Source organism: Solanum lycopersicum, chromosome 5 (assembly GCF_036512215.1).
Source record: "Solanum lycopersicum chromosome 5, SLM_r2.1".
Taxonomy (NCBI): Eukaryota; Viridiplantae; Streptophyta; class Magnoliopsida; order Solanales; family Solanaceae; genus Solanum; species Solanum lycopersicum.
Genome location: NC_090804.1, coordinates 61,235,818 through 61,307,906, shown reverse-complemented (window position 1 = coordinate 61,307,906; position 72,089 = coordinate 61,235,818). Strand labels below are relative to the sequence as shown.

The 72,089-nt window shown below is 33.3% G+C and overlaps 3 protein-coding genes and 3 non-coding genes across 6 annotated transcripts; 1 reads left to right on the top strand and 5 right to left on the bottom strand.

Annotated features, from left to right (window-relative positions):
• Positions 1 to 30,492: 30,492 nt before the first annotated feature.
• LOC112941607 (small nucleolar RNA Z152/R70/R12) lies at positions 30,493 to 30,611 on the bottom strand. The gene has a single exon (XR_003247030.2). It is a non-coding gene; the product is annotated as a small nucleolar RNA Z152/R70/R12 (small nucleolar RNA).
• A 44-nt stretch (positions 30,612 to 30,655) lies between these two features.
• LOC112941606 (small nucleolar RNA R11/Z151) lies at positions 30,656 to 30,742 on the bottom strand. Its single transcript, XR_003247029.2, has one exon. It is a non-coding gene; the product is annotated as a small nucleolar RNA R11/Z151 (small nucleolar RNA).
• Positions 30,743 to 30,781: 39 nt separating this feature from the next.
• Positions 30,782 to 30,890, bottom strand: LOC112941605 (small nucleolar RNA Z157/R69/R10). The gene has a single exon (XR_003247028.2). It is a non-coding gene; the product is annotated as a small nucleolar RNA Z157/R69/R10 (small nucleolar RNA).
• A 6,624-nt stretch (positions 30,891 to 37,514) lies between these two features.
• LOC101244668 (peroxidase 3-like) lies at positions 37,515 to 39,139 on the bottom strand. Its single transcript, XM_004240093.5, has 4 exons — positions 38,852 to 39,139; positions 38,432 to 38,629; positions 38,184 to 38,346; positions 37,515 to 38,093 (listed from the first exon to the last, which is right to left on the bottom strand). Exons 1-4 carry the CDS (start codon positions 39,053 to 39,055, stop codon positions 37,675 to 37,677), a joined length of 984 nt encoding a protein of 327 aa, XP_004240141.2. The 5' UTR covers positions 39,056 to 39,139; the 3' UTR covers positions 37,515 to 37,674.
• Positions 39,140 to 55,710: 16,571 nt separating this feature from the next.
• Positions 55,711 to 56,247, top strand: LOC138348955 (uncharacterized). The gene has a single exon (XM_069298570.1). It carries the CDS (start codon positions 55,711 to 55,713, stop codon positions 56,245 to 56,247), a length of 537 nt encoding a protein of 178 aa, XP_069154671.1.
• A 6,034-nt stretch (positions 56,248 to 62,281) lies between these two features.
• On the bottom strand, positions 62,282 to 63,845 carry LOC101244376 (peroxidase 3). The gene is given in 4 exon segments (NM_001320355.1): positions 62,282 to 62,903; positions 62,994 to 63,156; positions 63,241 to 63,438; positions 63,601 to 63,845. Coding segments are annotated over 4 exon segments (984 nt in total). The 5' UTR covers positions 63,805 to 63,845; the 3' UTR covers positions 62,282 to 62,484.
• Positions 63,846 to 72,089: the final 8,244 nt, after the last annotated feature.

Sequence of the window (72,089 nt, the reverse complement as noted above, 5' to 3'; positions counted from 1 at the left end):
CTCTACCGAAGATACGGAAGTGACCTAGCTTGTCTATGTTGGAATTTTACCCTCCTGAATTCTTCAAAGGAACACGTACAGACAACGTGTTTCTGCTTGTTTGAAACTTAACGATAATCAATTCGACCAACACTTTATATTATTTATAAACTTCAAACAATACAATAATTACAAAGCTCTATAACCTAAGGAATTATAAACTCTAATTCCTAGAGGAATTATAAACTCTAATTCCTATCGAAGAAATTATAAACTTTAATTTCTAGCTACCCAAAGACGCAAAAACCCCGGTTTTATATTTTCTAATGTTCTTCAAGTTCTACAACTTGTCGAACAACTCCTACTCACAAAACTCAGATTTTAAACAAGACTCTTGAATACAATCTTACAACTTCTCACTTAACTCGCAACGTCCCCAACTTAATACCAAAACTCTTTCAAACCTCTTGATGGTGTTTTGATTTTCTCTCTATGTAAGTGCTCATTTTCTTCAAGCGAATCTATCGCCCTATTTATAGATTTGGACTTGAATCCAAAACCTATTTCAACTAGAAATCCTACTTGTGATCTGCTTCCTTTTTCTCATGAAACTTAGAAAGTTACGCATAGAATCCCTACCTAGTGCGGAAATCGTCTTCGCCACTTCTTCAACTTTAACTTTGCCGCATCAAATCCTTGTTGAACTCAACTTTGGCTCTTATTCTTATTTGTCTTTGCCGCAATAAATCTTACGCTTCTTGCCGCCTTAAAAATGTTTTCCTTAAACAAGTAGGAAATAGTATTTGCCATTAATAACTATAAACTTATGATTCTTTCCTTATCCAATTAGGTTGTAGTTTTCCTACTTTAAGTCAGCCTCTAATTCCTCTTCCATTAAGCTTCGACATCTTCGAATCAAGTTTGCTCCATTATGCAGCTTTGTCAATCGTCAAAATAAACACGTTCATGTATCCCGAACAATTTCCCCTTTTTGATGATGACAAACATCGCATAATGTGTAATGTATGCACACTTTCCCCTTTTGACATCATCAAAACTTGAATAAAACACAATCAACCACTGGTGAACACCAACATAAAAGCAAAAATGATACTCATGACCGTTGAAGCTATCACTTACACAAACAGTTAAAAATCAAGAATTCAATTAGTTATAGCAAAGCACTTGCACAAACATAGGATATAGTCATGAACATGAAACTCAACCCGACAATAGCATTAATCAAAAAACATATAGACCACAAATGTAATCAAAATTAAACATAGAATCAAGCACTTGTGATGATAAAAAAAAATTGGAAGTCAAAGGCTAGAGTGGTTGGGGTAATATCAAAAGATTAGAAGATAAATAAAAGTCATTTTTCAGCAGCAAAAATATCTTTTGGATTAACAAAGTTAGCAGTCTTCTCAATTTCAAAGGTAGCCTTGGTCTATGCACGTTCAACCTTTTTTTCTTTTTATATCACTTTTAAGGAACCTGTTCAATCAATAATGTAACATCTGCAGAAACAATAGTTCACTCATCTTTAATTTCAATAGAGTCAGTAAGAGGAATAAATTTTCTTGAATATCATTTGTAAAGAAACATATTCTCTCAATATGTTCCCTGGACGTGTACTATCAGGTGCAGCACCAACTATAATACTTTTTGACATCAATTCGAAATCCCAGTTTATATGGTTCTCAATAGAAAAACTAGGTTCGACAGATGGGTCTCCCATCGATTTCCCCTCACTAGATACACCCAAGTTGAGCCTAATAAGTGAACTTTGTTCAAATTTAGAATCCCCAAAATATCCCCCCTCGGAAGGTAAATCCTCCAAGACTTTACCTAATACTAATGATTAACCCTAAGAACCAGCACACTTTGCTTTCTCAATCTATATTTTATAAGGCACGAAAGTAAAGGTGTCCTTCACCAAATTCATCTCAACAATAGACCATCACTTTGGGGTAAAACTTTTTAAGAAGGTATAAAAATTTGTTTTGATAGTATTTAGGGCATGAATATCTTTTGGGACAAGTGGAAGAAATAGGTTCAAGTGCATTGTCTTTATATTTAATCATGAATAATTGTTGTGCACATATGTTAGATCTCTGGATAATGCTGAATTTTGCTTCAATTTTACTAAGTCTCTCTCATGTGCCAGATACAAATACAATGTTACAGTGCATGAGTAGCATTACTTTAAAAGTGGTATAGAGACATACAACTTAATGTACAAAACTGATCATAGAAATCAAGATAACAGGGCAGAATGCGCAATGTTCATTAGCCATTGAGGGATATTCATATGACCTTAATCGTCCCCAAGTTCCAAATTATTCCTTTTGAAAGTATTTTCCTTGGTTGATCATATTTTTGATTGATTTATCATCTGAATGTGAATAACTATTAGATACTTCATAGGTTGGACCTGTTTCTATCACATACTTCTTTTAGTCTTACAATTTCAATTCCTTTTTATTTTTTTCTCATGTGAGAGGAATTTCTTTTAGATTCAATCATGCATCTGAAGCAACATATTCAATTGGTGAATGTTTCATGCTTCCTCTCACTTTTTCTGCAAATTCAAAGGTTAGATTTAGGAACCCAGTCTAGCTTGGGTCCTTTATATTGATAAAAACGATGAATAAGATCTCAATGAGCCCACTTGGGCAAAAGAAATTTTTTTTTTTGAGTATTCCTGTTCCTTTCAACAATTTTATAAGTTCCTCTTGCTTCATTTTCTGCAGTAACTCTGTATTTCAGACATATTTCCTTAGAGTGGCATGAGTTACCACAAATAACATAAAAAAGAATTTCCAATCATAGGTTGTTCATACCCTATTACAATTCTTATGTTCCGAGTATTATTACCTAGATGTATTACTATCATGGAAGATTTTGTCCATTTTATTAGCTCTTTCCAGATCAGCTTTTATCCTAGACAATTCAAGATTCATCCCTTTCAGAAGATAATTCACTATTTAACCTCATTAGATCTTGGCACACTTGATTTGGTCACCATTAAATTTTTTCTTTTTTATTACCAGTAACACATCGTTTCAAAATTTCAGATTAGAGAGACAAAGTGCAGGAATCAAGTTGTTCTATCTGTTCCTTTAGGAGTTGATTTTCTTTCTTGAGATCAGAATTAACTTTTTCAAGATCAATATACTCAAACTTTAAACTAGTTATCGAAGCAAGCAATTGATTCTTGGTTTTATCTAGTTCTTGAATTGTATCCACGGAAGTGAGTAATAAGAAGAATAGTTTTTTCTAAGAGAAATTTAATAGTTTATCTTTTAAATCAAAAGATTTACCTCCATTCCTTCAGAGTCTGATTCAGGTTCAGAGCTGATTCTTCTATAGCCATCAAACCGAGGTCCTCATCATCTTCGTCATACATGTCCGAACCTGTTTCCTAAGTTGCATACATTGCTTGTTCCATTTCCTTGTTTTTTCTTTTGTTGATAAGTTCCTTCTTCTCTTTTTTGGATCTTCCTTTTTTTCATTCTACTTCCCACATAGGACAATCCTTAATCTGCTGATCTACTTGACCACAATTGAAACAACCTCCGTCTTGTGGTTTCTCAGCATTTTTTTCTTTCATAGGTGGTGTTTTCTTTCTAGAATTCAATCCCCTTTTGAAGAATTTCTTGAAGTTTCTTCTTATCAGTGTCAAATCATCATCATCTATATCTAATTCATCACTTTCAGTTTCTTTAAATCTAAAAACTTTCTTTTTGTTTCCTTCACCTCTTTTGTCAACATTCATCTCATAAGTTTTGAGATTTCCTATTAATTCGTCCAAAGTCATATTGGTTAGATCCTTGGCTTCTCTGATTGCAGTGACTTTTATTTCCCATGATCTAGGAAGAGTTTTTAGTACTTTGTCTACCTATTCCTCAGTGGTATATATTTTTCCCAATGATATTAACTCTTTTATAACAGTGGTAAATCTGGTGATCATATCTTGAAGTGATTTTTTAGATTTCATCTTGAAGGCTTCATATTCAGCACAAAGTCTGGCAATTCTAAATTTACAAACTTGAGTTGTACCTTCTTGAACATTTTTTAAAGTGTCCCATATTTGTTTTGCAGAGGTACAACTAAAGATGCGGTTAAACTCATCAGGTCCTAGTCTACATACGAGAATGTACTTAGCTTTTGTAGGTTTAGGTACCTTATTCTCTTCACTATCAGTAATAGTAGGATTTAATCGTCTATTAGTAATTCTAACCCATAGTTCGTAATCTTCAGCTTGAATAAAGTCTTCCATCCTTGTCTTCCACCAAGAGTAGTATTCTCCATTAAATAATGATGGTCTGTTGATGTGTTGTCATTTAACATGCCCAAAAGGAGGTGCAAAATTCATAATGATCTTATCTTAAATTATTAGACTCTTCAAATATAACCTTGATCTGATACCAATTGTTTGAATTATACCATCCTGAATTCTTTAAAGGAACACGTACAAACAATGTGTTTCTGTTTGTTTGAAACTTAACGATAATCACTTCAAACAAAACTTTGTATTATTTACAAACTTCAAAGAATACAATGATTACAAAGCTCTGTAACCTAAGGAAGTTTAAACTCTAATTCCTAGAGGAATTATAAACTCTAATTCCTAGCTAAGAAATTATAAACTTTAAATTTTAGCTACCCAAAGACACAAAACCCCCCGGTTTTATATTTTCTAATGTTCTTCAAATTCTACAACTTGTCGAACAACTCCTACTTATAAAACTCAGATTGTAAACAAGCCTCTTGAATATAGTCTTACAACTTCTCACTTAACTCGCAACACTCCCCAAGTTAATATCAAAACTCTTTCACACCCCTTGATGGTGTTTTGATTTTTTTTAATCTATGTAAGTACTCATTTTCTTCAAGCGAATCTATCGCACTATTTATAGATTTAGACTTGAATCTAAAACCTATTTCAACTAAAAATTCTACTTGTGCTCTGCTTCCTTTTTCTCATGAAACTTAGAAGGTTACGCGTTCTATTCCTACCTTGTGCGGAAGTCGTCTACGCCGCATCTTCAACTCTTTCTTCAACTTTATATTTGCCGCAAAAAACCTTACGCTTCTTTCATCCACAAACATGTTTTCCTTAAATAAGTAAGAAATAGTATTTTCCCTAAATAACTATAAACTTATGCTTCTTTCCTTATCCAATTAGGTTGTAGTTTCCTACTTTTAGTCAGCCTCCTAATTCCTTTTCCAGTAAGCTTTGGCATCTTCGAATCAAGTTTGTTCCATTATACAACTTTGTTAGTCGTCAAAATAAACAAGTTCGTGTTTACCGAACAGTCTACACTCCATATACAATCACTACCACTTTTTCGCTAGCCCTTCAAGCTATGTGGTAAAGTCTACTCTTCTACACTCTATTAACCACAAGGTACACAATCTCTCCATACAAGTCATCAAAAACTCATTGGCGTCCTCGCCTACTGCCTTAAAGAATCTCGGAGGTTCCAGTCCCAAGAACACTTCGAGCATCTTATTCTTCTCTAATGGCATAGCTCCAACTTCAATAACTAGCGAAGTGGCGATGGGTGTTGGTGACACCTCAACCTAAGGAGCCTATATTGTCGGCTGAACTTGCGGTGCTAGAATAATTGGAGATGGGGCATGTTTCATGCCCTCTAACACGACCAATAGCTAAGTTATAGTCGTCTGCAACTCTGAGGCAATGGCTGGCTCGAGTAGTGTCTAGGGTAGTCCCGGCCCACCGACTATGAAGGAATAAGAGCTAGTTGAGTCTTCATAGCTAGATCATGTGTCACATCTCTGATTTGATCCTAAGTTCATGCTTTAGCTCGCGTCCAACCAAGGGGTCGACCTATGGCTTTGCTGGCTTGTGAGCATCATCTGAGCTTGTGAACCACATATACGAACCATATAGCGAAAGAGTGAAACAGGATTTTAGGAATTGAATAAGACTACCAAAGGAACAATAACAACCAAAAGGAAAAATCTTCCTGAAGATTTCATGTACTCTCTCGAAGATAGGATACATACATTTTCACGCTGACCTATCGAACTTTACAAGACATTAGCTTTGTAAACAACACTACGAATAAAAAAGACACTGACGAACCTGGGGCTCTATTACCAACTTTTCATGTTCTTAAACCTCCAGTCATGATAACACATACCAAAAACCCACCTATAGGTAAGCAAACCCATTTTCCGAAATGACAAGCAATATGCATATTCGACAGAATCAACGACCAACTAAAGATAGCAACATAATAAAAGAATACACGTGGAAAGAAGAAAATGACATAAATATAAATATATATCACAACCTTGTAAAAAGACATAAAGCCACTAAAAAACACAGAAATCAATATTGTTGGTTGCTGCTCAAATCTGCATTAGAAAAATAGATATAGAGTGTAGTATGAGCACCAAAATAACAGGTATGCAGTAGGCATTATAGGTCTATTGAAATTGTAAAGAAAATACAAAATGAAAAGTGAGGAATAAACATACGATAATGTACATTCACATATGACAATAACGGAAAGTCTAACACACCTCAGTAATCCAGAAAGAATGGAACAATAAAGCAAAGAAACTAACTACAACCTAACTAGCCCCTATAATTCCATATGGTACATTCATGCACAATTGAAATAAAAATAATCCAAACGGATCTCTATAAGTTTGAAAAGTACATAGAAACACTAATGATATCCAAGTTGAAATGAAGTGTGACCTAGAACTAATACAATTAAAATCAAAACTCAAACATAGTGAAAGTACTTCAAAGAACTCAATAGAATCAAGGTGTCAAGACTCAAAGCCGACTGACATGTTAAACTCAATATAATGTTGATAAAATTGTTCACGAACCTCGAACAATGGCTATCAAAAATGTGAACAGACCTCAAATTGTGGCTATACCACTTTGAAGAACTTTTGTAATCACACTCATCGCGAAGTAGAAAGATATTGTAGGGCAAAACCTCTATCGAAGTCAAAAGAGACCCACTCTAGCTTAAAACCCATGACCCGGTCTGATGAAATCAATAAGGCCAAAAATTAGAACTGAAACATGCTAAAGTGGTAACATAAGAAAGTTATGGTTAAAAGTCCAATAAGTGGAGTTTCACCAGCTAACGATTCATACTACCAAACCCAAGTCTGCTACATTAGTCTATGGGGAGCTAGAAACGGCTGAATCAATATCAGAGGATTATTAAGGCATAACTGCTCCAAAATAACAGTTCTAAGGCAATCACTAGTCTACCCCTAGGCTAAGGCCAAATACGAGTCATCAATATCAATACAACAAAACATATAGTCACAACATGGAACAATACGACAATGTGGATAAGGTAGACATGTTTAATTTTACCCAGAATTACCCGAAAAGAAGGCTTAGACATGATTTATATAAATTAAACATGAAGCATACTAAGAACCCTCCCAAAGATAGTTAGACAATATGCAAATACCAACACAAACTCAATCTAAGATCGTTAAGCCATAGCCTATCTCGAAGTTGATCACGCACACTCTAAAATTTACTAAATCGGAGTTTTACCCTTCTGAAATGCCTCTGAATGCTGCCACATAATCAAATAAATGATTGTCATGTCAGTATGGACGTAATCAATGAGCCTAACAAGGTCCCAAGACCACTCCTATATCAAAGCACTAATTCCCATAAGAAATCACCAAAAAACAAGTTCTCCAACATCCAAAGATGAAATTAAATAATAGAGGAACTTCACTATAATTATTGCTTCGGCGAACCCGATGTTGCATATGTTATGCCGCTAAGTAGTTGGTGCACCAACACTTTGGACGAAAATCATAAGTCACTGCTGCATCTTTAAAATTTGCTTGGGGTCCCACAAATGCAAACCTAACTTTCTTCCTATTTAGATTCGGCATCTCAAACTCAATGGAGCTACTGTTACTTCCAAAAGATGTCTCTTGGCAAAAAGTAGATTCCAACCCAAGCCCCTCAACGGACAAAAACCACCTAGATAGTTCAAAATAGGTTTATATGCCTCGGGATTCTAACTAAGGGTCCACTTAGACCAAAGTCGATTCAGAGCTAACAGATCCACCAGAATTGCATTTTGAGGTCGTTCACCTGAAATTTTGACCAAAGTCAACCGTTCAAACTTTAGAAACTTTTTAAAACAGAAAATTGCATAAATACTAAATAAACGATCAATTGGTCGAACTAACAGTCCTATAAAGTCATAAATCAAGTCATAAATAATTTCGGATCGCTATAGGAAAGTTTTAAACACAATACTTGTTTCTTATACTGTCCTTCTCATTAAATAGCTATATAAAGTATTCATAATCAAATTCTAGTTGTCAAAACATAACAATTAATAAAATTAGTTTACTAAATAAATTCTTAATAATACTCCTTTCCTTTCATTTTACTTGTTCCTAATGACTTGACATACCCTTTAACAAAATTTAATTAAATGTGTATTTTATTAAACTAACATTATTAATTATGCTTTGGTTCGAGTGTGTTTGGTAGAAAGAAAATGTTTTTTCATCATAAATATTCTCATATAAAATGCTTTTTTGAAAAATAAGTTAATTTATTACTCTTTTTGTTATGCGTGTTTGGTAAGTAAGCAAAAAACATATATATCTCAAGAATATTTACATGTAATCTAACAAAATGCTATCATGGTGGGAGGGCGTGGGGCCTCAAGGGTAGGGTGGATATAGTGTTTTAAAAGTCAAGGACCTAAGGCAAGGCATTTTATACCATACAGGGTGAGGCGTAAGTCCCATGGATCTACGGGGTGTAGTCTCATTTATATTTAATTTTATAGTTTTATTACTAATAAAATAAGGAAAGTAAGTCTTTCAATGATTTATGATTTTTATTTGATATTAGTATTAATAATCAATAATGAAGAAAAAAATAATTATTATTACTAGTTGAGAAATATCATTATACCAATAATAAAAATATGAAGTAAAACAAAAAAGGTTTAAAAAAATATATTAAAAACAACCGGATGTACGTTTTCATGCTCAGGTTTCACGCCTCAAATTCTAGGACTTAGCCCTTATAGATCTACATCTTTAATTTACATCCTGAAGCATTTTTGGTTGCTACACTCCAAAACTCTCCCTAGGACTTTCCCCGAAAATGTTTTTGAAAACATTGGGTAGATAGTCACGGGGTAGGGTTTGGGGCATTGGGTGTATGAGGAGGAGACAATGAACTTAGAATATAATTTATGAATCACGTTATAAAAAATAAATTAAAAGCACTCAGGCGTACATTTTTATGCTCAGGGTTCACGCCTCAAATTTTAGGACTTAGTCCTTATGGATCTACATCTTTAATTTACGTCCCGAAACGTTTTTGGTTGCTACGCTCTAAAACTCTCCCTAGGACTTTCCCCGAAAACGTTTTTGAAAACGTTGGGTGGATAGTAATGGGGTGGGGTTTTGGGCATTGGGTGTATGGGGAGGAGACAATGAACTTAGAATATAATTTATGAATCATGTTTTTCCTTCTTTCATTAAGAAAGTCATTTTTCTCATTTTTAAGAAATTTGTTTTCCTAAAGAAAATATTTTTAAAAACTTTTGTCCAAGCAAAGATGGAAAAATTAAAAAAAAAACACTTTCAGAAAATAGTTTCCTCCGTACCAAACACAATGATCTCACTATTATTATTTTATATAGATATTTAATACCAAAGTTAATATGGAAAAAGGTAACAACACTCCCTTGATTTACTAAACTGAAACTCCTCCTTTTCATATTATTTGTCGTCATACTAAAATTAAATATTTTATTTTACTTGTTCATTTCAGCAAATCAAAGAAAGTTTATCGCTTTTTTCTCATACTACTCTTAGTATTAAATAACTATATAAAGTTATAGAAGTTTGATACTTTAAAAATATCTTTAATAAGATTAGTTTAGTAAAATGTGCTTCCAAGTAAAATAAAATTAAGAAATACATTAGGTCAACAGAGGCAAATAATATAAAAGGGAGGAAGTATTCTTTTGACGAAATTGTCAAGTCAAACTTAAGATTAAAAAGAAGATTGAAACAGGGGAGGATTATTTTTTCTTAAAACAAATTTTGACCACATAGTCAAAGAAAAAATCTAAAGGAACTTCTAGCATTATATATAAGTCAAAAGGATTTAGTTCTTTTTCTTAGATTTTTTTTTTGCTAATATTGGTTAATGGCTACGATAAAGACACAATTTATTTCTCAACAAGCTCACAAAACAACTCATGCATTATATTAGCTCATCTTATACGAGTTCAATATTGAGCTCAAAATTACCAATATAGATTGTGGTGTACTGGTGGCAGTGTTTCACCCTTAATCAGAGATCTCATATTTAAGCCCTGATATGGAAAAAATTATGGTTGAAGCACCACCCCCGAATTGCCCAGTGTGCAATCCGAATTTAGTCATAGGTCCAAGGTGAACTTTGAACATCAAACGGTAAACAAAAAAAAATAGAGAGCTCAAAATTATTGTTCCATAAGTTTACCCATCTTGTTCAAGTAGTTAATCTCCAACTAATCAAGAACAATTAGTTGTATAATTAAGCATTATAGCTGACCGGATCTATATACAACTTACTAGTTACAAAGCTTTGTAATCTAATTTAATTCATTTTTTCTTCATTTACCAATAAATAAATGATTTTTTACCAAAAGTATTTAGTATGAAATTTGGTTACATTTTACTAATGTATGTTCTTTCAAATTCGAAACAAACACAACAACTTCTTCAAAATGTTTATAAATGTATGGAGTAGTTCAAAATGCATCTGCCATTGAACTCTTATATTGAGCACCAGGTTGGTTTTCTACATATTACCATAAGAATTTACTAAGACCTCATTTGTTTGCATTTAATGAAAATCTAAAAATCTAAATGGTTCAGACATTAAATCATTACGTGCATTTATTTTCATTAAATTTTAAAAATTTAATTAGTCTGAATATGTCTTGATCATCAAGATCTAGAATAGAAGCTTACTATCATTAATATATATTTTTATGTGGATATTATTCAATTATTCATCATCACTTTGTATACTATCATCAGCCACCACCACTAACAACATTTGTCATCACTATCACCATCACCATCACTATCATTGTCAACCACTATTATCATCGTCTACTACCAACCACTTCTGTTATCACAACGACCATTGATTACCACTACTGTCAATTACTACCTCACATACCTCCTCCATCACTACATTTATCTTTATTACCACCATCACCTCTATCTTTATCGTCATCACCACCTCCACCACTAGTATCATCACTATCTTCGCTACAGTCAATTCTTAATACCAACAAATTTTCATCACAACTAGCACAACAACCAATTACCACCATACATTCTTCGATCACTACCACTATTCCTTCTACCTCCGTAACTACTATCAAACACTACTACCACTATGATCAATATCTACTACCAACCACGTTTATCATCATAATTGTTGACTATCACAGACACATCATCAACCACCACTCATTCTTCAGTCACCACCATTAACATTACCAACTACTAATATCAACCAATTTTACCATTACAATCACAAATACCACGATCAATTATCACAATTCTGACAGTCACCATAACACCGGCCACATCCACTGTTATAACTATCACTACTATCATAATTACTAGTCATTAACTACAACTATTACCATCAGTACCACCACTATAAACTATCTCCATCATTATTAGCAAACATATGTGTTTTATTTTTTTTAATCAAGTAATGAATTGATTTTATTTGAATTATATGTTTATTAAAAATAGCAATCTTAATCATTCAGTGTTCAAATCTAGAAACAATATCTTAATCATTTAGATTTGCATTCAAATTCAGACGTCTAAATCTTAATGAAAACAAATGATGCTTAAGAATGTACAATAGATCAGGCCTACCTGGAACTGTATCAGACTGTATACCCAAAATTAAACCGGAATGGGCTAGTCCACATAGGGATTGAGCTGAGTTATATAATAAGCTAGACCCTCACGGGTTCGTTTGGGGTGTCGATTGATGAGGATCAGTAAACATGATAGAGTCTCATCAAATACAAAACGAATTAATTATATTTTGTTGGTGTAATAACAACAAATATAATACATTACAGTTGAAAATAAAATGATAAAAAATGAATAAATAATCTTTAGCACGAGGCACGAATATTTCGCGCTCTTTAAGGAGCTTCAAGCCACTTCGGCATAATCTAAATTGATCCAGTGGTACGTCTATTAACTTATCCCCTCCAGGATAAAAACAACCCAACAACTCCGTAGAACTCAATTAACTCTGGATTAGTTGAAGAGTCCAAAGTTTCATAAAAGAGCAGATTCCTTCAATATATAAATATTCTCTTTTTATATATAGTGGATATAGTTGAAGACTTAGGATATTATTCTTTGTCTCAACTCTCTCTTTCACTACAACAATAATTTCAATATTAACACAATAAAATACTACTCATCTTTTTCACTTTATATTTTATTATGCTTCTCTTATTTTTTCTTATATCACAAAACAAAGGAATACCACTCTATTTATAGGTGGTGAATTTTTCTTTGCAATGAATAGGAAGATAGTGGATAGTAAATTTGTCATATGAATGGCTCAAATGTTAGATAGGTTACAAGACATAAAGATAGAATAATGGATGAAATGAAGAGTTGGTGGTTACATAACTTTTTTTTAAAAAAAATCTAATGACCACTTTCTTCCACAATTGATGAGAGTAAAAAGGCATAAATATAATGTCCATCAATAAACGTAACATGATATATAATGTGACGCATAATATAGTTTTACTAATATTAAAATATAACACCAACATATTGATTCAATGGTAACTTTAATTTTGCATTTTCCGGATAATTATAATAACAGAAGACACACTATTGATGTTGATTACATGCTGAAATAGTACTGCAAAATTATATTTTCCGTTAGACTATCATTCTAAATACATGAATAATTAGATGCATATATCTCTCGTACATGTGAGTTATTGTTAAATGATATTTAAGTTGTAACAAACCAATGCTGAATCAGCCTAGCTAGTTATATTAATTGTTTGTATAGTTTGTTAGTTAGTTACATAACCAACTTAGTAGTTAGTTTCTGATTTTCAGTTTTGTATAAAAGCACTCTCATCTTCAACATTGAAAAGTTAAGCTTTCATATTCAAAACATATGTCCACATTATACTCCAATGGAGTTTGCATCAATGGCAGAATTGTAGTTTAACATGGTATCAGAGCTTGGTTAAGAATCGATAGTAGAATTTCATCTTCTTCTTCGTCTCTGTTTTCTTCTTCTTCTCACTCTGTTTCTTTCTTCTTCATACTCTGATTTGAGTAATTGAGACTTTCTGGATTCGTCTCTGTTTTCCTCTTCTTCCTCTTACTCTGATTTGAGTGATTGAGGTTTTCTGGATTCGTGTTGTTTTCGTTAATCATGGCGATCGATGAATCAGGTTCAACTACTACAAGTTCACCCAGCTTGATTGATTCAAGCAATCTGTTGTACTTACATCCTTCGGATAATCCTAGCGCGGCACTCGTTCCAATCCCTTTTAATGGAGAAGGATATGGATCATGGAGACAAAGTATACTCCGTGCCTTATCAGCGAAAAATAAGTTAAGCTTCATTAATGGAGATTGCAAGAAGCCTGGAGCCAATTCAGATCATATCCGGCATTGGGAACGTTGCGATGACATGGTTACATCGTGGATTCTCAATTCTCTATCCAAGGAGATTTCTGATAGTGTAGAATATGTCAGTAACTCGATGGAACTTTGGAAGGAACTTGAAGATCGATATGATCAGACGAACGGGGAAAAACTGTATCAAATTCAGAAGAATATCAATGATCTAACTCAAGGTACTCTTGATATTACTGCATATTATACAAAAATGAAAAGATTATGGGAAGAACTTAACAATCTTTGCAACAAAAATCAATGTGTCTGTGTTTGTTCATGTGGGGCAAAAGAAGATGTGTACAAAGCTGAGCAGGATCGTCGTCTAATACAGTTTCTCATGGGCTTAAATGAAGTGTATACTGTTGTAAGAGAAAGTGTTCTTATGTTGAATCCATTGCCTTCAATGGCTCAAGCTTTTTCGATCTTAATTCAAGAAGAGAAACAACGAGAATTTAAACCACATAATGTGATGAGTATGGACTCTGTGTCTCTTAATGCTGGAGCTAAAAATTTTAATCGTGGATCCACCAGTAGCACAGGACGTCAACATGTAGGGAATTATGTGGATAAATCCCAGTTATTCTGTGATTTCTGCAAAAGAACAAGGCACACAATAAAAACTTGTTATAAGCTCCATGGATACCCCCAAAATACTCAAAATGAGCACAACAAGCAGAATCCAACATCTCAGCCTACCAAGAATCCCAATTTCAATAGGAACACACGGGCGTACAACTTTAATCCTAATTTCAACTATAAGCGAGTTGCAGCAAATGTTCATGGCATATTTGCTGACTCAATGAGCAATGAAAGGAGTGATCAAATGAAGAAGGATGCAGATGACAATGTGACTTTGTCAAAAGAACAGTATCACAATGTTGTGAGAAGGCTACATCATTTCCAGGCAAACAATGCTGGAGTAATTGAGGATAATCCTGATATGGGGAATGGTTCTGTAAACTTTGCAGGTAATATAGTTTGTACTTCTTCTATTGATTATGGTAAATCTTCATGTAAACATTTTGAATCAAAGTCTGACTTATGGATCTTAGATTCAGAGGCATCGAACCATATGACTTTCCATAAATCTTACCTAACAAACATTAGATCTTTGCCATATCCCATCTTGATAAGCCTACCAAATGGGTACAAAGTAAAAGTGACTGAGCTAGGAGATGTAACACTTACACCTAGAATCATTCTATACAAAGTGTTGTAGGTGCCTTCTTTCAAATTCAATTTAATTTCTATACACTCACTTACTGTTCCTTTGAAAGGCACTATAACATTCAATGACACTGCTTGTCTATTGCAGTCCCCTTCAATGAAGAGGCCTCAGGAGATTGGTAAGTGCAAGGATGGTTTGTATTTTCTGTGCTCGAAGTGTTTGATGCATAGCAGGGCTGAAAATGCTAATACCTCTTGTTTTTCCTCTTCCAATTCTGTGACAGAAGCTTCTACATTTGCTTCTCATTCATGTATCTTACATTCTTCTGTAACTGACTCTTTTTCAAGCAATGATAACAAACAGATTGTATCAAATTCAGTCTTACTTCCCAAGGATGAAGATTTACTGTGGCATAACAGGCTTGGCCATGTACCTTTTTCAAAGATGAGATCTATAAGTTCAATACCTACAACTTTTAAATCAAAACAACCATTTTTTTGTCCAGTTTGCCCTAAGGCTAGGCAAACCAGGTTACCTTTTCCTAAAAGCACAGCACAATCCACCAAACTGTTTGAGATTCTTCATGTAGATCTTTGGGGACCCTATCATACTGCCACACATGATAATCACAAGTATTTTCTTACCATGGTTGATGATTATAGCAGATCCACATGGACACATCTTTTAAGTAGTAAAAGTAATGTTTTTCAAGTAATTCAAGCCTTTATTTCTATGATTGAGAATCAATTTAACACAGCATTAAAGACCATTAGATCAGAAAATGGTTCAGAGTTTATAAATAAGGAGACTACTCTATACTTTCAATCCAAAGGCATCCTCCACCAAAGATCTTGTCCATACACACCACAACAAAATGGTATAGTCGAAAGGAAACACAAATATCTCTTAGAGACAGCTAGAGCTTTAATGTTTCAATCTCATTTGCCTCATAAATACTGGGGAGAATGTATCTTAACAGCCACCCATATAATAAACAGATTACCTTCTAGTCAATTACATGGGAAATGCCCATTTGAAATCCTTTACAAAAGAAAACCTCAATATTCATCATTGAAAAGCTTTGGATGCCTCTGCTATCCCACAAAACCAATGGTTCATAGGGATAAGTTTGAACCTATAACAACACTTCACATCTTTGTAGGATATCCATATGGAACAAAAGGTTACAAAGTGCTGAGCCTGGCCACTAGAAAAATCTGTATTTCTAGAGATGTGGTATTTTATGAAACTATCTTTCCATTTGTATCTTCACCAAAAGGTGTGTTTTTTTATTCCACTTCTAAACCATCACATGATGTTCTTTCTAATTCCATTAGTCATGATTTTGTCTATGATGACACAAGTGTATATATACCTTATTCTAATGATAATGAAGGTGTGAGTGTTACAGAGACTAGATCACCACCTCATACTACTACCCTACAAACTGATGTTGATAACCCCAGAACTCAATCCAATATACCTACTAGAAAATCCAACAGAACTCATAAAGCACCTACATATCTAAATGATTATCACTGCCTAACCAATATATCTAAACAACACATTCCTTCACTGTCTTTACATGCCTTGTTTACCAACAAACACCATATCACCTCTGATGTTCTTTGTCCTGAAAGTCAAATTTTGTTACAAAATGTATGCCATGATAGTGAGCCACTGACCTATGAAGAAGCAGTTGTTAACCCTGCTTGGCAAGCAGCCATGACTCAAGAATTTGAGGCATTACATGCAAATCACACTTGGGATTTATTACCACTGCCTGTGGGTAAGAAACCTATAGGCTGCAAGTGGGTGTACAAAGTAAAGCATAAGGCAGATGGAAGCATTGAGAGATTCAAGGCAAGGTTAGTTGTCAAAGGTTATACTCAAAAGGCAGGAATTGATTATGTGGAAACTTTCTCACCAGTAGTAAAGATGACAACAGTTAGATCCTTGATTGCCATTGCAGTAAAAAGAGGTTGGGATATCTCTCAACTAGATGTCAACAATGCCTTCCTTCATGGAGATTTACATGAGGAGGTCTACATGGAAGTGCCTTCTGGTTTGATGATTGATGCACCAGGTCTAGTTTGCAAGCTGAATAAATCTCTTTATGGGCTTAAACTAGTAAGCAGACAGTGGTATGAAAAATTGACTGCTGCTTTGTATTCTAGGGTTACAGTCATTCAGTTAATGATTACTCCTTATTATACAAGAAGTCTACCAATTCAATTGTATTTGTAGCAGTATATGTGGATGATGTTATCCTTACAGGCACAGATTCTGCAGAAATAGATTCACTCAAGGGATTCCTGCATGATCAATTCAAAATCAAAGATTTGGGAAGGTTGAATTATTTTTTAGGCCTTGAAGTTTTATACAAACAAGATGGAGTTCTAATTTCACAGAGGAAGTTTGCATTAGATCTTTTGAAAGAGTTTTATTGTTTACATTGCCCAAGTTCCTCTTCTCCTCTTGATCCTACAGTGAAGTTGAAGGCTAAGGAAGGACCTGTTCTATCAGATCCTACATTCTATAGAAAATTGGTGGGGAAATTAAATTTTCTCACTAACACAAGATTGGATATATCTTATGCAGTACAACACTTAAGTCAGTTCCTACAAAACCCTAGAGAGCCTCACTTACATGCAGCATTTCATTTGCTCAGATACATAAAGAAAGATCCAACACTTGGAATTTTTATGTCCAACAATCATGACTGCAGAGTAAGAGCTTTTTGTGACTCCGACCGGGCAGCATGTCCAGATTCTAGAAGATCAGTTTCAGGGTATATTGTATTGCTAGGGAACACTCCAATAAGCTTGATGTCACGACCAAAACTGGGTTGCGACTGGCACCCACACTTACCCTCCTATGTGAGCGAACCAACCAATCTAAACCTTAACATTTCAATGTAATATAAACAGAAAGTAATGCGGAAGGCTTAAACTCATAAGTAAAAATAAATAATCAACTTCTATAACTCAAAAACTTATCATTATCACCAGAATCTGGAAGTCATCATCACAAGAACATCTACCTTTAAATTACTAAACTAAGAGTATCTAAAAGCTAAAAATACATGAGAAGCTAGTCCATGCCGGAAGTTCAAGGCATCAAGACTTGAAGAAGAAGACCCAGTCCAAGCTAGAAACATTAGCTCACCCTGAATATCCGGTATGACGAAGACTGGCTTGAGTTACTGTTGAGTCGAAGATGACGGCACGTTTACTGCACTCCACAAATAACAAGAAGAAAAACATAAAAGTAGGGGTCAGTACAAAACACGGGTACTGAGTAGATATCATCGGCCAACTCAAAATAGGGAACAATATATATCAAATATTATCGTAAATCAACTATAAAACTCAACATGTAGCAACAACAAGTACTATAATCATCAATAAGTACCATCAAGTTCATCCATGAGGGCTCAAGCCTCAATGCCATACTCATTTGGGAATTAAGTTTATTAAGTTGAGTATATTATCATCTTTCAAGATTCATTATCTTTCTTCCTCTTGTGTCGGTACGTGACACTCCGATCCCCTACTACTATGTGTCGGTACGTGACACTCCGATCCCCTAATTCTATGTGTCGGAACGTGACACTCCGATCCCCTAATTCTATGTGTCGGAACGTGACACTCCGATCCCCTACATGTGTCGGAACGTGACACTCCGATCCCCTACATGTGTCGGTACGTGACACTCCGATCCCCTACATGTGTCGGTACGTGACACTCCGATCCCCTACATGTGTCGGAACGTGACACTCCGATCCCCTACTACTATGTGTCGGTACGTGACACTCCGATCCCCTAATTCTATGTGTCGGAACGTGACACTCCGATCCACTAATATCATTCTGTAAATCATCAAGCCTTCTCTATTCCAAGGCATCATCAATCCCATTACTTTAATTCATCAAACCTTCTTTTATACCAAGGCATCATCATTAATAATGTATATTAAAGTTTCTTTTCAAGATTTGGGATTCAATATTTTCATCATGCTTATCTTATCACAATCACATAATCATATTCATGCAAACATACCATTAAGCATATAGTAGGGTTTACAATACTACCAATACATATCATTCACTATTAAGAGTTTACTTATGAAAGCATGAAACCATAACCTACCTCCACCGAAGAATTGAAATCAAGCAAGTTAATCCTCAAAGCTTGGTGTTTTCCTCTTCTTCTCGATCGTTTCTCTCTCTCCCTTCTTGTTCTTTCTATTTTCTTATTCAAACCCTCTTTCTTTTACCCTAATTAGTATATAATTAAGAATAAAAGATGGCAATAATACCCCACTAATTAACTTAGGGTTACCTCTTTTAACCCCAAGAATTTGAGTTATTAATATAAACCCACGAACTTTATAATTAAGGCAAGAATAGTCAAAAACGTCCCTTAAAACTTAACCAGAAATCCGACTCCAACTGGGATTATGCAAACTGTGACGGGCCGTCGCGCCTGCGACGGTCCATCCTGCTGTCCGTCGCATAGTTCAGAAACTTGATTTTGGGTGAATGGCCTGTGACGGTCCGTCACACCTGTGACAGTCCGTCCTGTCACTCCGTTACGAAGTTCAGAGAGTCGATTTTCAGTACCCAATTTCATATTTTCTAAGTGTTTTGAAACGAGACCCTGCGACGGTCCGTCGTGGGGTCCGTCGCTTCTGCCAGTTTTTCCAGAATTGAAGTTTGTTGCTCAAAATGACTAAACAGGTCGTTACAATAGATACCAATTTACCCATCGTTCGTCCCCGAACGATCAAATGAAGGAAAACAAGGGCGAAAAGGAGTACCTGAATCTGTAAACAGATGTGGGTATTTTTCTCGCATATCCGCCTCCTTCTCCCAAGTGGCTTCTTTAACGGGTCGATTCTTCCATTGCACCTTGATGGATGCAATCTCTCTTGACCTTAACTTGGGAACTTCTCTATCTAAAATAGCAACAGGCTCCTCCTCATAAGACAAGTTCTCATCAAGCAAAATTGAATCCCAACGGATAATGTAGTTTCCATCCCCATGGTATCTTTTCAACATCGACACATGGAATACCGGATGTACTCCGGACAGCCCTGGAGGCAAGGCTAACTCATAAGCCACCTCCCCTACTCGCTTAAGTACTTCAAATGGTCCAATGTACCTTGGACTTAGTTTACCCCTTTTACCAAACCGCATCACCCCTTTCATTGGTGAAACTTTCAACAAGACTTGTTCACCCTCCATGAACTCTAAGTCTCTAACCTTTCGATCTGCATATTCTTTTTGTCTACTTTGCGCCTCTAGAAGCTTTTCTTGAATAGACTTCACTTTTTCCATCGAATCCCTCAAGAGATCAGTACCCCAAGGTCTAACCTCGAACGCATCAAACCAACCAATGGGAGACCTACATCTCCTCCCATACAATGCTTCAAATGGGGCCATATCAATGCTCGAGTGATAGCTATTATTGTATGAAAATTCCGCTAAGGGTAAGAAGCTATCCCAATGGCCACCAAATTCTATCACGCATGCACGAAGCATATCTTCCAACACTTGAATCGTTCGCTCAGACTGACCATCGGTCTGAGGATGGAACGCAGTACTAAGGTCCAACCTAGTACCCAATTCCGCATGCAATGTTTTCCAAAACATAGAAGTAAACTGCGTACCTCTATCTGATATGATGGATAGTGGAACCCCATGCAATCGCACCACTTCCGAGATGTAAAGTTTGGCTAACTTTTCTGCATTGTAAGTCACCTTGATCGGAATGAAGTGAGCAGATTTAGTTAACCTATCAACAATCACCCAAATGGAGTCATACTTACCCATTGTCTTCGGAAGACCAACCACAAAATCCATTGCAATTCTTTCCCACTTCCATTCCGGAATGGGCATTCTCTGAAGTGTTCCTCCGGGCCTTTGGTGTTCATACTTTACTTGTTGACAGTTTGGACATCTGGCAATAAAATCAACAATATCACGCTTCATTCTACTCCACCAAAAGTGTTGCTTTTGGTCACGGTACATCTTGGTTGCACCCGGATGTATCGAATACTTTGAACTATGAGCCTCTGTCAGAATAGTGTTGATCAAATCATCAACTCGGGGTACACATACCCTTCCCTTGATTCTCAAAACACCTTCCTCATCGATTTGTGCTTCCTTAGCCTCTCCTCGCAATACCTTATCTTGGATTCTGCGCAGTTTCTCATCATCGAACTGTCTTCCCTTAATCTTGTCAAGAAAGGAAGATCTTGCCTCCACAGAAGCCAACAATCCTCCCTTCTCATTCACTTCTAATCTCATCAAGTCATTAGCTAGAGTCTGAACCTCTCTAGCCAATGGGCGTCTAGAAGCTTGCAAGTGAGCTAGACTTCCCATGCTTCCCGCCTTCCTACTTAAAGCATCCGCTACAACATTCGCCTTCCCCGGATGATACAAGATAGTGATATCGTAGCCCTTTAGTAACTCCATCCATCTCCTCTGTCATAAGTTCAAATCTTTCTGAGTAAAGACATATTGTAGGCTACGATGATCCGTATAGATCTCACACTTAACCCCATATAAATAGTGTCTCCATTGCTTTAATGCAAACACTACCGCGGCCAATTCTAAATCATGAGTGGGATAGTTACGTTCATGCACTTTTAATTGTCTTGAAGCATAAGCAATCACACTCTTCTCTTGCATTAGTACTGCACCCAAACCAGAATAGGATGCATCACAATAAACAATGAAGTTCTTACCCTCTACTGGCAAGGTAAGGATAGGTGCGGTAGTCAATAAAGTCTTGAGCTTCTGAAAGCTTTCCTCATATTCGTCCGACCATACAAATGGAACATTATGCTTAGTCAAGTTCGTCAATTGGGAAGCAATAGAAGAGAATCCCTTGACAAATCGGCGGTAGTAGCTAGCTAACCCAACAAAGCTCCTTATTTCTGACACATTAGTGGGTCTTACCCAATTCTTCACTGTTTCAATCTTAGAAGGATCCACCATCACTCCTTCCTTAGAAACCACGTGCCCCAAGAAGGACACTGCATCTAGCCAAAACTCACACTTAGAGAACTTGGCATAAAGCTTTTTCTCCCTCAACATTTCCAATACCATTCTCAAATGTTCTTCATGTTCCTTCTTGCTCTTTGAGTATACCAATATATCATCAATAAATACGATCACGAAGAGGTCCAAATATGGCTTAAAAATACCATTCATCAAGCTCATGAACGCAGCAGGGGCATTCGTAAGACCAAAAGACATCACCACAAATTCGTAATGCCCATACCTCGTTTGAAAAGCAGTCTTTGGCACATCCGTTGCCCGTATTTTCAACTGATGATAACCGGATCTCAAGTCAATCTTAGAGAAGACACAAGCACCTTGTAACTGATCGAACAAGTCATCAATGCGAGGAAGAGGATACTTGTTCTTTATGGTTACCTTGTTTAGTTGTCTGTAGTCTATACACATTCGAAAACTCCCATCCTTCTTCTTTACAAATAAAACCGGAGCACCCCAAGGAGATGCACTTGGTCTAATAAAGCCTTTGTTCAATAACTCTTGAAGTTGTGCCTTCAACTCTCTTAACTCTGCGGGAGCCATTCTATAAGGGGGTATAGAAATGGGGCGTGTGACCGGTTCAAGATCGATACAGAAGTCAATATCCCTATCTGGTGGCATACCAGGAAGATCTGCAGGGAACACATCCAAAAACTCGCGGACTACCGAAACCGACTCAATCGAAGGTACTTGGGTAGTGTCATCCTTGAGATGTGACAAGAAAGCTAAACACCCTTTACTAACCATTTTCTTAGCACGAAGAAAGGAGATGATACGCACCGGATTGGAAGTGTAGTCACCCTCCCAAACTAACGGATCTGTCCCAGGCTTGGCTAACGTCACCGTTTTAGCATTACAATCCAGGATCGCAAATTGCGGAGAAAGCCAAGTCATACCCAGAATTACATCAAAATCATCCATTTCTAAGATAACCAAATCTACATAAGTATTGCTCCCACAAAAGTTACAAGACAAGACCTATACACCCTTTCAACTATCACAGACTCACCCACCGGAGTAGAAACACAAATAGGTATGTCAAGCAATTCACAATGTAAATTAAGACCATTAGCAAATGAGGAAGATACATAAGAAAACGTGGATCCAGGATCAAACAATACAGAAGCCATGCAATCACAAACCAGAAGATTACCTGTGATGACAGCATCAGATGCCTCCGCTTCAGACCGCCCAGGGAAAGCGTAACAATGGGCCCTATCGTTTGTCTGTCCATTGCCCCTACCATGTTGTGATGTAGTGGCCCCAGTTTGCCCATTACCTCTGCCGTTTTGGTGACCACCATTACCTCGACCACCACGTCCTCCAGAATAACGGCCTCTACCATGACCACCTCTACCTCTAGCTATTGGGGGTCTATAACTTTGTCTGGGACAATTTTTCCTAATATGTCCAATCTCCCCACATCCATAACATTCTCTGGAGTCAATCATAGGCCCCTCGGAGAAGTGTTGACCGGTCTGAGGTGGTCCCCCAACTACAGTCTGTAGTGAAGACTGAATTGGTCGGACTGAGTAACTTCCCGAACCCTGTCCTCTAGTGTAAGTACCATTAAACTCACCTCCCTTTCAAAACCTTTTTGATGTCGATGTCGTAGTGAAGTCGTCTGGCTTCACTCCTTCCACTTCTATCACAAAGTCTACCACCTCTTGGAAGGATTTTGCCGTTGCCGCTATCTGTAAGGCCGAAATCCACAATTCTGACCTCAACCCCTTCACAAACCGGCGAATTCGCTCTTATGGACTGAAACACAGTTGGGTGGCATATCTGGATAGTGCACGGAACTTAGCCTCATATGCATTGACCGACATCCTACCTTGCTCAGGCTCAAGAACTCATCCCTTTTCCTATCCCTCAAAGTTCGGGGGATATACTTCTCCATAAAAAAGTTAGAGAATGAGGCCCAAGTCATAGGTGGTGCCTCCGTTGGTTGACACTCAATATGCGACCGCCACCACATTTTGGCGTTCCCTTGAAACTGATAAGTCACAAACTCCACACCAAACCGCTCTACTATACCCATCTTGTGTAGTAGCTCGTGACAGTCAACCAGAAAATCATAAGCATCCTCCGATTCAACACCCTTGAAGACCGGAGGTTTCAATTTCAAGAACTTACTGAAAAGTTCATGCTGATCATTTGTCATTATAGGCCCAGTAGTCAGACGTGGAAACGTGCCTATTTCCAATGGAACATCCATGCGGGGAGCCATAGTAGCCGCATGTTGTACCTCCGGAGCCTGAGGTGCTGGTGCAGAAAACACTGGGGGTGTCTGGCCCTGATCAGATAACCCGCTAAGATAAGCCAGAACCTGATTGATCATCTCTGGGGTAGGTTGGGGTGGCAATCCCTCATTCTGCACTTGTTCAGTTTCCCCATCCTCCCCTTCTCTTATTACTTCCTCAGTCGGTGGAGGAGTCACTGCCCTAGTATCAGATGGGCTAGGTGCTCGTCCTCTTACCCTAGAGGACGTCTTCCCACGACCTCTACCACGGCCCATTGCCGTTGTTCTTCCTCGAGCCACAGCCCCAGTGGCTGGCTCAGTTGTTTCTTGTCTGGCCGGTGTTGGTGTTGACGTGGTCGTTGCTCTAGTTCTAACCATCTGCAAAAGAGAGTGAAGATGGTCAGATACCAATTCGTATCGCCTAGATATCAATTGGACTCAAGTAGTAGCACGAAAGAAAGAATGAAAGAGTGAAATTTTCCTAAAGTCTTATAGCCTCTCAAGGAAAAGTAAAGGCGTCCCCCTACCGTTCCTTAAGACTCTACTAGACCTGTTCTTGTGTGATGAGACCAACGAACCTAATGCTCTGATACCAAGTTTGTCACGACCCAAACCGGGTTGCGACTGGCACCCACACTTACCCTCCTATGTGAGCGAACCAACCAATCTAAACCTTAACATTTCAATGTAATATAAACAGAAAGTAATGCGGAAGGCTTAAACTCATAAGTAAAAATAAATAATCAACTTCTATAACTCAAAAACTTATCATTATCTCCAGAATCTGGAAGTCATCATCACAAGAACATCTACCTTTAAATTACTAAAGTAAGAGTATCTAAAAGCTAAAAATACATGAGAAGCTAGTCCATGCCGGAAGTTCAAGGCATCAAGACTTGAAGAAGAAGACCCAGTCCAAGCTAGAAGCATTAGCTCACCCTGAATATCCGGTATGACGAAGACTGGCTTGAGTTACTGTTGAGTCGAAGATGACGGCACGTTTACTGCACTCCACAAATAACAAGAAGAAAAACATAAAAGTAGGGGTCAGTACAAAACACGGGTACTGAGTAGATATCATCGGCCAACTCAAAATAGGGAACAATATATATCAAATATTATCGTAAATCAACTATAAAACTCAACATGTAGCAACAACAAGTACTATAATCATCAATAAGTACCATCAAGTTCATCCATGAGGGCTCAAGCCTCAATGCCATACTCATTTGGGAATTAAGTTTATTAAGTTGAGTATATTATCATCTTTCAAGATTCATTATCTTTCTTCCTCTTGTGTCGGTACGTGACACTCCGATCCCCTACTACTATGTGTCGGTACGTGACACTCCGATCCCCTAATTCTATGTGTCGGAACGTGACACTCCGATCCCCTAATTCTATGTGTCGGAACGTGACACTCCGATCCCCTACATGTGTCGGAACGTGACACTCCGATCCCCTACATGTGTCGGTACGTGACACTCCGATCCCCTACATGTGACGGTACGTGACACTCCGATCCCATACATGTGTCGGAACGTGACACTCCGATCCCCTACTACTATGTGTCGGTACGTGACACTCCGATCCCCTAATTCTATGTGTCGGAACGTGACACTCCGATCCACTAATATCATTCTGTAAATCATCAAGCCTTCTCTATTCCAAGGCATCATCAATCCCATTACTTTAATTCATCAAGCCTTCTTTTATACCAAGGCATCATCATTAATAATGTATATTAAAGTTTCTTTTCAAGATTTGGGATTCAATATTTTCATCATGCTTATCTTATCACAATCACATAATCATATTCATGCAAACATACCATTAAGCATATAGTAGGGTTTACAATACTACCAATACATATCATTCACTATTAAGAGTTTACTTATGAAAGCATGAAACCATAACCTACCTCCACCGAAGAATTGAAATCAAGCAAGTTAATCCTCAAAGCTTGGTGTTTTCCTCTTCTTCTCGATCGTTTCTCTCTCTCCCTTCTTGTTCTTTCTTTTTTCTTATTCAAACCCTCTTTCTTTTACCCTAATTAGTATATAATTAAGAATAAAAGATGGCAATAATACCCCACTAATTAACTTAGGGTTACCTCTTTTAACCCCCAAGAATTTGAGTTATTAATATAAACCCACGAACTTTATAATTAAGGTAAGAATAGTCAAAAACGTCCCTTAAAACTTAACCAGAAATCCGACTCCAACTGGGATTATGCAAACTGTGACGGGCCGTCGCGCCTGCGACGGTCCGTCCTGCTGTCCGTCGCATAGTTCAGAAACTTGATTTTGGGTGAATGGCCTGTGACGGTCCGTCACACCTGTGACGGTCCGTCCTGCCACTCTGTTACGAAGTTCAGAGAGTCGATTTTCAGTACCCAATTTCAGATTTTCTAAGTGTTTTGAAATGAGACCCTGCGACGGTCCGTCGTGCCCATGACGGTCCGTCGTGGGGTCCGTCGCTTCTGCCAGTTTTTTCTGAATTGAAGTTTGTTGCTCAAAACGACTAAACAGGTCGTTACACTGGAAATCCAAGAAAAAAGATGTTGTGTCATTATCTTCAGCTAAAGCAGAATACAGGGCTTTGAGAAAGGTTGTTGGTGAATTGGTGTGGTTGAACAGACTTTTTGAAGAACTTGAGTGCCAACTTCCACACCTTATGAAGTATTTTGTGATAGCCAGTCAGCTCTTCACATTGCCAGGAATCCGGTATTCCACAAACGAACTAAACATATTGAAGTAGATTGTCACTTCATAAGGAACAAGCTGCATGATGGGCTCATGACTCTACATCATATCACCACTACAGACCAGCTAGCAGACGTATTAACCAAAGCATTAACAGGGATTAAACATTCAGCTATTCTCAACAAGTTGGACGTAAGAAGTATACTTCCAACTTGAGGGGGGATGTTAAATGATATTTAAGTTGTAACAAACCAATGCTGAATCAGCCTAGTTTAGTTATATTAATTGTTTGTATAGTTTGTTAGTTAGTTACATAACCAACTTAGTAGTTAGTTTCTGATTTTCAGTTTTGTATAAAAGCACTCTCATCTTCAACAATGAAAAGTTAAGCTTTCATATTCAAAACATATGTCCACATTATACTCCAATGGAGTTTGCATCAATGGCAGAATTGTAGTTTAACAGTTATAAGTAGCCTTATTTTGGGTTTTTTTTAAAAAAAGAAATGTAACTAATTCATACTAAATAAGGTCCAATTCACTATAAAGACTCTTGAGGATATGGTGTATCATTGAACCAACAGAATTAATCAAAAAATTCAAATTATCTCCTAAATTTTCTTCATCACAGAAATATTGTTGTTTCTTTTCTATATTTCTCTTCGATTTCAAATTCAGTGTATTTTCAATTTCATCAAAATCATTGTATTTGGGATTCTGAATGAAAAACAGCGCAATGTTTGAGACACTTAGAATATATACGATGATTACATAAAATACTTATCAAGGAGTACACTATATAATATGATTTGATTGATGCTATTTATTCAAAACATTTGAAAATCGACGAATCTAGAAAAGAATAGAAATCAGATACACTTCTAAAGGGAATTCAACATCAATGGATATTCAAAATGAAATAGGAATAAGATTATTTTATGTTGAAGATATTCATTGTACATAACGACATAAATACTTAATTGAAAAATTAATGGGAAACTAGTTTTTAATCAGATACAATCCTATGTTTCTAGCCATGGTCGAAAATATTGAAGCATTGTGTGTGATCGATATGTATTTTGATTATATATTATTGACTGTAACCTATGTTTGCTCAGACTTTTAAAAAAAATGTCAAGGGTTGCATGTTAAAGTTGCCAAATGTATGCATATTTTTTTATAACTAGACACGGATACGACATCAACAGTGAATGAAGAAAAAGAACTAGATTCTTGTATGTTTGCCTAAGAAACTAAACAACACAATAAATAAACTTTATTGTGAAAACCTTCCTCTTTCTAGGAAGGAAAAACAATGGTATTATTAACTTCAAACTCAAACTCAAGATTACAACTCAATAATCAAGAACTAAACCCACTTTTTTATTACAACTTTCTCTCAATTCTACTCTCCAAGAACCGAACCCACTTTTACAAGTTTTTTTTCAAATACTAACTCTATTCCTTCTTTAACTTTTTTTTCTTATTTATGTTGGTTTTATTGGGCTTTTGTCATTTTCCTCTTTTAGTTTTGAAATCGTACATATGCTACGTGAACCTAGTTCGTTTTGTCATTATCATCAAAATCCCCTTTTTCATCAACTCCAAGCTTGGATTGTTGTTAAGTTGTTGTTGCAGTGGCGAATCAGCAATTTCCTCATACGACTCAACTAGAGCAGTGCAGGTGTTTTTCTAATTCAGCATCATTTTGTGCCCTAACAACACGGAGATCATTCAAAATAATTGTGACCGCACTAGTAAGCCTAGATAAGAATTTATTTGGGACTAACAATAGTTCTTGAGCGCCAATCACGTCCAGGATGTAGGTTGTATCGTGACAGTCTCATTATTCCCCATTCAATCTAGTTAACATTTAGACAAGTGTAAATTAGGTATATAGCATTTTATATAATAATCTGTTATAAGTAATTTATTTTAAAAAAATATGTTTATAACTATATATATATAACCTTAAATGTGTATTAGGATGTTATTTTTATTTAAACGAATATATAAATTACTTTTACATGTCTTCATTATTATTTTACATATTTTCACCTAATCATTGATTACTTCACCCTAAAGATTACAATCAGCCAGACCTCAAACGGCTTGCCATTGGTCCAATCTTTTTAAGTCTGCTTTTGTCCATTGTAATTAGGTTATTTTAAAACTAAACACTTTTTTTCTTCTTTCCATTATTTTAAATTACTAGATTAACTACTATCGATAATTAATTGATAAATATTCGTTTAATTAATTAAAATAAAAATATTAATTAATAATTAATGGATGAAATTAAAAATTATTTAATACTATATATTACTTGGCACTAACTTATTCTAATATTTGAGTCAAGTAGTATAGGGTATTAAATAAATTTCAAATATGTCACTTTATCAATTAAATTAATTATTTAAGAAAATACTTGTCAATCTAATAATCATGGATAAACCAACAGTCAAGAATATTCATTTAAAATTTTACAAAAAAAAAAATTTTAAAAAGAAATAATTCTAATTCTCAAAACTACCGGACAAATATACTTAACCCATGAATAGTCATAACTCAAATTAGAATTACAAGCCTTGTCTTAAATGCTAACAAAGTCACAGCCGAAATCCGTTACAAGTAGTAGTTTTGAAAACTAAGACTCTTTCATTTACGAAAAACCCTTTTTAATATTTTTAAATAATTAATTAATTAATAATTAATGGATCAAATTTATAATTTATTCAATATGAACATATTAAATATCCATATATATTTAGAATAAATTAATGAAAATTCATTCCTTTTAATTCATAATAATTATTATTTTTAAAGTAATAAATCCCACTAACTTACTTTTAATATATAAATAATTTTACTTATATATATTAGAATAAATTAGTGGGGTTTATGACTCGTCATACATAATAATTATTATTTTTAAAAGTAATAAATTCTATCAACTTATTCTAATATATATATATAATTGAAACAATATAGAATATCAAATAAATTGCAAACTTAACCCCATCAATTATTAATTTCATTATTTATTTAAAAATATTCATCGATTAAATTACCGTAGCTAAATGTACAAAAAAGGTCATTTATTTATTAAAAAAAAAAGAGCTCCTAGTTCTTAAAACAATCTATAACACATAAACTTGCTTAGCCATAATACTTTTATGAACATATTAAAATTGAGTTTATATTATTCTTATTAATAATAAGAAGAGGAAAAACAGACATTAACATTCAAATAGTATGTATTTAGTTTGTAAATTTTTAAATTATCTTGAAAGGAATCTACACTAAAATAACATGAAATCTTAATATAAACTATTGATTAAACTTTATTATCTTATAAAAATAATGTAGAGGCATCTGAATACACAAACACTTGAAAATAGTGTTAGTGCTAGAATCTCCACCCCATTTCATTATTGGCAACGTACAGCGCTGTATACACTATTAACAAAGCATACCAGAGACTCTAATTTATTGCCTTATTTGCTTTGGAAAAATCACACAAATTTAAATTAATTAGACTCTAATACGATTATAATAACAGATATAATGCTCAGTGGAAGGAGAAGTCGTTTAATAAAATAGGCTCACGGAGAAAGCTATAAAAATAACCTTCTAATTCCACTGCCCTAATACACCATATAGTGTTTCAACTCATCACAGCATTAGAAAAGATAAAATAATTTGACTATTTGATAAAGAAAAAATGGAGAGCTTCAGTGTGTGTAACAATCAGATCATTGATAATAAAATCTCACTGAAATCCGCTAAGATAATTATAGTTATCATCATAAGCTCCAAATTGAAAATTGAAAAGAAAACAAAGTTTATGAAGATTAGAATGCTCAGACAGCCAAGGGTTTGTCTTCAATCATTTAGGGATTTGAAAAAACCCCTAAAATGATCAGAAACTCTAGTCCACAAATTGCTTCATCACCGCACAAAATTTAACAAACAACACAATAAAAACAGAGAAAGTAATTTAAGAGAAGATGATAAAAGAAGATGAAGAGAGGAATAATATATAGAATTTGATGGTGCTAGCTGCTAGGGTTATAGTGGGGCGTTACAACAAGGTTTTTTGATGGGCCAGCTTGAATTTATTTCTTTTTGGATCAAATAGTGTTCAAGGCTTTGGACTCAATAAGGCCCATTAACTACTATTATTTCTGCACATTCTAAAGTTGTAAAATAATGGAGAAACTACCTAATCACACATACATTCATAGTATATTTTTATTAGTTCTCTCTAAGTCCGTTCATGGTTCAGTTTAGATCGGTTAGTGGTTAAAATTAAAATTAAATTACTTCAATTAATTTTTAAATTTTCAAAATCAAATGAAAAAATTAACGTCCATCCTTTTGGTTATTATCTGTTTGGTTTCTATTTTTTTGTAATATTTCTATTTAAAAGTAATAAATTTTTTGAGGACATGAATATCTCGATAGACACAAACAGATAGTACATGAATAATCCACTAGAATACTATTGTGGATTCAATTGAGCAATAATAGAATCATTACACTAACAAAGTAATACAATTAAGAATGTGATTATCTTATGTGAGATAGAGTAGGTAATGACTAAAATAATGAATTTCGACGGACTTGAACTTAGGATTGTAATAATTGGATTAAAAATTTTAACGGTTGGACTTGAGAAAATGATAAGGTTAAAGATTTAAGTTAATTAAATTTTAACAAAATATTTATATTTTATTTAAGAATAATAAAATTTATACATACCTTTCTCGGTTTGATTGGATCATTTTTGCAGTTATTTATTATTAGTATCAAAACCAAATCAAAGAGTACTAATTTTCAATATTTAAAATCAAATCAAACAAGATATCGATTTTTTTAATTTGTTTGATTCGAATTGCGGTTCAATTTAACTTTTTTAAGCATAACCATAAACAACCCTAGTTATCTCTATAGTTTGAAATAACTACATATTATCTGATAATATCATACTAGATTTGAAGTAAGATACATTTAGATATATGTACTTTTAATTTGCTATCAGATTCAGACTGAAGTGCAAACATATAGGGAGAAAGGAGGCAGGAAGAGGAGAGAGGCGATTTTAGATAGGAGGGAGGCGAACAAGAGAGTCAGTGTATCCCAGAAACATGTGATTCACACTAGATACATGTACATGAGATACATAGATATTTTAAAATATAGATACGTAATGAGAGAGGTGAGCGAGAAAGCAAGAGGGGAGAGAGGAAGAAAAACAAGTGAGATAAGTGAGAGGCGAGTTAGAGAGTCATTATATACAAGATACATGCAAATCCACCTAGATACCATGTATCTAAAATATATTACAATTAATTTTGATCCCATATATCTGAGATATAGATATATGAAATTAAAATTTAGCATGAATGATAGTTTTAAAAACTCAAGAAAATTCATGTAATTAAAATCTTAAATTAGTAGGATTTATATTATTTGTATACACATTATAATATTTGTCATTTAAATTATTTTTTTTTGTCATTGACAAAAAAAAAAGATGCACACAATTTCTGAATATTTGTTTTCTAATGTTTTTTTTTTTAAAAAAAATAGAGTATTTAAATTTGAAATCTCAATAAAAGTGTTGATTAATTAATAGACTTTGACCCTTACAATATGGAAAAGTTTGGTCTAATTAAATACAAATGTGTAGAAAAATTTTCAATTACAAAAGTGTGTATTGATGTAATATTCTTTGCCAAAAGTGATATATTGTATTAGATTTTCAAAATATCTGATAAAAATGTGAATTGTTATAAAAAGAATTATAGGCATAATATATAAATGTTTTTAAATTATCTCATTTATATTTACGTCCTTAAATTTTGGGTTTGCTCAAGTAGGCACTTAACTTGTATAAAATTTAACAAGTAAATATCTGATTCATAGGTAACATAATACATGTAGGACATCATGTAGGAGACAAACAGTCATGAAGAATTCCATATAGGATGTGTTTATATGTTCAACTTTATACACGTTAAAGTGTCTAGTTGTGCAAACTCAAAGTTGGAGGGTGTATATGTAATTAGAGGTCAAATCAAAGGAAATATTTAAAAATACCCTTAAACTAAATTATATTTATCCTTAGACTATATTTCATCTCAAAATTTCCTTTTCGGTCAAACTATTGAATCAAAAATGTCCTTATTAACAACAAGTTGTTAAATGTCATGTGGATGTCACATTGCACGCCAATAAGGTTCCACTGCCACATAGACTAAACGGAAAAGGGTAAAAAAAAATACCCTTAAACTATTTGAAATAACTCATATTTATCCTTAAATTATATTTCTACTAAAAACTATCATTGCCGTCAAACTATTGGGTCAAAAATACCCTTCTTATTAATGAATGTTTTTAAATTCCATATGGATGCCACATTGAATGTCAATAGGGTTCCACTGCCACATAGACTGAATCCCTGAATTCTAATTACTCTCCCCCCTCCCCCCACACACACATTTCATTAATACCCAGAAATCATTTTCATCCATTCTCCCTCATTTCGCGGCTAGAGGTTCATAGTTTTCTTGAGCGTGGATTTCAAAGTGTTTATTCGTGGTTTAGTAAATCTTTTTTCTGATTTTATTATGTTACTTATTTCAAAGCATGATAGTAAGGATTTCATAACTTTCCCTAATTTCACGGCTAGAGTTTTATAGCTTTCTTCGGAGCTGGATTTCAAAGTGGATAATCGTGGTTGTAAACATAATAAAATAAGAAAAAATGTTTACTAACCTACAACCAAAAATATCCACTTTGAAACCCAGCGATGAAGAAAACTGTGAAACCCTAGCCGCGAAATGAGGGAGAAAAGGTGAAATCGTTTTTGAAAAATAATGAAATAAGGGGTTCGAGTAATTAAATTTAGGAATTTAGTCTATGTGGTAGTGGAACCCTATTGGTGTGCAATGTGGCATCCACATGACATTTAACAACTTCCATTAATAAGGACACTTTTGATTCAATGGTTTGACGAAAATGGTACTTTTAAGCGGAAATATAGTGCAAGGGTAAATAGATAGTTTAAGGGTATTTTTACCTTTTTCCTTTTAGTTTATATGATAATGGGAGCCTATTGACGTGCAATGTGGCATCCACTTGGCATTTAACAACTTTCGTTAGTTATAAAAAAGGCATTTTTGATCCAGTAGTTTGACGAGAAGGGTAGGTTTAAGCTGAAATATAGTTTAAAAATAAATATAAGCTATTTCGAATAGTTTAAGAGTATTTTATCCCTTTCCCAAAAATTATATAATTTCCTAGACACTTTTTACTTTTAGACTTTATTAGTCATTATTTTTTATTTAAATTTCATAAAAAAAAAATTTATTCAAACCATTTCAGACTCATTAAAGATCTTTAAGTAGAAAAAAAAACACTTTTAATGATATGATATCTAAATCATTCAGGTTCAGATCTCCATTAAGTGCAACCAAATAAGGTCTTAACATATCTAATTTTCCTCCTCTACTCTACAAGAACGGAAATAAAGAGAAGAAATTAAAAGCGCTTGAAATAAAATTTGATGTTTCTGGTATGATCCTAAAATTAATCATATTATACAAATCTAAGTGTAGTTCGAGTAAATTAATTAGAATTCTTTCAAATCTTCTAAAGTTTAGACTTTTGAAAGTGACCGATTGAACATCAAATTTTGTAGTTTTTAACCGCATGCATGTGATGCATTTAGTTTTGTACTAGAAATTCAATTTTAGCTTCATTATAAAACACATATAAAATAGCTTTTAAAGTTCATAACTTGTAATACTCAAAAGTCAAAACTTCTAATTATGATCATTATAACTTCATCTAGCAAGTGTTAGGGGGCCAGCTTTAAGGCAAGTAAATAGGTAGGTGTTTTATTATTAAGGAACAATAGGCTTGTAAATTATTATATTTTTCGTTTTTAAAAGTTACTGGTTATCAATTATCATGTATAGAAATAAGGAATATTTTCGAAAAAGTATAATTACCTAAATTAAATTATAAATATATATAGTCTAAAACTTATATTAGAAATTTTTAGCTCAAAACACAATTTGTTATACGACATTATACATTCTGTATTCAATAATATATAAAACTCACATATTTTTTTTTAAAAAAAATGCTTCTAAACAATTGTTTTTAATCCGTAAAAGTATTCCTCAACTTATAAATTTCCCCATCAATACAAGATCCAAGTTTTTCCTCTTACTTTTTTGGAAAAATTAGTAAACTAGTCAAAATAAATAACATATTTAGTAAAAATATCCATACTTTATAAATATTAGCAATAATGTCAAAAATGTCATTATTTTTAAAAATTTATGTGTCCCAATTTTCTTTCTATTTTATCTCTCTTTTTCAATTAATTCTATATATCCTTTTTTTTTAAAAAAAAATTATTCTCTCTCATATTTATCTTTTCAAATTGTTAATTCTCTCTCCCATTTAATTTTTTTTCTCTCTTATGGTTATCTTTTCTGATTTTCCTCCAACATTCAAGTTGCAAATATTTTTTTGCCATATATTTTGGTTGTTTTTTTAATCCAAAATTGAATCAACAAGAATCCCCTTGATTAAGGTATCTCTAATCTTTATCCTATTTTCAGATTTCTTTTCTAATTTTATTTTTGTTTAAATCTTAAAAAAATGTTGTTTGTATTTTTCAATTTCCGTTATGATTTACTCTCAAATGGCTGAATCCAAGAGGCTTACTAGAGGTATTCTCTTAATCAACCAATTTCTGGTGATTTTTCATCCTTTAATTTATTTATTACTTAACAAATAGTGTATAATGTATGATCTGCTGCTAAAATGAGGGAAGAAAGAGGGTAAGAACATTTACAAGACTCATTGGTGTGCAAAACCTTCCTCAAATTCAGAACGCAAATGTAAAATCTTTGTCTACTCGTGAGGATCTTGAAAAAAGACGACGAAGATCGCGAACAATTTTCTATTAGTTTGTTTTGTATTTATAGTTCTTTTTTAGAATTTGGTATGATTTCTTAATTTGTATTCAAATCACTATGTATACTATCAATATTTGTATTTATTAAAAATTTCATGTTGTATGGTTTATGAATCTTGTATTTGTCCCTAATTTGTATTCATCCAAATGTATGTCAACTAGTTATGTATTTTATTTATAAGAAGAACAACTTTCTATTAGTTTATTTGTATTCGAATACAAATACAAATAATAGACATATTAGAATGAATACGACTTAGAAAAGGAAACAAGATTTTGAAAAGAAAAATAAATACACAGTGAAAAATATATACGAATACAAATGTATTTCTTAAATAGCTACATTTTATTTGACATACATATTGGAATGAATACAAACTAATAAAGGTACGTCAACTGAATTTGATATTTTTTTCTAATTTGTATTTATTCTAAATGTATTTCAACTAGTTATGTATTTTATTTATGAATGAGTACACCAAATATTCAATTATTTCTTTTCAATTTTATATTTCATTCACTTTTTCATCATACAATTTTTTTGTATTTTATATATTATTATACATAATTCTAAATAAAAACTAGAATAAATAGAAATACAAATAAAATACATATTGAAATGAATACATATAGGATTTTTGAAGAAAAAAATAACTATGTAGGGAAAAAATATATAAAAATACAAATATATTTCTTAAATGACTATTAAATTCGGCATACCTATTGGAATGAATACAAACTAATAAAAAACTATAATAAATATAAGAATATATTGTGGAATGAATATAATTTTAAAAAGGTAAAAATTCTGGAGAAAAAAAAAATTTAAATTTTATTTGAAAATATAACTGATGAGAAAATTAAGGATGCTTGCCTTTTTTTTAAATATTCCCCCCTTAATTTTCTCCTTTTTGTTATTAAATAATTATATTCTTTTAATAAAAATAAATAATAAAAACATACATAACAAACTAAAATGACATTTTTACTAAATATTGAAGTTGTTGCTAATGAGTCCTCTTAAATGCTAAAATATTGACATTTTGAAAAATTTCCCTTCTTTTTTTTGGTCCAAGAGAGTTTAGTATTTATTTATTGGCATAATACATAAATATGCCCTTTAATTTGGCTTTAAATTATATTTACACCTTTCAACTTTGAATGTGCACAAATAGACACGTAAACTTGTATAAAGTTGAACAAATAGACACACATGTCCTACATGTCATTTTTTGTCCTACGTGGTGTTCTATGTGTATTTTGTCATTTAAGACTCATGTGTTTATTTACTTAAAAGTTGGATAGTTAAAGTGCCTATTTGTGCATAATGAAAGTTGGAGCTCAAAGTTAAAATTTGAAGTCAAGTTTAGAGTTAAATATATGTATTATGCGTTATTTATTTGGGATATATCAAAGCCTCGTGACACTATTTTACTAGCTTCTTTGCGATATTATTAGCATGTGTACTACAACTTTTAGCTTTCTTAACGAATATTTCATCTCATCGTGTCTAGTAGAAATAGTTTGACTTGAATTCAAGTGTTCAATAAGCACAACTCTGAGTTAAAATATCTAAAATCACACACATATAAAGGGCTACCTTTATTTAAACAACCATCAAGTTAGCAAATAGAAATGAATATTACAAACAAACAAAAAAGGACTAATTACAAAATGAACATGATGAAGAAACAAAGATACATATAGCAACTCAAAATGATGGAACAAAAAGAACCAAAGACTCCTCTTAACTATTCACAACAGCACAATGCTTTCTAATTTCACCATCAGAACGTGTTTTAACTTCAATTCTTCCCATTTTCTCCATTGATTGAGCAAATTCAGCATAAAACTCTTTAAGTGATCCCGCGACAAGTTGTTCAATGTATGTCTTTGTTGTTGTACTTGTTGTTAGGGCTGCATCGGATTGGAAGAGTCCTCTCCTTTTGAGTAAAAGCTTGTAATAGCTAAGATCAAATGTCCTGAAACTCCCTGGGTCCATTTCAACTATTGTTGTGTTATCGTTAATTGATTTACATTTATTTGCCTTAAGGTTAGCTGCATATTCACTGTCTAGAGATGGATCTTCAGTACCAAAAGTTCCAGTAAAATTGTACAAACGCGTTGAAAATGATGAGCAATGAGAGATTCCAATAGTGTGAGCACCTGAAATATTATTGTTAAGACTTGAAATTCCATACTGAGTCAAACTTGTCACATAAAATGAAACAGAGAACGTAATAATTTTGACTTTACCAGATAATAGGACCAAGTCTTTAAGGTCAAGACCCTTCTTAGCAAACTCATTTTGGAGAGTTGAAAAGTTACTAGTTGGAGCTGGAATGTCTGTTAAGGTTTCTGAAGCATTAGAGATTCTTCCATCTCTTCTTCCTGTTGGTACACTCCATGAAGGACCTCCCTATATATCATCCCCAAAAATATGTATAATTAAAATAGTCATACATAAAAAAAAAAAAATTGTATAGTTCAAGTTGTTGTCTTACTGTGACGACAACAGAGTCTCTAGCAACTAAGGCAACAATATCAGCACAAGAGACAACTCCAGGGCATTCATCTTCAATTATTTTCTTCACATTATCAATGAATGAGAAACCTCTTAGTGTTAGATTTGGAATACCAACTTTTTCAGTTTGGTTTCCTGTACTTGAAGTGAAATTCAATAACACAGATGCATCACATCCCTACAATCACCACAAAAAAAAAAAAAAAAGAATTACATCAACTAATTATATGTATCGCAAAAATGTACTTGAATTTTCTGACCTTAAACATGTTATATCAGATATTGGGTGTTAAAAGAGCTTAATATAAAATATAGAAAGACATTCAGTTTGAAACAAACTGAAAATGAAGGTAATACACGTATATTATAATAATAGAAATAATTAATAAATATGACGTACCCTGACAAAGCAATCATGAAAATGCATTCTGATTAAGGCAGCAGCAAGAGATGGAGCATTTGGAATGTGTTTATGGACATACTCTAAAATGATCTTCTCAGCTTTTGGACAACTCTTGGCATAGAAGTTTTGTTGTAATTGAGCATTGCTAGACACTACGATACACATCAATATTAGAGGACACAAATACACAAATTTAGCCATTTTGTTTCTTATCTCAAAAAAGATAGAAACTAATTTATTTTTAAAATTATTGTAGTACACACATCAACTCCCAAGAGGAAATTTATAGGCACTAGGCTTTGACAAAGCTAACTAACATGTGCATATTTAAGTATTTTCTATTGGTTTGATTGAATCAATTAGGTACAGTCTGTCTCTTGTTGTAGCTATGCATCGATTAGTTAATATATATATATATATATATATACACACACACACATTAATTATTCCATTTTTTATTCGATCTAAAAGGAAAAATACATAAAATCCTTCTTGAAACTTGGCGAAAAAATTCACTTTAGCATTTTAACTTTACGAATAATTATTTACTCCCCTAATCTCTTTTCAAGTGAATTAAAATACACCTTAATATAATTATATCAATCTCACAATGACAATGCATTCCACACGCGCCATGTCATTGATACGTTTGTGCCACATCAACGTCATGTCATTGCCACATCAGCATCCCATACAACATATTTTAATTTTGATTTTTAATTGTTTTTTGTTTCTTTTTATTTATTCACAATTTTAGAAAGTAAAAAAATACCTCAAAAAAAAAAGAATTAATATAAGAAAAATAATCTCAAAAAAATCAATTGAAAGAGATTCAAAATCTCAAAACCATTCTCACAAGAACACTCAATTTTTAAGACAAAAAATTAAAACAAATAAATAATAACTAAAAATTTAATCTGAAATGAAAAATTTGTAGAGTTTCATTAAAAAAAGCTTTAAGTTCATCCATTCAAACCTTGCCATAAAGATTAATATTAATTTGAAGCAAGAACAAATTGATGATTTTTCAATTTTTTCTTGTTCATCACATTTTTTAAATTTATTGATAGAAATTAAAGGAAATGAGGGTAGGATGAGACATCTTGAAGAAGGAGAAAAAATATGAAAAGTATAACAAAGAAAAAGAAGAAGAAAAAAAGTGTGAAGCACCGAGTGAAAGACAAATAAAGAGGGTAGAAGTGGGGGTTCATTTGGGGGGGGGGGTGTCAAAGAAGAAGAAAGGTAGTGCAAGTGGTGGTTGAGGGCGGGAGGGGTGGATTGGGTATGAGGAAGATGAAAGGACGGGAGGTGGGGGTGGGACGGGGGGTGGAGGGTATGAAGGAGATGAAAAAAAAATTATTGAATAAAATGAAAATAATTGGGGTCCACTCATTCTTTTTTTCCTTAACTTTTTATCTATATGCGCCTAATTTTTTTGACTTGTCATGTCAGTGATTTGGGTGTATTTTAATTCAATTGAAAAGAAATTAGTTGGGGGGGGGGGGGGGGGGGTAAACAATTACCCGTATAGTTAAAGTTCTAAAGTGAGTTTTTCTGCCAAGTTAAGGGGGAATTTTATGTATTTTCCCGATCTAAAATAATATTATATACATTTCATCATAACTTATATATATACTATTAGTTACATGGACTTTTAAATTATCAATCAGACGCTGTATTAATTTTATACACTAAAAAATTTATTTCATATTTATCTATTAAACGTCATATAAGTTGTACGCAAAATAGTTACTTAATTCATCCTTGAGCGTCACACACTATTTGTGCTCTTAATGATTGATACACCTTTGGCATCAGATCATCTTCATTGTCCTCCCCTCTTTCGACTTCTTTTGAATTCTCATTTTTGGATTTTTTTCCTTCTTCTTCTTTTTTCACCCCATTTCTTTCGATTGCTTTTGAGTTCTCATTTTTGGAGCTTTACGCTTCTTCTCTTCTTCTTTTTTTTCACCCCCTTTGTTTTGACTTTTTTTGAGTCCTTGTTTCTTGGAGCTTTTATTTTATTTCACTCATTTCTTATAAATTTTTTTCCTTTTTTGTTGGATTATTTTCCTTCCCACCTTTCATTGACATTGTAAGGATATTTTTGTCTTTCTTTATTTCTTTCACCTTTTCTTTCTTCCTTTCTTTCTTTTTTTCTCTAGAAGTCTTTTGCTTTCTTGACTTTGGGAGACTCGATATCTTTGCTTTTAGAAATTTCAAAAATGGATCTTGTCACGACCCAAAACGGGCAGCGAGTGGCACACACACTTATCCTACTATGTGAGCGAACCAACCAATCTAACCCCAACGTTTTCAAACATAATAAACAGAAAATAATGCGGAAGACTTAAAACTCATTAACGAAATCAATAAATAGCTTCTAAAACTCAAAAATTATCATTATCCCCAAAATCTGGAAGTCATCATCACAAGAACATCTATCCTCAAATTACTAATCTAAGAGTATCTAAGAAACTAAAATACATAAAAAGCTAGTCCATGCCGGAACTTCAAGGCATCGAGACATGAAGAGGAAGATCCAGTCCAAGCTAGAAGCGTTAGCTAACCCTGAAATCTGGTGTAATGAAGAATGGCTAGAGTTGCGGTTGAGTTGAAGACGACGGCACGTTTGCTGCACTCCACAAATAACAAGGAAAGAAACATACAAGTAGGGGTCAGTACAAAACACGGGTACTGAGTAGATATCATCGGCCAACTCAAAATAGAAAGCAATATATATCAGATCATATCATAAATCAACTACAATACTCAATTTGTATCAACAACATGTACAAGAATCTTTGATAAATAACGTCAAGTACACTCATGAGGACTCAAGCCTCCATATCATACTCATTTGGGAATTAGGTTCATTAGATTGAGTATATTAACATCCTTCAAGATTCATCACCTTTATTCTTGTGTCGGTACGTGACACTCCGCTCCCCTACTACTATGTGTCGGAACGTGACACTCCGATCCCCTAGTTCTACGTGTCGGTTCGTGACACCCGATCCCCTAATTCTACGTGTCGGTTCGTGACACCCGATCCCCTAATTCTACGTGTCGGTTCGTGACACCCGATCCCCTAATTCTACGTGTCGGTTCGTGACACCCGATCCCCTAATTCTACGTGTCGGTTCGTGACACCCGATCCCCTAATTCTACGTGTCGGTTCGTGACACTCGATCCCCTAATTCTACGTGTCGGTTCGTGACACCCGCTCCACTTGTCTCATTCTATTAATTCATCAAGCCTTCTTTTATACCAAGGCATCATCAATCTTATTACTTCAGTTCATCAAGCCTTCTTTTATATCAAGGCATCATCAATCTCATTACTTTAGTTCATCAAGCCTTCTTTTATACCAAGGCATCATCATTAACAAGGGGTTTTCAAGATTTGGGATTCAATAGCTTCATCATGCTTATTTCATCACAATTATATAATCACATTCATGCAAGCATACAATTAAGCATATAGAAGACTTTACAATACAACCCAACACATATCATTCGCTATTAAGAGTTAACTACGAATAGTATAAAAACCATAACCTACCTCCACCGAAGATTAGTAATCAAGCAAGCAAGTTCCCAAAGCTTTGTTCTTTTTCTCGTTTCTCCTCTTTCTCGTTCGATCCCCTCTCTCTCTTTCTGTTCTTTTCTTTTTCTTATTGAAACCCTCTTTCTTTTACCCTAATTAGCATATAATTAAGTATAAAAGATGGTGAATTAACCCACTAATCAACTCAAGGTTATCTCTTTTAACCCTCAAGTAGTTAAATTATTAACATTAACCCACTAAATTTATAATTATAGCAGGAATAGTCCAAAACGTCCCTTAAAACATTTAAAGAAATCCGACCTCGCCTGGGATTACGCAGCCTGTGACGGGCCGTCGTGCCTGCGACGGTCCGTCCTGCTGCTCTGTCACAGAGTTCAGAGACTCCATTCCATTAAAGGGTCTGTGACGGTCCGTCGTGCCCACGACGATCCGTCCTGCCATTCCGTTACGAAGTTCAGAGAGTCGATTTCAGTACCCAATTTTCAGAATTCTAAGTGTTTTGGAACGAGACACCCTCGACGGTCCGTCGTGCCCATGACGGTCCGTCGTGGGTTCCGTCGTCTCAGCCAATTTTTCCAGAATTAAAATCTGCTGCTCAAAATGACTAAACAGGTCGTAACAGATCTTCTCTTATAATTTGTACATTCTTGATGCACTCAATAAAGTTGGGCAAAGAGAGGATAGTGCATGTAAGCACTCAAAAGAGTAGTGGTAAGATGGTTGTCCAAAGAAAGGCTTCAGGTTAAAAGTGGAAAAACTAGAGATTAATGTCATTAGGTAGGTTTTGAAAGGCACAATCGGACCAAAGAAGATCTACAATCCTTTACTAAATCAAACACTACTCATGATTTCGTCTCGAAAACCATTCAAGCCAAGTTCTAGATCAACAGTGCAATAATTGAAAAGCTCTCCACACCATGCAGATGACATCATGAGATTGGTTTTATTCTTATCTTGAATGTCTGCAAGATAACTTTCAAGCATCACAAAAGTACAAACAAAAGGTACCAAAAGAATATATGGTTTACTGAAAAATCAATCATCTTTATCATATCGATTATTTTTACATGATACTAACTGTATTTGTCCAAACTAAGTCGAAGACATGACTATTCTGATATATACAAAAAAAAATTTAAAGAATGAATACCGAACCTAAGAAGGGCTGCCTACGTATCTCATCGAGATGAGAATAAGGTGAGCGTAGTTCATGTAGTTATGCCTTTAAAAATATGTACAAACCATTTGACTTTTTTTTTATTCAAAAGAATAAATATCGAACCCTACAAGAGATGCCTACGTATATCATCGAAATAAGAATCAGGTTCGCGTAGTTCGCAGCTAAGGTTTTGAAAATTTGCACACAATATTATCTTGTTATTATATTTTTTTGCTTTTAAGAAAATGAATACCGAACCCAAGAAGGGATGCCAACGTATTTCACCAAAATGAGAATCAAGTTTGAGTAGTTCGTGCAGATATGAGAACTGTATCTCCTTCCCATTATTCATGAGAACCAGAAAATTGTTATGACCATTTCTGACTATCGCTGGGAATGATTTTTCTAAAAAATATGAAAAATGTGTGAAAGTAAGACCATATAAAATAAAATAAAGAAATGTAACTTCATAGTCAAGGTTTCCTTGATTTGTCTTTTTGACTTGATATTAATGTCTTGTGAAATTCAAAGACTGAGATTTCATCAGTCCTCTTGTCCGTAGCGACTTCGTACGAACAACGACTTTCAAATTCTGATATAAATCAATTTGTAACATATAGGGAAAAAAGACTCAAAAGGTAAAAGTGTTAGATTGTGTACATAATGGGTAATGCAAATATCACACCAATAATTAATTAACACATAAGCACTATTTTTAATTAAAGACAAACTCAATTATATCACATAGCATAGAAATAATTATTACGCGTCCTATACAAATATGTGACCCTTTTATGCCAAGGGTAAGCCTAACGATTTGAAGGATGTATAACATTATTTGAAATATTTCATTGCCCAAAACTCAAATTTGTACAAACTTTATGAATAAAGCTGAATTGGGATACATATCAGGGAAAACGGGATACAAAATAATCACTAATCAGTCACACACTTGAGCACGACCCTAAACTATGCCTCCACGAAAGGTCCTACTTCTTTCTTGATTTCTTGTCATCTCTAGGTGCCAACATCTTTGGATAGATTAGTAGCTTGTGAACCTCTTTCTTCAACCAGAATAAATTAGACAATGATTCTTCAATCAACGTATATATTTTTCAAATTTAAACACATAACTATGAATGTCCTTTTAGGCTGTGAGCCGTTTTGAACTTAAAGTGGTCTCTATGATGGGACGAACACGCCTTGGGTGTTTGGGTCATCTTAGGTCAATGCACTAAATTCGGGATTTGATTTTGCTCTACTCTAGTTTGACTAAGAGTGACTTTTGAAAGACCGGAAATCCAAGTGGACAACTTAGGCTGAAATTCACGATAACCATTGGACGCTTGACGAACAAATAAATTGTCTGTCATTCCAAAAAGGGTTGAATATAAAAAAGTCTGGTTGCGATTTTGCAAAATCATCCTTTGATATACTATACATAAACCAAAAAAGTGTCATGAAATGCAATCACTGTATAAATACAATAAAATGAATAATAAATCAGAAACGATTATAATATACAAATAATTATAAAATATACAAAATATAAGGTATAACACAATGAAAGAAAATGTTCCTCAGTTTGAAAATAGTGAAATCGTATTGGTTAGAACCTCTATATTTTTCAGAGGAGTCGTCATTTTGTTTGCATCCCTACTCTATTTCAAATAAGGAGAAACGTCACGGCTACTCAAAAAATAATAAATGAATTCAATTTTAAAGAATATAAAGAATAAACGAATTTTAAAAAGGAATCGCCGCCTAATTTTAGGAAAAAACTAGGAAACCATTAAGCGATCTACGAAATCAATTTGATTCTATAGACATCCTTCGGAATCCACAAATATGGGTCCTGACTAAAATTCATTTTTTTTTTCAAATTGAGGTGGAGGATAAAATAATGTACAAGTATAATAAACATTCAATATTCTCAAATAATAAAACAAGAAAATATAAGAAACGACCTAAAGTTTGCCTAACGTCAATATACACAAAATATTGAATAAAAAGTATGATTCGAACTACATTCGAATAATTTCAAGGATAAGAACCTCCGGGTACTTGTAAAGACACTTAGTAAAAGAGTTAGTACTAAATAAATATAAATAAAAATGAATAGCTCAAATAATAACTTAAAAATAAAAAATCGTCTTATTAACATAGGAGGCTTGAAAATCAATGGTAATTTCTTCATCGACCAATTTTAACGTATAATTATTCAATAAAACTCCAACAAACCAATTAACAGAAAAATGGTCCAAAACAGAAAGCAACAACAAAACTAAACAAACAACCGTATCTTCTTAAAACTAAAGCAACAATAAATTATCAAAGCCACCTGACGATCCAAAAATAATATAAGGCAACTTTACAAACAATCAACCCAATAATAAATTGATAAAAAATAAAATATAAAAAGATACAAAATTAAAGCGTTATCATATCATATAGCAATCATAATAAAGGAAATAAGCCATAGCACCAATAAAAGAAGGGCAACTTTCACATATATCAAATAAAAAATTCATATTTGTATACTATAGCAAAGTTTGTATAATTGAGCTCCATAGCAAACATAGAAACTATATAATTCGCTATACATATACAGTTGAAGCAAATTGTATAAAACGAAGTGTATAAAACAAGAAAGAGAAAGACACTTGGGCAGAGAACTGTATAAAACAAATCATATTATTATAAGTGTATAGAACGTTTATATACAATTTGAATTTGTATAAAATGAAAAAGAGAGAAAGACAATAGAGGCTTGACAAGGAATATACAATTGAATCGAATTGTATAAAACGAGAAAGAGAGAAATTAGATAAAATTTGAAAATTATATAAAACGAGAAGGAGAGAAAGGCAAAATAAACTTGGCAGGGGAGTATTTTTATTGTATAATTATAAGTGTGTAGGACGAAAATATGTGTACTTGCATGTGTATATACAATTTTCTCACGCTTTATACAAACAGAAACACAATTTATACATTTCGCTTCTGTTTGTGTAAGTGAGAAAGTCGAGGGTGGCGAGCGAGATTTGGGAGAGTGGCGAGCGAGATCTGGAAGAGGGGAGAGAGGGGAACAAAAATATATGTATTTATACAATTTTCTCTGATTTATACAATTAGAAACAATTGTTATACACTTGTGTTTTTATAAAAAGTGAGGAAGCGAGCGAGAGATTGGAGGAGAATGGCGAGCGAGATATTTGGGAGAGAGACGCCTGACAATTTTTTTCAAACGTTTTCTATGGAGCACAATTAAATCAAACCTTAGCTACTCCATTTATTTTAGGTTATTAGTTTGCTATTATATACAATTTTGAGACACACGGCCCTGTAAACAATTGATACGTAATCAAACCAACCTTATTCACATGTATTATATTTAACCAAAAAAATGCAAAAATAAAGATAACAGTAATATGAAAGTTAGAAAATAAAATAGGGATAATGCCCAAGTACCCCCTCAACCTATGTCCGAAATCTCAGAGACACACTTATACTATACTAAGGTCCTATTACCCCCCTGAACTTATTTTATTAATAATTTTTTTACCCCTTTTTAGCTTACGTGGCACTATCTTGTGGGCCCAACGATGGTTGACTTTTTTTCGAACTAGTGCCACGTAGGCTTAAAAGGGGTAGAAATTACATATAAAATAAGTTTAGGGGGGTAATAGGACCTTAATACAATATAAGTGTGTCTGTGAGATTTCGGGCATAGGTTCAGGGGGTACTTGGGTATTTTCCCAATAAAATAAAATAAAATAAAATAAATGGCTAAATCAATCCAAACACATGCTAATAAATTTATTTGTAAAAATAAAACAGTAGCATTAAAGGCAAAATGGGTTCTTGAGTTGGTGGTTTCAGCTTTGCCGGATTTCAGCAGAGCTTTTGCCGGAAAAATATGGACACTTAAAAAATTTCCTCTAACACTAAAAATTCAAAAAAAATTATCCCCTCAATTTCATTAACCACCTCCTATTTTGACCTAATTATTTTTTAAATAGAAAATTATTAGACAATGGGCCTAGTCATGGGCTCAAGATTGAACTCAAAATCATTGTTCAACTTTTGTATGCAAAAATCACCCGTCTTAAATAATTTTTTAGACTGTGCAAAAATATAAAATAAATATTATCAAATGTAGCGAATAAAATGATTTTTTTAAAAAAATATAATGAGCATAACTAATGATATTTAAAAATGTAATTTTAAAATTAACAAATAAAAATTCAAAATTTTGATAAATAAGGTTAGTTATTGATAAACTTATTTAAAATTATAAAAAAAATATTTTGAACTGTCAAATAAATAAAGTTTAAAAGTTACGAATTTTGAAAGTGTTAGACTAAAATTAGGTGTCAACAACTGTCTCTTTCGTTGGATATGATTGATGAAATAAATAATGGACAACGAAATGGACTTTAACTTTTGCTCCTTTCTTAATTGATTACATTTGACCAAGCTTATCAACCTTTCAATAGTGATATTTTTGTTATTGATCACCTTTAATTGAATATTTCCACAATATTGAAGGACATTGCTCATTTTTTATTCACGGTGTATGCTAATAATTCAACCATGCAATCAAAGCAAATTTTTTCAAGTTAAAATAAATTGACGTATCGTTCACATAGAACAAAATGTCAATAACTTTTTTTAATTCTTCGCACATCGCACCATATAATAAATCATTTATGTGTTGAATTTAAATTACTTCATCAAATGTCTCAAGTGTTCAAAAGAATTTTACTTGGAATCACTATAAAGTTTTTGATCAATTAGAATTTTTCTTAAGTGATCACGATAAACCGCCACCTTACTCTTCAATTTTACCTTTCTTACTGTAAGAAACAGAAACAAATTCTTTAATAATTTTCATCTCTAGACGTGCTATACAATTTATAAGCAAAATTAAATTTGCAGTGATCAATACGCTGATTTATTTTTTTAAAAAATCAATAGACAATATAAATATAAAAGCTTAAATTTTTTTAATCATTATCTAAAGCAAAATGCAATTCACGATGCGGAATCAAAATCATGAACTCAAAACATATCAAATTTTGACAAATTTAATCAAGAACAATCACTTTTTAAAATAAAAACTCAATTCTACTAAATTAAAATGCAACAAAAGAAATAGTAAAACGAAGCTAACATTATTCGGAAAAGAAAATGAACTTACCTGAGGACAAGAGGATAAGATTTCGATTTGAAAAGAAGATTGGAGAAAAAAAATATTTCAACTATTTGAGATACTCAAAAAAATAGAGAAGAAGAGAGGTAGAGAAGAGAGAAAAAAAATATTGAATAATTAAATAAATTTTTAAAAAGATAAAATATTTAATAAATGTAAAAAAAGACTTAGTTATATTTTTGCAAACTTGTATTTTATCCCTCAAATTTTAAAGTGATGAAAATGTCCCTGACCCCACAATCCTAACTCCATTTTTCATTTTTTTTAACATGATACTACAAAATAAATCAAAAAGAACGGAAAAGGGCCTAAAATACCCTTGAAGTATTGAAAATGGTATAAAATTACCCTTCATCCACCTATTGACTTCAAAATGCCCTTTTCATCCACCTATTGGCTCCAAAATACCCTTGTCATCCACCTTTGGGTTCAAAATTGACCACTTTTTAAATTGTTTTAAAATTAAACTCTTTAAATATTTTTTTAAAATACTTGGCATTCAACTATTGATTATAATTTTAATTAATTAATATAATTTATAAATCAACCCACTACCCGCTCATTACTAACTTAACCTCACTCAATTAATAATCCAATTATAATATCAAAATCGTCATAAACACTACTAAAACACGATGAAATTATAGATTCCTGAAAATGACATCCAAAATTATTCGAATCCGAATCGAAGCCCCAATTAAATTTAGGTTGAGTCGCTTATTTAGGAGGACACTTTCTTTCAAAATTGAATTAGAAATTTATGATTAAAGGTAAAGAAGTAATACATCCCGAATTGATTCATGCACTTTTTTAAAGTATAATTTTATAAATATTTATGATTTGTTTTAAAACCTTTAATATATTATTTTGAAAAAAAAGTTACCTATGAAGTAACATCACATAATTGAGACGTAAGCATAATTAAGATGAACATAGTTAGACCTTTAAGTTTATCGGTGATTTTTATTTAGCCACTTGAATGTATGATAATTTACTTCTATAATTTTTAAAAACACTCAATTGGTGGTAGCTTGCATTAATAACTTGACGGGTTTATTAAGAGGAATTTAATTAGTAATGGGTGGGTAATGGATTGATTTATAAATTATACTAATAAGTTAAATTATAACAAATAGTTGAGCGCCACGTATTTTAAAAAATATTTAAATAGTTTAAATATAAAACCGTTAAATAAGTGGTCAATTTTGAACCAAAAGGTGGATGACAAGGGTATTTTGGAGCCAATAGGTGGGTGGGAAGGGTATTTTGGAGCCAATAGGTGGATGGAGGGTAATTTTGTACCATTTTCAATACTTAAAGGGTATTTTAGGCCCTTTTCCGCAAAAAAAATTAAGTGTCTACGGATTGAAATAAGCTTTATTGTTGGGTATAGTACCAAATTATCTCTAGTTAATTGTAAGCCTATTTAATAGGACATTGTTGTAAATTTTTTTATTATTATTAAAAAAACTTAAGAAAATCTATATATTCTACTTTTGTATTTTTTTTATCCCAACAATATTGTGGTATCAGAGCAAGTAAGAGAGAATAATCATTTCTCTCCTAACGCAAGTGAGGTCAAATTAACTGGTCGACAGATTGAGAGCTATTCATGAAAAACAATGATTTCAATTCTTCTTCTCAACCCCTCTTGATTACAATATTCAAAAGAGGGAAATATCATTTTTGACATCTCAGAATGAAGACAATGTATAATCCTTAGGAGTTATGTATGAAATTTGGAAGAGACGGGGTATGTTGAGCCAAATTTGAGACTACTCAACCTGATAATCAACTACAAAAGTCTTAAAAGAAAGATATAAATACATTATTTCTTATCCAATCGACTCTGGATAATGAAAATTTCTCCAGAATTGCAACAATAACAAATTTCAAACAAGCATGAGATACTCTAAAGCAAGAATATTTGAGCGTAATTACTTTGAAATTATAAACATTTCGTCTTGAGTTTGAAACTTCGGCGATGAATAAAAAATAAGTGCAGAGATTTATGTCTAGCTTGTTCTTTCCAAGCAATTGTATACACATAGCTCGACTTCTTTTACACAGTTTTTTTGGACTTGTTAACTATATGGTATGGTATGATCAGAGCTTCACGATATCCGAAGGATGTAGAAATAAATTGTGATTATGATCAAATTTAGCTATTGTTGTCATTAAATATTTTCAAATCAGAATTATAAACGCATAATTGTTGTTAAAACTCTAATTGTTATGCAAATTTTATTTTAAAGCAATACTACTGATAATAAAACTTTGAAGATTAACCAATAAAATGGTAATTTCCTTAAGGTTGTTATGTAAACTGTATTTTAAATCAATACAATTGATAACAAAATTTTACAGAAACAATAAATTCCAAAGTTCAAATTATTTAGTGAAGAACAAAATTTAATGACGGTAAAACATATCAGAATTTGTAACAATCATATGAAAAAAGAAAAAAAGAAAATTGAGTCTACTGAATGCACAGTGTTCCCTTAAGGAAATTATTTCCCTCTAGTATCCGAGGTTTAAATTGGAATGTATCATACTAGGATAGAATGATTCTATTCACCAATGTATTGATACCCTAAACAATGGTGTTAGCGAACCATTCGACGACAATAAAGTACTGAATAATGAATTTGTGCAGATGAAGAAGAATTTCAAAAAATTCGCAAGTGAAATGTCATAGGATTCACGGACATTTATAGTCAAGAAGCACTGATTCGGAAAGGTTGCAACCAGGGGCGAATCTACGTGGACAGGTGGGGGTGACATGACGCCCAGTGATCGCGAGGGAGGGGATCTGCCACCTAGCCAATGCGGGTTCAAACTCTGCCAACAACACCATTTCTTTTGCTTGCTTCTTTTTTTTTTCTCCATTCATTCTTATTTATTTATTACTATTCTTTATTAATTCAAATTAGCCCTTTTTTTTCTTTTCTTTTTCTACATTTATTCTTATTTATTTATTACTATTCTTTATTAATTCAAATTGACCCCTTTTCATAATTAATTTTGAGTTTTTTTACTTTTTCTTGTACTAATTATTAATCTCTTGATATGAGTGTAACATATTTTTTTATCAATTAGTGAGTACTTAATTATGAGCGTCAAATAAATATTATTAAGAATATATTTAAATAGTAGTTTTTAGAAAAACATAAGTTTCAAAAATGATTTTTTTTATTTGAAGGTTCTTTCGATCTTCATCTACGTTTTTTGCTATGTAAGATGACTAGGCTGAAACTACAATTTTTATTATTTTTCAACTATATATCTCCAACAACACATAAAGTCAATGGAAGGTGAATATATTATGTTAATACTATTAGAATTTAGATGGTTTATACAAGCTCAAATTTTAATGTGAAAAATCAATTTTTTTTCTAAAAGTTTAAGCGAATAAGACATCTAATTACAAAAATAAAATAAAAATTAAATTGTTTAGTTATCTCTAATCACATAATATCTAAAAAAAATATTACTACATGCATATTTGATCGATTTGTCTATAAAAAAAGAATTAATAACCTGAATTGTAAACAAAATTAAAGTAACTGGTCCTTTATCTTACTTGAATGTTGTGACACCCTTGACCTCCAAATCCTAGAGCCTCTGGTTGCAACTTTCCCAAACAGTCATGATTGTTCCTAATTGTTACAACCTTTCAAAACAGTCATCTCCAGTGATGAAAAATTCAAATAAAACGAGAATGACGTTTTAAAATGGTTTACCCGGATCCAAGTTGGGTCAGATATCTCTCGTTCGATCAATTTCTAAAATAATAGCCGAAGATGAGTGAACAACAACTACGGCAACCAAAGGGGGGGGGGGGGGGGGGTCCTTTTTTGCGACCTTTTTAACAGCTAATAGAAGTGTTTCTCTATTTAAATACTTTAACTTTTCTTTTCACCGCCAATGAGGGAGAAAGTCTTTTACTCGAGCATAAGAAAACCTTTTAAATTCTTCTTTTCATCGTCCTTCCATTTCTTATTAATTCTACCATATACACCATAATAAAGTTCATATGCATCAACTCTACTTTAACAATTCATCTGAGGATGAACTCAGATGCTGAAGTTATTTCAGAAAGCTTAATCGACTAAATGATTACAATGCACAATATATACACTTTATAACTCCTTATAACAACTAACAATGCATATATAACTAACTACTATCAATCAACTAATTCATCAGTTTCTTAATTACTTAACTGCTCGCATTGTAGCAGAGTAGTAAGTACTCATTTATTCTTAACCAAATTTCTCGGGTTTGAGTTCCTTTAGGTACAAAATTATGTTTGTTAAGAAGCGTTTTACCTACGAATGTAAATTTTTTCAGTGCAAATCTTAATTTAATCATGCTCCAACATAGGTACTAAACACCGACTAAAAAATCAAAAAAAAAAATTATCATCAAATTATCCTATTTCATCTATGTCTTTATCAACCGGCAACGATGAAGGGGAGGGTAAGGGGTTGGCAATTACCCTACATATATGAAATTTACCATACAAATGAGGAGATATGATAAACTTTACTTTTTTGAGACTATACAAATTCATGTAGTCTCATTAATTAACATGTGGGAATTAATTATTTCATATGGTCAAACTGAATGTTTTATTAATTAACGTTAGTTAATCTCAAAATAGGTAGTGTACTTAACGTCTAACTCAAAACGTGTTATATATATATATATATATATATATATATATATATATATATATATATATATATATATATATATATATATAACTAGTACAATGAATCAAGGGTACGTATAGTGAATTTAATAATAGACGCATGTTAGCACATTCCCAACTTGTCGTTCTAAGGAAAGCTAATAATATTTACTTAAGATTGATTTCAAAATAATTAAACTAAGATGATTAATAATTAATACGGAAAAAGGCCTAAAATACCCTCAAAGTATTGAAATGGTACAAAACTACCCTCCATCCACCTATTGGCTCCAAAATACCCTTTCCACCCACCTATTGGTTCCAAAATACCCTTGTCATCCACCTTTTGATTCAAAATTGACCACTTATTTAACGGTTTTATATTTAAACTATTTAAATATTTTTTAAAATATGTGGTTCTCAACCATTTGTTATAATTTAATTTATTAGTATAATTTATATATCAATCCATTATCCACCCAGTACTAATTAAATTCCTCTTAATAATCCCGTCACATTATTAAAGCAAGCTACTACCAATTGAGTATTTTTAAAAATTATAGAAGTAAATTATCATACATTCAAGTGGCTAAATAAAAATCACCAATAAACTTAAAAGTCTTACTATGTTGATCTTAATTATTCTTACGTCTCAATTATGTGATGTTACTTCATAGGTAACTTTTTTTTCAAAATAATATATTAAAGGTTTTAAAACAAATCATAAATATTTATAAAATTATATTTAAAAAAAGTGCATGAATTAATTCGGGATGTATTACTTGTTTACCTTTAATCATAAATTTCTAATTCAATTTTGAAAGAAAGTGTCCTCCTAAATAAGCAGCTCAACCTAAATTTAATTGGGGTTTCGATTCGGACTCGAATAATTTTGGATGTCATTTTAAGGAATCTAAAATTTCATCGTGTTTTAGTAGTGTTTATGACGATTTTGATATTATAATTGGATCATTAAGTGAGTGAGGTTTAGTTAGTAATGAGTGGGTAGTGAGTTGGTTTATAAATTATATTAATAAATTAAAATTATAATCAATAGTTAAACGCCAAGTATTTTAAAAAATATTTAAAGAGTTTAATTTTAAAACAATTAAAAAAGTGGTCAATTTTGAACCCAAAGGTGGATGACAAGGGTATTTTGGAGCCAATAGGTGGATGAAAAGGGCATTTTGGAGCCAATAGGTGGATGAAGGGTAATTTTGTACCATTTTCAATACTTTAAGGGTATTTTAGGCCCTTTTCCGTAATTAATAATCATATACTATTACCACAAAGTAATTGATATTCTTAAATTTGATAATATGTGCTCTAATCTTATGCTATATTCTTAATATACAAAAAAAATATACAGTTGTGATAGAATATGATAGAATCGATAATTCATGCTTTGATGATAGACAAGACGCGCAAAGAACAGTAGCAAATATACGCAGCAAAAGAAGCCAAGCTAGAGTCCAAGATCGAGTAAAATGGAGTTATTTGTACAAAGCCAAAAATAATATATTAAAGGTACAAGTTGATACAAATAAGGAAAACCTTAAATATATTATTAAGGAAGGAAGTTGTATATAATAAGGATTGTACTTTAAAAAATGAATCCTTGTTCAACAATAACTTCCTTACCTTATCAGATAAGGATTGTACAAGGCAAAATAAACTCTATAAGAAGAGCACGAGGCAGAGGAAGAAAGGCACGACTTCACGCAGTGAACAAGGGAGAATTATTCATCAAATTGAAGTCTTCAACGTTGATAGGTTTACTACGTTTAAAATATTCTTGAGTAAGAAGGTTTTATCGTGTAGAACTATTTGTCTTGTTTTTGTTCTTAATTGTAGTTTACAGTTTATTGTACAAACGGTGGGTTTGGCTCTTTGTAGGGTTGAGTGTTAGTAAGAGTTGTAACAAAAGGTGGGTTTGGCCTTTCGGAGAGATCGATTGGAGTCAATAGAGGGAGTAGTAGAGATAAGACTTTTGATTATTGAGTTGTAATCACAAAATCTTATAGTTGAATTCATAAAACGAGGTTTTTTCTTCCTTGAGTGAGGAAGGTTTTTAATTCAATAAGTGTTTGTGTCTTTACTCTGTCTTTACTTAAAAGCAACTTACACGAACCTGGTTCGTGTTCTGGGGTAAGGTTTATTCAATTGGTATCAGAGCAGGTCTTTTCGTTAAAAGATTCACACCTTGAAAAGACTCAATGGCAGCACCACCTGCCCCACAAGAGGGAGCTTCACAAACACGACCACCACTGTTCAATGGCAAATATTATGGATGGTGGAAAAATTGTATGATGGACCATCTTATTGGCGAAAACCCTGATCTATGGGGAGTAATTCTAGATGGTCTAACCATACCTATGAAAACCGCAACTGATGGAATCACCAAAATCCTAAAGGAAAGAAAAGAATGGAATGCTGAAGACAAGCTTGCAATTCAAAACAATGCCAAAGCCAAGAAAATTCTGATATGTGGCATAGGACCAGACGAATACAATCGAATCTCGTCTTATCAAGATGCCAAAGCCATATGGGAAACACTACAAACCGCTCATGAGGGAACAACGCAAGTCAAGAAGTCTAAAATTGATAACTTGAACAGGCAATATGAGCTGTTCAGGATAGCAGAAGGGGAGACTATTCAAGACATGCACACCAGGTTCACCTCCATCATTAATGAGAGGAGAGATAGTGCCCAATGGAAAGGCAGTAAGAAAACTCTTGAGTGTCCTTCCTGAAACTTGGGAAAGCAAAGTCGAGGCTATCACTGAAGCCCGCGACCTAGACTCACTGGACATGGATGAGTTAATTGGTAATTTCATCACATACGAACTCAAGAAAAACCAAGAAAAGGAAATTAGAGGAAAAAGAAAGGAAAGGAACCTGGTTCTAAAAGCTACTACATCAGATGATTTTGAAGAGGAAAATATTGCCCTCATAACCAAAAGGTTCACCAGAATGCTAAAGAGAGGGCAGACCTTTCAAAAGAAAGCTTCTCAAAAACCATCTGAAAACACTAAAGACCAGGTTTGTCATAAGTGTGGGAGCCCAGATCACTTCATCAAATTCTGTCCACTTTAGGACTTAGAGCAGAAAAAGACAAACTTTGAGAAGGGCAAAGACATCAAAAAGAATAAGTTTGTCCCCTCAAACAGAAGAATGACAACTCAAGAGGCAGATATGTCAATGAAGAGGGCCTTTGCAGCAATGGGGAATTCATCTGATGAAGAGTTTGAGGGTGATGAGACAGAAAACCAGTCTCTTCTTGCACTAGAACAAGAAGATGATTATGACTTTCTTGCCCTTGTAGCAGTGGAAACCAAGGAAGAAAAGGAAACCTGCAGATCACAAGAAACCATACTAGCACTCATGGCTGGATCAGATTCTGAAGATGATGAAGAAGATGACAATCAAAGCAAGGTAAGTTTTCATCACATCAAAGTAAATATTGAATCATATTCTAAAAAGGAACTAGAGTCCTTATTGAGTACTCTTATAGATGCATATCAGTCTGTCAATTCTGAAAGAGAACAAGTGATGGAAAACTATGCATCTTCAAGAGAAGTCAATGACAATCTTGAGAAACACAATCACTTTCTTCAAAATAAATTAAAAGAACAGATTAAAATCTCAGAGTTAAGTCACAAGGGCAAAAACTCTGCTAGTGAACTTCAATTAGCTCTAGAAGAAAAAATAAAATTGTTAACCATAAAATGTTATTAACAGAAAAGAATAGGTTGCTACAAGAAAATCTTGATCATACCAAACTGGATCTGGAAAGAAATATTAGATGGACAAGGTCCTCTGAAATTTTAACTCAGATTCAAGAAAGGCAAACCACTAGTCGAAGTGGGATAGGTTTTGAAAAACAGAATAATCCTGTGTCACACACTATTCACATGTATAAAAGTTTATGCACTCATTGTGGAAACTCAGGTCATTTAAAGAATCAATGTAAAGCTTTATTTGAGGCTTTTCAGAAAAATGTTAAGTTCACCAAAAAGGAAGACTGATACGGCTAAGAACCTGGTTCGAAATAAAAATGCTCCAAATAAAAGGTTTTCTTATTTGCCTTTATGGGCTAGAAGAAATCTTATTCATCCTTTTACTCACATAAAGGGGCCCAAGCTAATCTGGGTTCCCAAGACTAATCTTTGACTAGTGTTTCAGGTGAAGGTGAGAGGGAAAAGGCCAACTTGGTACATGAATAGTGCATGCTCCAAAATGGTGCTAAAAATGGTAGAAAATTTCCTCTCGCTCTTTGATTTTCAAGGAGGCAGTTTATTCCTTGAAAAGTATGAGAGAAATAAAAAAAAAATTGAAGAAAGTGACATGATATCAAACATATTTGATGATGCAAATCTAGGGAACACTGCATATGAACCTGGTTCACAGATAACAATCATTGATGCACCTGCAACATGAATTACTACTTATCTATGGTTCTGGAGATTGGGGGAATATTAGAGCAATCGAGACAGTAAGAGTATGGCACACCTTTGGGGGAACTTTGTTGTGTGGACATGGTCCTTGTTGTTCATTGGAAGATATTAAAAATTGACAAGGGTTGGTTCTCTGTGAATCAGCTTGAGATTCATTTGATCTGGGAGAATATGATGATGCGACATTCTTGTGAAGGCCTTGAATATGAAGAACTTGAGAAAAATCAGTCAAAGCATGGTGTTATCGAAACAAGTTGATGCATTATCATGATTTCCTTTAATAATTGGCTAGTAAAAGAATAATCTTACGCTTGAGTAATTATACAATGAATATCTGCTAACTCAACCTCGTACTGTAACAGGTACACACTCAAGTCACATCTCAAACAATGCTTAGAAAGTTTGCGGATGTTATCTCTACTCTTTGCTAACACCATTAAGTAAATCATGAAGAAACACACAAAAAAAAGGGGAACCTGGTTTCTCTGTAATACTCAGGTATGTGCCATCCTTTTTCAATGCATTAATTTCTTGAGTTTGGGTCAAACATAAGCACTAATGAACCTGGTCGATCATCAAAAATTCAATTTTCTTAAAGATCACCAAGAACCCTCTTTGACAACAAGCATCATTCAATCCCAAACTGCTCTAATGACTAAAATCACAGTATTGAAGTCACTCATGCTTTAATTTAGGGGGAACCTTGCTTTACCACCCACATCTGAACCAGGTTCATAAACTCCAAAATTGATATTTCATCCATTCCAAGTGTAGAACTTGTCTATCTCTCAGGGGGAACAATTCTCACAGAAATAAATTGTTGCTTGCTATCATTATTGATAAACACATCTCTTTGTGCACCAAAATGTGATGAATCTCTTACTGGTAGTTGGTACTCCTTCAAAGTTGTCATCAAGAAAAAGGCTATCAAAAAAAATAAAGGAAGAAAATCATGGAGGAATGAAAATGTTACGGAGTAGAGTTAAAAAAAAGGTGATGATGTATCTCATGCTTCTCTTGATGAAATTTCACATTCTAAGAAAACTTATCAGAATAAAGAAGCTGGTGCACAATGGGTATACTGAAAAAATTATCAATGACAGTAAACATCCCTTTCTTCCTCACTTTAGTAATCTTTGTCACAATCCTTATCCTCAAATTTTATACTCTTTTGACTCTTTGATGTGCTTATGTCTGTCTCATACTCATGATATTATATGTTTTTGATTAAGGGCATAAATTGGTACATATTTGTTTATTTCGTTTCTCATTGAAGATCTTAATTGTGTATGAGTGTAAGATGACTAATATCCTCATATTAACTAACCATTTTGTTAGCAGAAGTGTACTTGAAAGTGTTGCCCAAGTGGCTATGAGTTAAAAATGATATTGCACTCATTGAATGTTATTCGAGTTCTTTGGTTATTGATTTTCAATGATGCCAAAAAGGGGAAATTATATAATGGGGATAGACATATGCATAGTTTGTCATCATCAAAAAGGGGGAAATTCTTGGGGAATGAGAAAACATGAAGTTTGTAGTTTTGATGGATGACAAAGAATTGAAGTTTTTGGAAGTGTTTGATGCATTTGAAGTACCATTGGGAGAAGGCAGGATTTTAACTCATGCTGATATGTTCAGTCAAACCATTCTTGCTGAGTGTGGAATTCCTATGGAGTCGGAGCAGGTTGCAAATGCTTCTCCACGTACATCTGGTCCTGTTGCTCAGTTACTCAGGGAACTCAAAGTAGCTGAAGAAAAATATGCAACTCTTGAGTCGGAAAACCAGAAGTTACGTGCTGAACTCCACACTTCAAATGCTGAAATTTACAGGTTGAAGGATCAGTTAGTGCAGCAGCAACTTGCTAACAATGCAAGAGTTGAGAGAGCTCTGGATATGCTGGCTTCTGCTCAACCAAGCCTGGACAACCTTCAAATTGAAAAAGCATCTTGTGTGAACCTGGTTCGCTTAGTTGTTTAAACTATGTGTTATGCTCAACTGGCTGAGCTTCAATTGTTGCTATGGATGATATTTGGTTTTGATCAGCCGCTGTTGGACTCTTTTTGATTTGTCAAAAGGGGGAAGAGTATTTGAAGAGTATTTGCATGCATCACACAGAAAGATTTGTTTGTCTTCATCAAAAAGGGGGAATATGATAGAATATGATAGAATCGATAATTCATGCTTTGATGATAGACAAGACGCGCAAAGAACAGTAGCAAATATACGCAGCAAAAGAATCCAAGCTAGAGTCCAAGATCGAGTAAAACGGAGTTATTTGTACAAAGCCAAAAATAATATATTAAAGGTACAAGTTGATACAAATAAGGAAAACCTTAAATATATTATTAAGGAAGGAAGTTGTATATAATAAGGATTGTACTTTAAAAAAGGAATCTTTGTTCAACAATAACTTTCTTACCTTATCAGATAAGGATTGTACAAGATAAAATAAACTCTATAAGAAGAGCACGAGGCAGAGGAAGAAAGGCACGACTTCACGCAGAGAACAAGGGAGAATTATTCATCAAATTGAAGTCTTCAAGGTTGATAGGTTTACTACGTTTAAAACATTCTTGAGTAAGAAGGTTTTATCGTGTAGAACTATTTGTCTTGTTTTTGTTCTTAATTGTAGTTTACAGTTTATTGTACAAACGATGGGTTTGGCTCTTTGTAGGGTTGAGTGTTAGTAAGAGTTGTAACAAAAGGTGGGTTTGGCCTTTCGGAGAGATCGATTGGAGTCAACCGAGGGAGTAGTAGAGATAAGACTTTTGATTATTGAGTTGTAATCACAAAATCTTATAGTTGAATTAATAAAACGAGGTTTTTCCTTCCTTGAGTGAGGAAGGTTTTTAATTCAATAAGTGTTTGTGTCTTTAATCTATCTTTACTTAAAAGCAACTTACACGAACCTGGTTCGTGTTCTGGGGTAAGGTTTCTTCAAGTTGGATGCTATACCTATAATGGTATACCATATACTAATTCATAATCATCATATTTGCCAAAAAAAAAGCAGACACCGCAAATTAATAAGTTGGGAAAAAGAAAGAAACAAAATGTGACAGGGGGCTATTATTGTCAAAGAATCTTTTTAGAATATTATTGACCCAACACATGCATGGACAATCTCTGTTCCACACTTTTCTTTACGTAAATCCCATAGAAATAAACTTTGCATTATTAGTCCAATTATTTATGAGAACATGGTTGATTTATAACTATACGTCACCACTTACTTAATACAAAAGGCCAATAAAAGAAAATAATAAGTTGAGATTAATAGAATACTATACTGTTTGGATATTTGCTAGTTATGATTTGAAATTAAACTTATTTAAAGTTAAAGTTTTATTTAAATATGTAATTTGAAAAGTTTCAATCGTATTTTTCTCATAAATATAAAAACTCTACAAGTTATGAAAGCTATAAAAAAAATCTCAATCCTTATACGATTTTACCAAATGAACAAATCAAAGTTTATGTTAAGATACAAAATATCCTACAACGCTGCACCGACAAATCACATATCTTCATTTTCTTTTATAAATGAATAGTTACAATTATAAACTTTTAAATAAATATAATTTTATAAAAATTTACGATCAACAATAGTAATAATTAATTATTTCACATAGTATATATAATTAGAGGTGTCAATTGAACAAATTGATCCAGATCAAATTTAAATGCATCATGAGGGATTAAGAACTAACCCAAATTTATTTAAGTCAAAAGAGTCATAATCCACTCCGCTTAACTTTTACTAAGTTTCAATAAATTTATTTATTTATTTAAAATATTATAATACTTGATAAAATTATTATTTTCCTTTATTATGAACATATATAATTTATCAAATTTAATAATGAATAAAAACACTACAGATAAACTTGGTGGGGCACAAGTCACTTTCTCCTATGTGTGACGTCAAAACTGTCTGGACGCTTGTATACATAAATGACAAAGGAACTACAAATATATATAGTGCTCTCTTAATCTCTAATTACAATTTTTTTTAGCACGATATTATAATTTTCATGCACTGATACTATATTTGATATATTTTATATACATTATTTCACCAATATAGGATTCAACTCTCTTACTTTCCATACTCACTCATATTTTTTGAGGATCAAAATTCTTAAATTCAGATTGATTATATGATATATGAGTTACATTCCAATCACTCTTATAATGTAATAGATGGCTTAGAGATACTTATGTTAGACTTCTGTTGCTTTTATCAAATAACTATTCATAAAAAATGTCTTTTGAATGTTTTAGATTTTATTGTCTTGTATATGTATGCTAAGTGATTTAGTTCATGTGTTTAAATAGAAAATAGATTTAAGCATATGTAACAAATTACATATACATTCAACATATATTTAAACAATCATCAAGTCACGAAGTAGAACAAAAATCGAAATGATTACAAAAGGAATATCAACATACATGATGGAAAAAAACGCAAAAGAAACATTATGTATCATTAAGGATACATATTGCCCCAAACCAAAGACTCGTCTTAACTATTCACAACAGCACAATGCTTCCTAATTTCACCATCAGAACGTGTTTTAACTTCAATTCTTCCCATTTTCTCCATTGATTGAGCAAATTCAGCATAAAACTCTTTAAGTGATCCCGCGACAAGTTGTTCAATGTATGTCTTTGTTGTTGTACTTGTTGTTAGGGCTGCATCGGATTGGAAGAGTCCTCTCCTTTTGAGTAAAAGCTTGTAATAGCTAAGATCAAATGTCCTGAAACTCCCTGGGTCCATTTCAACTATGGTTGTGTTATCGTTAATTGATTTACATTTATTTGCCTTAAGATTAGCTGCATATTCACTGTCTAGAGATGGATCTTCAGTACCAAAAGTTCCAGTAAAATTGTACAAACGCGTTGAAAATGACGAGCAATGAGAGATTCCAATAGTGTGAGCACCTGAAATATTATTGTTAAGACTTGAAATTTCATACTGAGTCAAACTTGTCATATAAAATGAAACGGAGAACGTAATAATTTTGACTTTACCAGATAATAGGACCAAGTCTTTAAGGTCAAGACCCTTCTTAGCAAAATCATTTTGGAGAGTTGAAAAGTTACTAGTTGGAGCTGGAATGTCTGTTAAGGTTTCTGAAGCATTAGAGATTCTTCCATCTCTTCTTCCTGTTGGTACACTCCATGAAGGACCTCCCTGTATATCATCCCCAAAAATATGTATAATTAAAATAGTCATACATAAAAAAAAATAATTGTAAAGTTCAAGTTGTTGGCTTACTGTGACGACAATAGAGTCTCTAGCAACTAAGGCAACAATATCAGCACAAGAGACAACTCCAGGGCATTCATCTTCAATGATTTTCTTCACATTATCAATGAATGAGAAACCTCTAAGTGTTAAATTTGGAGCACCAACTTTTTCAGTTTGGTTTCCTGTACTTGAAGTGAAATTCAAGAGCACAGATGCATCACATCCCTACAATCACCACAAAAACAATTAATTGATTCTCATCCTGACAAAGTAAGACATATAAATTGAAACAACAGATGTAATTAATAATTACGTATTACGTACCCTGACAAAGTAAGACATATAAATTGAAACAACAGATGTAATTAATAATTACGTATTACGTACCCTGACAAAGCAATCATGGAAATGCATTCTGATTAAGGCAGCAGCAAGAGATGGAGCATTTGGAATGTGTTTATGGACATACTCTAAAATGATCTTCTCTGCTTTTGGACAACTCTTGGCATAGAAGTTTTGCTGTAATTGAGCATTGCTAGACACTAACATACACATCAATATTAAAGGACACAAATACACAAATGTAGCCATTTTGTTTCTTATCTTCAAATAGATAGAAACTAGTTTTTTTTCCCCTATGTTTGTGTTATACACACATCAACTCCTAAAGGAAATTTATAGGCACTAGGCATTGAACAAAGCTAACTAACATGTGCTTATGTTAGTTTTTCCTATTTGTTTGTTTGGTTGATTGATTAATTAAATAGTTAGTCTGTCGTACTCTTTCGGTAATAAATATTCATATTTTGTTTGGCCATCTTCCCTCTTCCATGCATAAATACTCCCACTAGTATCCTTCATTTTAAATAAGGTTACGATTAAGTCCGTTTGGATTGACTTATTTTAGGTGCTTTTAAGCTAAAATAACTTTTAAGCAGTTTTGAAATGTTTGGATAAGTTAAAAAATGCTTATTAACAATTATTTTAAAGCCAAAATAACAAAAATAAGTCAAAAGTCATAAGTTAAAAATTCTAACTTATGATTTGTGGCTTATAAGTCACAAGTCAAAAGTCAATCCAAACAGGTCCGAAGTGTGTCGATTTTCTAGTAAATGATAGCTACAAATATGAAGAGTCTCTAATACTCTATAATTACTTGTGATCGTTAGCGATAATAAGTCGTCAATGGTAACAACTTAATTATCACTGTATATTTTTGTAGACGTAATTAACAGTTTTTGTAAATATCTCTAAAGCTAATAAGGATATTGCGTCCAATGATACACTAATGCGATAAATATTTTACTCTTTTTTAATATGCATATTATTACCCCTAAAAGTTAATTTTGTTACAATGAATGCACTTAATAAATGACATAAAATTTGTTTTAGTAGATTTAAGTCCGGTTGTTTATGGACACTTTAAGAACTTTTATTAATTTTTTATTTTTCCATTTTACCAACAACAACAAAAGACTTGTATTTTTTTTCCATATACATATGTAACATGATTAATCCTGAATTTAGATGTTTTACGTGAATTCTTAGATATATATTTAACTCTCTCTCTAAAAAATATATATATATATATATATATATATATTACTTATTTGTTTTTCGCACACATAAATAAACGAAATCTTTGTGTTTTATCATTTTCTTGATCAGTTTAATTGTTTTGTGCTTTTATGGTTGGTATTATTGGAATTGAAAAATAGAAAAACTCACCTGCTCCTCAAGTTGTATCAGAAATTATATGTAGGAGCCAGGACAACTCACATATATTCTCATATGCAAATATGCTTTTGACATATGTCCACATCAATTCATTATTACTTTGCTACTTGTTTGACGTTTTCTCAAAATTGAAACAGTTAGATTAAGGTTTCATATAAATTGTACAAATTAGAGTTTTTGGCTAAAATCATTCTTGAAGTATGACATAAATCTAAAGTACATCCTTGTGTTATATAATTGAACAAAAAATATCCTTAAATTATTCAAAAAGTTGCAATCCTTCTCTCTATTTTTTTTAAAAGCTCAAGCAACCAAAAAAATGTGTCAAGTCGAACTTTTAGAAATTGAAAGTTTAAATCATATTAAGACAAAATATATTCAAATTCTGAATATTCTTTGTAAAAAGTATAGCCAAATACAGCTCCAACTTTAAAATTTTCAAACAAAAGTAATTATTATTTTTTAATTTTCATAACCAAATGCCTACGTAATTTCACTAAATTTTCAGTATTTTTTTACATTGTATAAAATGTGAATTTTATTATATACATATAGTACACATACTAAATATTTTATTAAAGAAAATCTCTAATTAGTTGAACATAATATTTTTAAAATAATTTTTTTTACATAATCTCTCTAATTATCGTAATCTAATATATAAATATTTCAAAACTTATATATTGTTACAAGTCAATTTACTTGATGATGCAAAAAACATATAAATTAAAAACGCAAAAAAATTAAATTATGACAATGAAATAATCATTTTCAATTCATATCCATATTTTTTAAGGTACTTTTTTTTTTGAAGGTACTTGTATCTTCTCTTTTGTTGCTAACACATGATCAAATTATTATTTTTATTGGTTCAATTAGTTTTTTAACAAAAATAGACTGAAGGTTGATTCTTGTTATATTTTGGATAATATAAGGATGTTTTAAGTTCACTTAGATAATGTAAGGATATACATTAGATTTGAGTCGTAATTGAGATTTGATTTTAGTAAAAAAATGCGAAAAACTGTTTAATTTTCAAAAAAAATTGAACATGGACTTATGGACTTTTAGTATAGTTTTAATATGGACTTTTAGTATAGTTTTAATTATCAAAATTTTAAAATGTTGAATTGATCTGATTCAATTAAGTTTTAATGATTATCAATTTGATTTTAAAAAAATGAAAAAATGAGTTAGAGGGAGGAAGTAGTTATTAATGGGTTGTATCAAGCAATTGCTGGCAGATAAGACATTGACCATATACTCATAATTAAGTAATTTGGTTACTGTTCCCAGAATTTGTTTTCCTTGTTGTATACAAGGGTAGGGGACCTTCATGTTTCTATTATATTTTTTATGTATATATTTATAAAGGAGAACTTTTATACTCTATTTATCTTTATTTATTTATTTACTATATTAGAAATGGAAAAAGAAATTAGTCAGAAAATTTAGTTAGAATTTGATCAAAATGATTAGTTAATATATTTAACACTATGTTATTGTATTTATTTTTGCACATTTTTACTTTTTAATCAAAAAGTTGAAAAAAGATCAGTTTATTTTAAAATTTAAAAAGATATAATAGAATTTTTCAATGTATAGCCAAATTTTCTGGCAGTTCAGCATTACCATAGTTATCCAATAAACTTATTCACCTTGCTTGGAAAATTAAGAGATAATTTTTTTTCTATTTTATCTTTGAAATTAAATATAACTATTTGATATCTAATATATTTCTCAAAGTATCAAATTTAATATAGGGATAATGCCCAAGTATCCCCTCAACCTATGCCCGAAATCTCAGAGACACACTTATACTATACTAAAGTCCTATTACCCCCCTTAACTTATTTTATTAATAATTTTTTACCCCTTTTTAGCTTACGTGGCACTATCTTGTGGGTCCAACCATGGTTGACTTTTTTTTTCGAACTAGTGCCACGTAGGCTAAAAAGGGGTAGAAAATTACACATAAAATAAGTTTAGGGGGGTAATAGGACCTTAGTATAGTATAAGTGTGTCTCTGGGATTTTGGACATAGGTTGAGGGGGTACTTGGGTTTTTTCCCTTTAATATATATAAAGGGTAATGTAATAATACTATTCATATTATTTATTATTTCTTAAGGTATGTGTCAAGTCAATAGTGAATAACTATTGTTGGACAAAGTGAATATTAAAAAAAACTTTAGTTATTACTTATTACCCCGTCGTTCTTTTTTAGTTGTCATATGGCGACTTTTTTAGAATTAATTTGACTAATTTTCAAAGCTAAATTGGACTATATTAATTCGATATTTTAGAATATTTTTTTTAGATATCCAAAAACTATAATAAAGTACTATAAACAACTTTTTTCATATCAATATGATGAAAAAATATATATTAAGATATTAATCAAAATTTATATCGTCTGACTCTAAAAAGAAAAAACTATGACAACTAAAAAGAAATCAGGAGTAATTGTTTTTAAAATAATCGCTAGATTACATATGCGAATCACACACGCACACCCGCACCCGCACCCGCACCCGCACACACATATATATATTATTTGGCCAGAAAATATAGCCAGAATAACATTTTACTTATATTATTTTACCTTTTTGAACATTTTACCATTTTAACTTCAATATCTTTTAACTAAAAAATGGAAAAAAAAATTGTTATTATATATATAAACCTAAACTATTCACTTTTTTTGAATTTCAACCCTAAACAATTGAGATTTGAGAGTGTGAATTTCATACCTAAACTATCGCTTTTTAATTTGAGAAACATACCTCAGTGGTGTGTGTAATGCACTCTCTCTTTAATTTGAAAAAACCTTGACACATGACATTCCACATATATAAAATATTTTACCTAGATAAAAATTAAATAATATTAATTAAAAATTAAAGACCAAAGTATTACTATTCATATAAAAGTTAAATTATTTTTCTTACCCCTCTCCACCATGTCACGACCCAAACCGGGTTGCGACTGGCACCCACACTTACCCTCCTATGTGAGCGAACCAACCAATCTAACCTTAACATTTCAATATAATATCAACAGAAAGTAATGCGGAAGACTTAAACTCATTAAATAAAGACCAATTCATTAACTTCTAAAATTCAACATCTATTATTCCCCAAAATCTGGAAGTCATCATCACAAGAACATCTACGATCAAACGACTAAACTAAGAGTATTCTAAAAGCTAAAAATACATAAGAGAGCTAGTCCATGCCGGAAGTTCAAGGCATCAAGACTTGAAGAAGAAGATCCAGTCCAAGCTAGAAGCATTAGCTCACCCTGAATTTCCGATGTAGTAAGACTGGCTTGAATTACTGTTGAGTTGAAGACGATGGCACGTTTGCTGCACTCCACAAATAAACAAGAAGAGAACATAGAAGTAGGGGTCAGTACAAAACACGGGTACTGAGTAGATATCATCGGCCAACTCAAAATAGAAATCAATATATACCAAGTAATATCATAAAATCAACTATGATACTCAACATGTAGCAACAACAAAATACTATATCATTAACAATTACCGTCAAGTTCACACATGAGGACTCAAGCCTCGATACCATACTCATTTGGGAATCATGTTCATTAGATTGAGTATATTAACATCTTTCAAGATTCATTATCTTTATTTCTCTTGTGTCGGTACGTGACACTCCGCTCCCTCAATATTCATTAATCCTCTTGTGTCGGTACGTGACACTCCGATCCCCTAAATCTATGTGTCGGTTCGTGACACCCGATCCCCTAAATCTATGTGTCGGTTCATGACACCCGATCCCCTAAATCTACGTGTCGGTTCGTGACACCTGATCCCCTAATACTACGTGTCGGTTCGTGACACCCGATCCCCTAATACTACGTGTCGGTTCGTGACACCCGATCCCCTAATACTACGTGTCGGTTCGTGACACCCGATCCCCTAATACTACGTGTCGGTTCGTGACACCCGATCCCCTAATTCTACGTGTCGGTTCGTGACACCCGATCCCCTAATACTACGTGTCGGTTCGTGACACCCGATCCCCTAATCTCCTTCCATCAATTCATCAAGCCTTACCCCTTACCAAGGCATCATCATTAAAAAGAGATTAGGTTTTTATCAAGATTTGGGATTCAATAACTTCATCATGCTTAATATAATCACATTTATATAATCACGTTCATGCATGCATACAATTAAGCACATAGCAGGGTTTACAATACTACCAATACATATCATTCTCTATTAAGAGTTTACTATGAAAGCATGAAAACCATAACCTACCTCCACCGAAGAATTGCGATCAACAAGCTATCTTCTCAAAATCCTTGCTATCCTCTTCGTTTCTCTCTCTCTCTCTACTTGTTCTCTTTCTTTTTCTGTTTTCTCTTTGTTCTTTCTATTTTTCTTATTCAAACCCTCTTTCTTTTACCCTAATTAACATATAATCAAGTGTAAAAGATGGCAATAATAACCCACTAATTAACTTAAGGTTACCTCTTTTAACCCCCAAGTAATTAGACTTATTAACATTAACCCACTAATCTTATAATTAAAGCAGGAATAGTAAAAAACGTCCCTTAAAACGTATAAAGAAATCCGACCCGGACTGGGATTGCGCAACCTGTGACGGGCCGTCGTGCCTGCGACGGTCCGTCCTACAAGTCGTCGCAAAGTTCAGAGACCCAAATTTCCACCAAGGGTCTGTGACAGTCCGTCCTGCCATTTCGTTACGAAGTTCAGAGAGTCGATTTTCAGTATCCAATTTTCAGTTTTTCTAAGTGTTTTGAAATGAGACCCTGCGACGGTCCGTCGTGCCCATGACGGTCCGTCGCGGGGTCCGTCGCCTCAGCCTGTTTTTCCAGAAATAAAATCTGCTGCTCAAAACGACTAAACAGGTCGTTACAATAGATACCAATTTACCCATCGTTCGTCCCCGAACGATCACAAGAAGGAAAACAAGGGCGAAAAGGAGTACCTGAATCTGTAAACATATATGGGTATTTTTCTCGCATATCCGCCTCCTTCTTCCAAGTGGCTTCTTCAACGGGTCGATTCTTCCATTGAACTTTGATGGATGCAATCTCCCTTGATCTCAACTTGCGAATTTCTCTATCTAGAATGGCAACAGGTTCCTCCTCATAAGACAAATTCTCATCAAGCAAAACTGAATCCCAACGGATAATGTAATTTCCATCCCCATGATATCTTTTCAACATAGACACATGGAATACCGGATGCACTCCGGACAGCCCTGGAGGCAAGGCTAACTCATAAGCCACCTCCCCTACTCGCTTAAGTACTTCAAATGGACCAATATACCTTGGGCTAAGTTTACCTCGCTTACCAAATCGCATCACCCCTTTCATTGGCGAAACCTTCAACAAGACTTGTTCACCTTCCATGAACTCTAAGTCTATAACCTTTCGATCTGCATATTCTTTTTGTCTACTTTGCGCCGCTAGAAGCTTTTCTTGAATAGACTTCACTTTCTCTATCGAATCCCTCAAAAGGTCAGTACCCTAAGGTCTAACCTCGAATGCATCAAACTAACCAATGGGAGACCTACATCTCCTCCCATACAATGCTTCAAATGGGGCCATATAAATACTTGAGTGATAGCTATTATTGTATGAAAACTCCGCTAAGGGTAGGAAGCTATCCCAATGGCCACCAAACTCTATCACACATGCACGAAGCATATCCTCCAACACTTGAATCGTCCTTTCAGACTGACCATCGGTCTGAGGATGGAACGCAGTACTAAGGTCCATCCTAGTACCCAATTCCGCATGCAATGTTTTCCAAAACTTAGAAGTAAACTGTGTACCTCTATCTGATATAATGGATAGTGGAACCCCATGCAATCGAACGATTTCTGAGATATAGATCTTGGCTAACTTCTCTGCATTGTAAGTCACCTTTACCGGAATGAAATGAGCAGATTTAGTTAACCTATCAACAATCACCCAAATGGAGTCATACTTACCCATTGTCCTTGGAAGACCAACCACAAAGTCCATTGCAATTCTTTCCCACTTCCATTCCGGAATGGGCATTCTCTGAAGTGTTCCTCCGGGCCTTTAGTGTTCATACTTTACTTGTTGACAGTTTGGACACTTGGCAATAAAGTCAACAATATCACGCTTCATTCTACTCCACCAAAAGTGTTATTTTAGGTCACGATACATCTTGGTTGCACCCGGATGTATAGAATACCTTGAACTACGAGCCTCTGTCAGAATAGTGTTGATCAAATCATCGACGCGGGGTACACATACCCTTCCCTTGATTCTCAAAACACCTTCCTCATCGATTTGTGCTTCCCTAGCCTCCCCTCGCAATACTTTATCTCGGATTCGCCTTAGTTTCTCATCATCAAACTGTTTTCCCTTAATTTTGTCAAGAAAAGAAGATCTTGACTCCACACTAGCCAACAATCCTCCCTTCTCATTTACTTCTAATCTCATCAAGTCATTATCTAGAGTCTGAACCTCTCTAGCCAATGGGCGTCTAGAAGCTTGCAAGTGAGCTAGACTTCCCATGCTTCCCACCTTTCTACTTAAAGCATCCGCTACAACATTCGCCTTCCCCGTATGATACAAAATAGTGATGTCGTAGTCCTTCAGTAGTTCCATCCATCTCCTCTGTCTCAAGTTCAAATCTTTCTGAGTAAAGACATACTGTAGGCTACGATGATCTGTATAGATCTCACACTTAACCCCATATAAATAGTGTCTCCATTGCTTTAATGAAAACACCACCGCAGCTAATTCCAAATCGTGGGTCGGATAGTTACGTTCATGCACCTTTAGTTGCCTTGAAGCATAAGCAATCACTCTCTTCTCTTGCATTAGTACTGCACCCAAACCAGAATGGGATGCATCACAATAAACAATGAAGTTCTTACCCTCTACTGGCAAGGTAAGGATAGGTGCGGTAGTCAACAAAGTCTTGAGCTTCTGAAAGCTTTCCTCACATTCGTCCGACCATACAAATGGAACATTCTGCTTAGTCAAGTTCGTCAATTGGGAAGCAATAGAAGAGAATCCCTTGACAAATCGACGGTAGTAGCTAGCTATCCCAACAAAGCTCCTTATTTCTGACACATTAGTAGGTCTTACCCAATTCTTCAC

Coding starts and splice junctions, on each gene's coding strand:
- LOC101244668 (XM_004240093.5), bottom strand. CDS start 39,055: ATGGCTAAATTTGTGTATTTGTGTCCTCTAATATTGATGTGTATCGTA. Junction 38,630..38,851: donor TTCATGATTGCTTTGTCAGG/GTACGTCATATT, acceptor TGGTGATTGTAG/GGATGTGATGCATCTGTGTT. Junction 38,347..38,431: donor GAGACTCTGTTGTCGTCACA/GTAAGACAACAA, acceptor GATGATATATAG/GGAGGTCCTTCATGGAGTGT.
- LOC138348955 (XM_069298570.1), top strand. CDS start 55,711: ATGGCAGCACCACCTGCCCCACAAGAGGGAGCTTCACAAACACGACCA.